Here is a 72089-nt window from a genome sequence, read left to right on the forward strand (position 1 = left end):
CCCAATCAGAGACAACGATAGACAGCTATCCCTGATTGAGAACCATACCCGGCCAAAACATAGAAATAGAAAACATAGAAATAAAGAAACTAGAATGCCCACCCTAGTCCCACCCTGGCCTAACCAAAATAGAGAATAAAAGCCTCTCTATGGCCAGTGCGTGACAATGTCAGATATAGAGTTTGGAGTTTTGAGTTTTAAGTTTGAAAACTAATATTACACTTTTTATACATCACAGAAGACTGAAATATAACAAAACCGTTTGACATAGAAACACAGGATTTTCTGCTTCTTTAAAAAAATAAATTGTATTAGTAACATTCCTCCCATGAGGCCACTAGGTCATTTGATTGCAGTAAATGGGCTACGGATACCATAGTTTAGTAGCTTCACATTGGATTTATTAAAAACAGCGTCTGTGCCACCAGTACTACAGACAGTAATATAAATAACTGTGCACAGTCCCCGCAGTCCGACAATTTTACCAAGGCTTCTGGAAAGCAATGCTGTAGGAATGCTCAACCGGTGTCACTCATTCAGCCGACAGAAACTTTCAACCAGCTCTCCACATTAATGGAGCCAGACTGAGGCTCTGCAGCTCCTAGACCTTAGTGCTGCTTTTGACAAGTTCTTGCCTAGTTTAGATATTATCTGTCGGAAAGATATCAGTTTGTCTCTGTAGATTGTTTGTTCAAATCAGTTGTACTTTTCGGCGTTCCTCAAGGTTCTGTTTTAGGACCACTGTTGTTTTCACTATATACTCTACCTCTTGGTGATGTCATTCAGAAACACATTTCGATTAAACATGGTGAAGCCCTAAAATTGCCTGCCCTGGAAGCCTGTGTTTCAGACATAACGAAGTGGATGATGACAAATGTTTTACTTTTAAACCCGGACATAACAGAGATGCTTGTTCTAGGTCCCAAGAAGCAAAGAGATCAGCTGTTGGATCTGACAGTTAATCGTGATGGTTGTACAGTCGTCTCAAATAAAACTGTGAAGGACCTCGGCGTTACTATGGACCCTGATCTCTATTTTGAAAAACATATCAAGAATATTTCAAGGACAGTTTTCTCCATCTTCATAACATTGCAAAAATCTATAACTTTTGTCTAAAAATGATGCAGAAAAGCTAATCCATGCTTTTGTCACTTCTAGATTAGACATTGCTCTAGTCCCCGGCTACCCGGATAAAGCACTAAATTAACTTCACGGATGCTAGAATCGTGACTAGAACCAAAGAATGTGATCATACTGTATTACTTCAGTGCTATCCTCTCTACACTAGCTTCCTGCTAAGGCTAGGGCTGATTACAAGGTCTTACTGCTAACTTACGAAGCATTGTCCCTAGAATTTATAAACAAACACCTGGAGACAGGGCTTTCTCCTATAGAGCTCAATGTTCTTGGAATGGCCTGCCTATGTGAGAGATGCAGAGATGAACATTCATCTCTTCAGTAGGTGAATGGCAAGGCACTGGAGCTACGAACCACCCTAGCTGTCTCTGCCTGGCCGGCACCCCTCTCTCCCCTCTCTCCACTGGGATTATCTGCCTCTGACCCTATCTGCCTCTGACCCTCTGACCCTCTGCCTCTGACCCTACTGAAAGCGCAAACCACTGCTTTTAACCAGGGCAAGGTGACCGGAAACATGACCGAATACAAACAGTGTAGCTATTCCCTCCGCAAGGCAATCAAATAAGCTAAGTGCCAGTATAGAGACAAAGTAGAGTCGCAATTCAACAGCTCAGACACAAGAGGTATGTGGCAGGGTCTACAGTGAATCACGGTTTACAAAAAGAAAATCAGCCCCGTCGCGGACCAGGATGTCTTGCTCCCAGACAGACTAAATAACTTTTTTGCTCGCTTTGAGGACAATACAGTGCCACTGACACGGCCCGCTACCAAAACCTGCGGGCTCTCCTTCACTGCAGCCGAGGTGAGTAAAACATTTAAACGTGTTAACACTCGCGAGGCTGCAGGCCCAGACGGCATTCCCAGCCGCGTCCTCAGAGCATGCGCAGACCAGCTGGCTGGTGTGTTTACGGACATATTCAATCAATCCTTATCCCAGTCTCCTGTTCCAACATGCTTCAAGAGGGCCAGCATTGTTCCTGTTCCCAAGAAAGCTAAGGTAACTGAGCTAAACGACTAGCGCCCCGTAGCACTCACTTCCGTCATCATGAAGTGCTTTGAGAGACTAGTCAAGGACCATATCACCTCCACCCTACCTGACACCCTAGACCCACTCCAATTTGCTTACCGACCCAATAGGTCCACAGACGACGCAATCGCAACCACACTGCACACTGCCCTAACCCATCTGGACAAGAGGAATACCTATGTGAGAATAATGTTCATCGACTACAGCTCAGCATTTAACACCATAGTACCCTCCAAACTCGTCATCAAGCTCGAGACCCTGGGTCTCGACCCCGCCCTGTGCAACTGGGTACTGGACTTCCTGACGGGCCACCCCCAGGTGGTGAGGGTAGGTAACAACATCTCCACCCCGCTGATCCTCAACACTGGGGCCCCACAAGGGTGCGTTCTGAGCCCTCTCCTGTACTCACTGTTCACCCACGACTGCGTGGCCACGCACGCCTCCAACTCAATCATCAAGTTTGCGGACGACACTACAGTGGTAGGCTTGATTACCAACAGCAACGAGACGGCCTACAGGGAGGAGGTGAGGGCCCTCGGAGTGTGGAGTCAGGAAAATAACCTCACACTCAACGTCAACAAAACAAAGGAGATGATTGTGGACTTCAGGGAACAGCAGAGGAAGCACCCCCCTCTCCACATCGACGGGACAGTAGTGGAGAGGGTAGTAAGTTTTAAGTTCCTCGGCGTACACATCACGGACAAACTGAATTGGTCCACCCACACAGACAGCGTTGTGAAGAAGGCGCAGCAGTGCCTCTTCAACCTCAGTAGGCTGGAGAAATTTGGCTTGTCTCCAAAAGCACTCACAAACTTCTACAGATGCACAATCGAGAGCATCCTGTCGGGCTGTATCACCGCCTGGTACGGCAACTCCTCCGCCCACAACCGTAAGGCTCTCCAGAGGGTAGTGAGGTCTGCACAACGCATCACCGGGAGCAAACTACCTGCCCTCCAGGACACCTACACCACCCGATGTCACAGGAAGGCCATAAAGATCATCAAGGACAACAACCACCCGAGCCACTGCCTGTTCACCCCGCTATCATCCATAAGGCGAGGTCAGTACAGGTGCATCAAAGCAGGGACCGAAAGACTGAAAAACAGCTTCTATCTCAAGGCCATCAGACTGTTAAACAGCCACCACTAACATTTAGTGGCTGCTGCCAACATTCTGACTCAACTCCAGCCACTTTAATAATGGGAATTGATGGACATTTATGTAAAAGTGTATCACTAGCCACTTTAAACAATGCCACTTAATATAATGTTTACATACCCTACATTACTCATCTCATATGTATATGTATATACTGTACTCTATATCATCTACTGCATCTTGCCATCTTTATGTAATACATGTATCACTAGCCACTTTAAACTATGCCACTTTATGTTTATATACCCTACATTACTCATCTCATATGTATATACTGTACTCTATACCATCTACTGCATCTTGCCTATGCCGTTCTGTACCATCACTCATTCATATATCTTTATGTACATATTCTTTATCCCTTTACACTTGTGTGTGTATAAGGTAGTAGTTGTGGAATTGTTAGGTTAGATTACTCGTTGGTTATTACTGCATTGTCGGAACTAGAAGCACAAGCATTTCGCTACACTCGCATTAACATCTGCTAACCATGTGTAGGTGACAAATACAATTTGATTTGATTTTATTTTATTACGGGGGCTGAGTGACTGGCTTACTAGTGCTCATCCATGCCGTCCCTAGGAGGGGTGTGTCACTTGAGTGGGTTGAGTCAGACGTGATTTTCCTGGCTTGTTTTGTGCAGGAGAACTCTGTGGGCTCAGCCTTGTCTCAGGGTACAACATTGATGGTGTATTGATATCCCTCTATTAGTGTTGCTATCGCAAAGTGGGTAGGGTTATATCCTGCCTGGTTGTCCCTGTCCAGGGGTATCGTTGGACGGGGCCACAGTGTCCTCTGACCTCACCTCTTTCAGCCTCCAGTATCTATGCTGCAATAGTCTATGTGCTGGGGGGCTAGGGTCAGTCTGTTATTTCTGGTGTAATTATCTTGTCTTAAATGCTGTCCTGTATGAATTTAAGTATGCTCCCTCTAATTCTCCCATCCCTCCCAGAGGACCTGAGCCCTAGGACCATGCCACAGGACTACCTGGCCTGAGGACTCCTGGCTATCCCCAGTCCACCTGGTCGTGCTGCTGCTCCAGTTTCAACTGCCTGCGGCTATGGAACCCTGACCTGTTCACCGGACTGGCAACCTTGTCCCGGACCTGCTGTTTTTGACTCTCTCTACCCCACCAGCTGTCTGAATGCAAGGCTATTAAAAGACAAATTACATTTGCTCTTGAGGTACTGACCTGTTACACCTTCTACAACCCTGCTGGTCTATAAACGTTTCAACATCTTGAAGAACGATCTGGCCATAATGGCCATGTACTGTTATAATCTCCACCCGGTACAGCCAGAAGAGGACTGGTCACCCTTCAGGGCTTGGTTCCTCTCTAGGTTTCTTCCTAGGTTCCTGCCTTTCTATGGAGTTTTTCCTAGCCACCCTGCTTCTACATCTGCATTGCTTGCTGTTTGGGGTTTTAGGCTGGGTTTCTGTATAGCACTTTGTGACATATGCTGATGTAAAAAGGGCTTCAAAAATACATTTGATTGATTGATTGATTGATTAAAAGTACTTACACTTCAACTGTCTATTAACCTCTGTCATTTCATCTGCCAGTCTCTGAGCACCAATATAACAGAAACTCTGCCTGAATTAATGGATTATTTTAACGAGCAGAGGCGCTTACCAAGGTGATGAGCGAGTGAGCGAGAGAGAGAAAGAGCAGGTAAAAAGAGAGGGAAGGAAAGAGACTGAAGAGGGACGGAGAGAGACCTGAAAGAAACTGAAAAAGGAAAGAGAGGGACTGAAAGAGGGAATAAGAGAGACACAGAGTGAAGGAGAGAGAGAGAGCAAGTAAAAAGAGGAGATAGCGAGGATGAAGGTGAGCGAGAGACAGAGAGAGAGAGAGAGAGAGAGGGGAAAGAGAGAGAGAGCTAGAGAGACAGAGAGCTAGAGAGCTAGAGAGACAGAGAGACAGAGAGCTAGAGAGACAGAGAGCTAGAGAGACAGAGAGCTAGAGAGCTAGAGAGCTAGAGAGACAGAGAGACAGAGAGACAGAGAGACAGAGAGACAGAGAGACAGAGAGGAGAAAGAGAGAGAGAGCTAGAGAGCTAGAGAGCTAGAGAGACAGAGACAGAGAGACAGAGAGACAGAGACAGAGAGACAGAGAGACAGAGAGAGCTAGAGAGAGAGAGAGCGAGAGACCAGGTGTGAAACAGGAAAGGGCCTCAAGGGATATGCTAATTTGGTATAGTGCAGACCGAACTCACTCGATTAAATTAATCAAAACAGGAACATTTGACATTTTGTTTGAAATTTTAAAGGACATTTTCCCAACAGAGAAGTGTCCTACTGTGTGCTGCCTATATCCCGCCTATAGAATCCACATACTTTAATGACAACATATTCTCCATCTTAGAGGAGGAGATCAATCATTTCCAGGCCCAGGGACATGTTCTAGTATGCGGTGACCTAAATGCCAGAACTGGACAAGAACCTGAAACTCTTAGCAAATAGGGGGACAAACACCTACCTGGACAGCATCCTCTCCACCATATGCCCATACCTCCCCCGACACAATTTCGACAACATAACCAACAAAAATGGGTCAGAACTCCTGCAGCTCTGTCGCACGCTAGGTATGTACATAGTCAATAATAGATTTTGATTTTAATACTTTATACTGTACGACAGACCAAATATACGCCCTTATTGACAAACAAACAAAATCAGTCTTTTCATGGTTTGTGGATTTCTTTTAAAGTCTGTCATGAGATTTGTTTAGCTAAAAATATTGATGGAAAGCCGACTACCTCCAACTTAAAAGGTTTGTCAAAGTTGGGGGTGGCAAGCACTGGGGCACAACAAAGTAGTGCTTTAGAGAACTCAAAAACATAGTTACAGTCTTGGGACCACTTAAATGGTACCTTGGGACTAAGCAGAGATGAAAGGGGAGCTACTACCGTTGATAAATTCTTACAGAACGTACGATAGTACCCTACCATCCCCAGGGATCTGCGCAACTGGCGGCGAGTCGTGGGACCAGGAAAAGCAACAATTGCTTCCACTTCGCCAGTTACTGGGCGCACTTGACCTCGAACACACTTGACCTCGAACACTTGATCCGCGAACACAATGTTGACTAGACGCTGAAAAGTAGCAGGTGCATTACACATTCCAAAGGGAATCACAGTGTATTGTACGAAGTTATCTGGCGTAACGAAAGCCAAGATGTCAGAAACTTGAGAGGTCAGAGGCACCTGCCAATAACCTTTTAGCAAATCTAACTTAGTAACGTAAGCAGCAGAGCCAATTCTATCAATGCAGTCATCTAAGCGAGGTAGAGGAAAAAGAATCAGACTTTGTAACGGCATTTACACGACGATAGTCCGTACATAAGCGGGACGTACCGTCAGCCTTAGGAACAAGAATACATGGGAAACTCCAGGAGCTGTTACTGGGTTTTGCCATGTCATTCTGTAATAAATAAGCTACCTCACTTTTCATTACCTCCCTTTTCTTTGCATTAACCCGGTACGGATGCTGACGTATAGGAGCAGCGTTCCCCACATCCACATCGTGTTCCAAGATAGACGTGTGACTTTGAACGTCCTGAAACACATTGATAAAACTGTTGATCAATAGGATAAGATCCTTAGTTTGATCGTTATCCAAATGTTCCATTTGAGAGGGTAACTTTTTCATCAATCTGAATTACATAAGCGTTCACACTGCTGTAACGTATGGCGTAACTCCAACCCATCCTCCTTATCCTCCTCTAGGTCCCAGCCAGGCTTCAGCACCACCGCAGCCACACTGGAGACGGCGGGCTGGACCGGCTTACCTGAGGAACTGTTGGGAGAATCAGACACATAATATGCTTTCAGCATGTTAACATGACACACCCGGGAAGAACGCCTTCGATCTGGGGTCTTTATTACATAATTGGTGTCACTGGGTTTCTATTCCACAAGATATGGTCCAGAAAAACGTGCCGACAGAGATGAGCCAGGGATTGGCAACAAAACTAAAACTTGATCCCCTGGTGCAAAAGAACGTCCAACAGCCTTTTTGTCATAATGCAACTTCTTGCGTTTTTGCGAAGAGGAAAGAGACTTTTGGGCTAACGCACATGCGGCGTGCAGTCTCTCCCGCATCTTACTGACATAATCTAACACATTTTTAGGGGCGCTACTGGGTGTAGGAGATAAGATATGCTCCTTCAAAACTTTCAGCGGACCCCGTGGGGTGTGTCCAAACACAAGGTCAGCAGGGCTGAACCCTAAGGACTTGTATCGTTTCCCTTATAACAAATAGGACAAAGGGCACCCCCTCATCCCAATCGGTACTGGTATCCATACAATACTTGTGTAGCATTGCCTTCAGCGTCTGATGCCAGCGTTCAAGAGCCCCTTGACTCTCCGGATGATACGGACTGGAGACCTGATGGGAAATACACAGCGTCTTCAACACATTTGAGAACAGTTTTGACATGAAGTTGGTTCCCTGATCAGTTTGGATTACTTTAGGGAGTCCAAACGTAGAGAAGAACTTCACTAGTGCCTTCACCACAGTCTTAGCCGTTATAGTACGGAGGGGAATAGCCTCTGGGTATCGAGTAGCACTGCACATTATTGTAAGTAAGAACTGGTTACCTGACCTGGTTTTCGGCAATGGACCTACACAATCAATTATCACTCTTTCAAACGGTTCCCCCACTACAGGAATCGGGCGGCGCACGTGGAACTGTTTGATTCGCTTTCCCAGTAAGTTGACATACGTAACATGTTTTACAAAATTGGATCACGTCAGACTTCAAACCTGAAAAAATGACGAAGGACTCGGTTATAAGTCTTCGTGATCCCTAAGTGTCTGGACCACGCCTGGTCATGGGCAAGTGACAGCACCTGCTGTCGGAACGGTGTAGGAACAACCATTTGACACACTTCACTCCAGTCACTAACGGTGTCATGAGCTGCCCATTTACGCATCAAAACTCCCGCTTCCATAAAGTAGGCGGTCTCCTTAGTTTTCGCTTCCTCAGTGGAAATTACCGAAGCAGAACACTTGCGAAGACTGGGGTCTCCTTTTTGATATTCAATCACCTTCTCAGGGGTGACAGACAAAAGAACGTTCGCTTTCCTCTGCCTTAGTTTTTACGGGGGTAAAAACTGTCGGCCTTGCAGAAGGAATATTCGGTGCATTGTCTTCTAAGTCAACATTCTCAAAAATGGAACTAGCCAGATCCACCACATCTCCGAGCTTGCGAGATTGTGCCCTCGTTAAAACACAAGCAGGAAAAACATGTGGAAATGCTTGAACCAATTTCTCATCTGTAGTTCTGATTTCTGGATTGTCTACTACCTCTAACACAGGAGTGACGTTACTACCAGCAATATCGTTCCCTAGTAGCAATGTGTCTCCTTTTACTGGCAGTGTAGACACTACACCAACACGGAAACGTCCTGAGACCAAGGCTGACACTAAGTGGACCCAGTGTAGTGGTACAGGTACGGTTTTTGTCTCTATCCCCTGTAATATGACATGCGAGCCACAATACATTTCAGAGGACCAGGGTAAAGCATCAGTAACGATTACTGACTGCGCCGCCCCGGTGTCTCGTAAGATTTGAATGGGCTTTTGATCAGCTTGTTGTCCAGTTAAGGAAACACAACCGGCAGAGATAAACGGAGCATAGACAGGATCCGGTTTCTCAAATGCTGAATCAATAACTCCGTCCAACAGACGAGCCATAGACTTGACTAAACCCACACTTTTCATTTTTGGTGCCGGTGACAGGGACTGTTTCGGTTTATTTTTCAAAACCGGGCAGTCCGCAATCACGTGACCCTTTTGGTGACAGTTAAAACATTCACGGATTTCATGGAAAGGGTTGTCAGAGGAAAAGCGACCTGAACGAGGCTAGGATGACGTAATCGGTCGGCCTTCAAAACGAGGCGCACCAAAGACAGAATTTATTCCTTCACACGGTAAGATAGGAGAGGGGACATGTACTTTCTTTGCTTTGGTTCCATACAGACCCTTTCCCCCATATTACCGTGTGAAGGAATACATTCCTAGTAAACGGTCAATTCTCTGCCTTTTGTCATCCTTACTCGCACCTACAGTCCCATACCTCTTTCACACCACGGGGAGTTGAGTTGTAGCAGGGTGTTGCGTTCCCTCTTCCTAGAGGCGTCCGTAACATCCCCAGTGTACTGTATGTTTGTACTGTGTGAGGATCCATTGTCCCCAGTGTACTGTATGTTTAGTACTGTGTAATGGTGGATAAATGGTTGGTATTATCATATACAGTGTGTATGTTGAGATGTTGACCTCTGCTCCTTCCTCCTCTCACACAGCAAACATTATCTCACACACAGGTCACAGGTCAAATACTGCTGATTATAACCATGTGTGTGTGTGTGTGTGTGTACATGTGTCTCTGTTTGTGTGCATAAGCGTGTTTGTGTGTGTCCATGCATGTGTGTGTGTGTGTGTGTGTGCTTGCTTTGCGTTCATGCATGCGTGTGTGTGTATGTGTGTATACTGTAAGTGTGTGAATTGTTGTGTGCAAGCATGCATGTGTGTATGTGTGCCCATGAATGTTTGTGTGTGTGCATATGTGTCTGTGTGTGTGTGTGTGTGTGTGTGTGTGTGTGTGTGTGTGTGTGTGTGTGTGTGTGTGTGTGTGTGTGTGTGTGTGTGTGTGTGTGTGTGTGTGTGTGTGTGTGTGTGTGTGTGTGTGTGTGTGTGTGTGTGTGTGTGTGTTATACCAGCAGTGTGTGGGAGGAGGTTACACGAGAGGAGCCATCCCATCCTGCTGACCTTAAATAATAATGTATTCACCTCTTATCGCACATCTCTCTGCCTCTCTCTCTCTCTCTCTCTCTCTCTCTCTCTCTCTCTCATCTCTCTCTCTCTCTCTCTCTCTCTCTCTCTCTCTCTCTCTCTCTCACTCTCACTCTCACTCTCACTCTCACTCTCTCTCACTCTCACTCTCTCTCTCTCTCTCTGTCTCTCTTTCCCTATCTCTCTCTCTCTCTTTCCCTATCTCTCCATCTCTCTTTCTCTCTCTATATATATTTCTCCATCTCTCTCTTCTTGGTGAGGTGGAAAATGTTCAGTTCTGCCTTTCACTGCTTCATTTTCACTTTTAATAGGCTTCTCTGTTCTGCTCTCCTCTAACCTATTGATTCTTCCTCCCTCCATCTCTCCCTCCATCTCTCTGCTAGAGAACAACTCTCTGATTGGGATCAGAATGTGATCTAATCTCTTTACTGAATACATTTCTCCTCTGATGAAATGCAATGGAATTACAGTGCTGAATGTTTCATCCCCCCATCCTTCTATTCTTCTTTCCCCTGATTTTGGGATGGCAGTTAGCCTTGTTGTTACAGCGTTGGGTCAGTAACCAAAAGGTTGCTGGGTCAGTAACCAAAAGGTTGCTGAATCGAACCCCCGGGCTGACAAGGTAAAAATCTGTCGTTCTGCCCCTGAACAAGGCAGTTAACCCACTGTTCCCCTGAACAAGGCAGTTAACCCACTGTTCCCCTGGTAGGCTCTCATTGTAAATAAGAATTTGTTCATAACTGACTTGCCTAGTTAAAGTAAAGGTTACATTTAAAAAAAAAAATGAATCCTCCATTTCCTGCTCCATTTCCTGCTCCATCTCCTCCTCCTCCCTCCCGTTCCTGCTCCATCTCCTCCTCCTCCCTCCTGTTCCTGCTCCATCTCCTCCTCCTCCCTCCCGTTCCTGCTCCATCTCCTCCTCCTCCCTCCCGTTCCTGCTCCATCTCCTCCTCCTCCCTCCTGTTCCTGCTCCATCTCCTCCTCCTCCCTCCTGTTCCTGCTCCATCTCCTCCTCCTCCCTCCTGTTCCTGCTCCATCTCCTCCTCCTCCCTCCTGTTCCTGCTCCATCTCCTCCTCCTCCCTCCTGTTCCTGCTCCATCTCCTCCTCCTCCCTCCTGTTCCTGCTCCATCTCCTCCTCCTCCCTCCTGTTCCTGCTCCATCTCCTCCTCCTCCCTCCCGTTCCTGCTCCATCTTCTCCTCCTCCCTCCTTTTCCTGTTACATCTCCTCCTTCTCATCCTGCTCCATCTTCTCCTGGTCCTGCTCCATATCCTCCTGCTCCATCTTCTCCTGGTCCTGCTCCATATCCTCTTGCTCCATCTCCTCCTCCTCCCTCCCGTTCCTGCTCCATCTTTGCCTGCTCTTGTTCCTGATCCATCTCCTCCTGTTCCTGCTCCATCTCCTCCTCCTTCATCCTTTTCCTGCTACATCTCCTCTTTCTCCTCCTGCTCCATCTTCTCCTCCTTCTGCTCCATCTCCTCCTGTTCCTGCTCCATATCCTCTTGCTCCATCTTCTCTTCCTCCTGCTCCATCTCCTCTTGCTCCATCTTTTCCTGCTCCTGCTCCATCTCTTGCTCCATCTCCTCCTGCTTCTGCTCCATCGCCTCCTGCTCCATCTCCTCCTCCTCCTCTAATTCCTCCTGTCGCTGTTTCATCTTCTCTTCCTTGACATCCCCCTCCCCCTCACCTCCCCAACCTCCTACCCCCACCAGATCCTCTTCTTCTACCTTTTCTTCACAGTCCTCCTCTTCTTCCACCTCTTCCTGTTCTTCCTCATCCCCTTTAAAACCCCTTTCGTTTCATCTTTCTTGCTGTATAGAATATAGCTACACCCCAGGGCCTCACCGAGCTGTAAAACTGTCTCTTGGATGCATCCCAATTGACAACCTACTCCCTACATAGTGCACTACTTTAGACCAGAGCCCTATAGAACCCTATTCCCTACATAGTGCACTACTTTTGGCCAGGTCCCATATTGTGCTATAAAGGGAATAGAGTACCATTGTGGATGAAGATGTATCAGACATAATCCAGCTGGCAACATCAAACACATGTCTGTATCCCCTCTGGCTCCTGTATCCCCTCTGGCTCCTGTATCCCCTCTGGCTCCTGTATCCCCTCTGGCTCCTGTATCCCCTCTGGCTCCTGTATCCCCTCTGGCTCCTGTTTCCCCTCTGGCTCCTGTATCCCCTCTGGCTCCTGTTTCCCCTCTGGCTCCTGTATCCCCTCTGGCTCCTGTATCCCCTCTGGCTCCTGTATCCCCTCTGGCTCCTGTATCCCCTCTGGCTCCTGTATCCCCTCTGGCTCATTTGGCCCCTCTGGCTCCTGTATCCCCTCTGGCTCCTGTATCCCCTCTGGCTCTGTCTCCTGTATTCCCTCTGGCACCTCTGGCTCCTCTGTCTCCTGTATTCCCTCTGGCACCTCTGGCTCCTCTGTCTCATGTATCCCCTCTGGCTCTGTCTCCTGTATTCCCTCTGGCACCTCTGGCTCCTCTGTCTCCTTTATCCCCTCTGGCTCCACTGGCTCCTGTATCCCCTCTGGCTCCTATAGTCTCCTCTATCTCATATATCTCCTCTATCTCCTCTATATCCTCTATCCACTCTATGTCATCTACCCACTCTATCTCCTGTATCCCCTCTGGCTCCTATAGTCTCCTCTATCTCATATACCTCCTCTATCCCCTATATCTCCTATATCTCCTCTATCTCCTCTATCCACTCGATGTCATCTACCCACTCTATCTCCTGTATCTCCTATACCTTCTCTATCCCCTATATCTCCTATATCTCCTCTATATCCTCTATCCACTCGATGTCATCTACCCACTCTATCTCCTGTATCTCCTATACCTCCTCTATCCCCTATACCTCCTCTATCCCCTATATCTCCTCTATATCCTCTATCCACTCGATGTCATCTACCCACTCTATCTCCTGTATCTCCTATACCTCCTCTATCCCCTATATCTCCTATATCTCCTCTATATCCTCTATCCACTCGATGTCATCTACCCACTCTATCTCCTGTATCTCCTATACCTCCTCTATCCCCTATATCTCCTCTATCTCCTCTATCTCCTCTATCCACTCTACGTCATCTACCCACTCTATCTCCTGTATCTCCTATACCTCTTCTATCCCCTATACCTCCTCTATCCCCTATATCTCCTCTATCCCCTATATCTCCTCTATCTCCTCTATCCACTCGATGTCATCTACCCACTCTATCTCCTGTATCCCCTCTGGGTCCTATAGTCTCCTCTATCTCATATACCTCCTCTATCCCCTATATCCCCTATATCTCCTCTATCTCCTCTATCTCCTCTATCCACTCGATGTCATCTACCCACTCTATCTCCTGTATCTCCTATACCTCCTCTATCCCCTATATCCCCTATATCTCCTCTATCTCCTCTATCTCCTCTATCCACTCGATGTCATCTACCCACTCTACCTCCTATATCCCCTATACCTCCTCTATCCCCTATATCTCCTCTATCTCCTCTATCCACTCGATGTCATCTACCCACTCTATCTCCTGTATCCCCTCTGGGTCCTATAGGCTCCTCTATCTCATATACCTCCTCTATCCCCTATATCTCCTATATCTCCTATATCTCCTCTATCTCCTCTATCTCCTCTATCCACTCTATGTCATCTACCCACTCTATCTCCTGTATCCCCTCTGGCTCCTATAGTCTCCTCTATCTCATATACCTCCTCTATCCCCTATATCTCCTATATCTCCTCTATCTCCTCTATCCACTCGATGTCATCTACCCACTCTATCTCCTGTATCTCCTATACCTCCTCTATCCCCTGTATCCCCTATATCTCCTCTATATCCTCTATCCACTCGATGTCATCTACCCACTCTATCTCCTCTATCTCCTCTGGCTCCTCTATAATCTCCATCCCTCTATCTCATCTGAATCCTCTGGCTCCTCTATAATCTCTATCTCCTCTATCCCCTATATCTCCACTATCCCCTCTGGCTTCTTTATAATCTCTATCTCCTCTGGCTCCTCTATAATCTCTAGCTCCTATATCCCCTCTACCTCCTCTATCCCCTATATCTCCTATATCTCCTATATCTCCTCTGGCTCCTCTACCCCCTCTATATTCTCTATCTCCTCTATCTCCTCTATCTCATCTGAATCCTCTGGCTCCTCTATCCCCTCTATCTCCTGTATCTCCTCTGGCTCCTCTGGCTCCTCTGTAATCTCTATCCCCTCTATCTCATCTGAATCCTCTGGCTCCTCTATCCCCTTTATCTCCTCTATCCCCTCTATCTCCTGTATCTCCTCTACCCCCTCTATCTCCTCTAGCTCCTATATATCCTCTATCTCCTATATCTCCTATATCTCCTCTGGCTCCTCTATCTCCTCTGTCTCCTCTGTCTCCTCCATCTCCTCCATCTCCTCTGGCTCCTCTATCTCCTCTGGCTCCACCATTCAGGACAAATCGGTTCAATAAAAGCCAATTATGGACTTAAAGAGAAACAGCCAATGAAACACCTAGGGTGCGTCTCAAATGGCACCCTATTCACTATATAGTGTACTACTTTTAACCAGGGGCCTATGATGTAATGCGCTATGTAAGGAACAGCGTGCCATTTGGGACACAGACCCTAGCGTAGAAGGCTGAGGGCTGCTCTTTATGCCTTTAGCCTTTATAGTTACCCTGCCAGGGATAATGGTCATTTTAATGGGGAGTCTCAATAGTTACCCTGCCAGGGATAATGGTCATTTTAATGGGGAGCCTTTATAGTTACCCTGCCAGGGATAATGGTCATTTTAATGGGGAGTCTCAATAGTTACCCTGCCAGGGATAATGGTCATTTTAATGGGGAGTCTCAATAGTTACCCTGCCAGGGATAATGGTCATTTTAATGGGGAGCCTTTATAGTTACCCTGCCAGGGATGATGGTCATTTTAATGGGGAGTCTCAATAGTTACCCTGCCAGGGATAATGGTCATTTTAATGGGGAGTCTCAATAGTTACCCTGCCAGGGATAATGGTCATTTTAATGGGGAGCCTTTATAGTTACCCTGCCAGGGATAATGGTCATTTTAATGGGGAGTCTCAATAGTTACCCTGCCAGGGATAATGGTCATTTTAATGGGGAGCCTTTATAGTTACCCTGCCAGGGATAATGGTCATTTTAATGGGGAGCCTTTATAGTTACCCTGCCAGGGATAATGGTCATTTTAAATGGGGAGTCTAAATAGTTACCCTGCCAGGGATAATGGTCATTTTAATGGGGAGTCTCAATAGTTACCCTGCCAGGGATGATGGTCATTTTAATGGGGAGCCTTTATAGTTACCCTGCCAGGGATAATGGTCATTTTAATGGGGAGCCTTTATAGTTACCCTGCCAGGGATAATGGTCATTTTAAATGGGGAGTCTCAATAGTTACCCTGCCAGGGATAATGGTCATTTTAATGGGGAGTCTCAATAGTTACCCTGCCAGGGATGATGGTCATTTTAATGGGGAGCCTTTATAGTTACCCTGCCAGGGATAATGGTCATTTTAAATGGGGAGTCTCAATAGTTACCCTGCCAGGGATAATGATCATTTTAAATGGGGAGTCTCAATAGTTACCCTGCCAGGGATAATGGTCATTTTAAATGGGGAGTCTCAATAGTTACCCTGCCAGGGATAATGGTCATTTTAATGGGGAGCCTTTATAGTTACCCTGCCAGGGATAATGGTCATTTTAATGGGGAGCCTCAATAGTTACCCTTCTTTAAGAAGCCCTCCTGTTGCCACATATGCATTGTAATAATTACATTGTTTGCTCTATAAGGTGTTAGTTCATATGCCTTGACACCGTGATATATAGGCCTATGTCCGAAGCAATAAGAAGAAATTCAACCACACCTTTGTTTTATCACAAAACCCGGAGAGCATGATCTGTACGGTGACGAAAGCATATTACATTGTAACAGTCACATGACCTACAGGATGGTCGAGCTAGTTAATATTTCCGACATTTTCGGACTGCTAAACAACTATTGATTTAGAACCACGGAGACTTACCGCAAGTCGCAAAAAAAAACAGGAGCTGCCTCAACTATTCCAGCACCGTTTCATCTTCAATGTTTCAACATCATCAAATCACCTCTGCTTACCGTAATACAATGACAACTAAAAGATACCAAAAAAACGATTTAGTCCAATCAACATAAAGAAAAATATGAATTGTGTAATGCGTGTATATGGGAGGCGAAGTCAATTGCAAGAGAGGGGAGTATAATAGACAGGAGCATTTTAATACCGGTTACCAAATGACAGCACATAACACACACAATGTCACGCCCTGTCACGCCCTGTCACGCCCTGTGTAACGGGTGTCTAGATCTTCCTCCTCCTCGGACGAGGAGAGGAGAGAAGGATCGGAGGACCAAAATGCAGCGGGTTGTGAATACATAATGATTTATTAAAGTAAACGACGAAATACGAAAACAAACACTTGGAAGGATTACAAAATAACAAAAACGAACGTAGACTGACCTAAACCATGAGAACTTACATATAACACGAAGAACGTAGGAACAGGTACAGACTATAACAAACGAACGAACAAACGCTACAGTCCCGTGTGGTGCGCAGACACAGACACGGAAGAAAATCACCCACAAACAAACAGTGTGAACACGCCTACCTTAATATGACTCTCAATCAGAGGAAATGAAAACCACCTGCCTCTAATTGAGAGCCATATCAGGTCACCCTTATACAAACATAGAAACATATAACATAGACTACCCACCCAAACTCACGCCCTGACCGTCAAACACATACAAAATAACAGAAAACCGGTCAGGAACGTGACATAACCCCCCCCTCAAGGTGCGTACTCCGAACGCACCACCAAAAGTCTAGGGGAGGGTCTGGGTGGGCATCTGACCACGGTGGTGGCTCAGGCTCTGGGCGAGGTCCCCACCCCACCATAGTCAATCCCAGCTTACGTCTCCCCCTTAGAATGACCACCCTCATTATACACCCACTTAGGTTAAGGGGCAACACCAAGATAAAGGACAGCTCCGGGACGAGGTAGCTCAGGACAGAGAGGTAGCTCAGGACAGAGGGATAGCTCAGGACAGAGGGATAGCTCAGGATAGAGAGGTAGCTCAGGATAGAGAGGTAGCTCAGGATAGAGAGGTAGCTCAGGATAGAGGGGCAACTCCGGACTGAAGGGCAGCTCCGGACAGAGAGACAGCTCTGGACTGAGGGGCAGTTCTGGATAAATGGCCGCTCTGGGCTGAGGGACAGCTCATGACTGGCTGACGGCTCTGGACGCTCATGGCTGGCTGACGGCTCTGGACGCTCATGGCTGGCTGACGGCTCTGGACGCTCATGGCTGGCTGACGGCTCTGGACGCTCATGGCTGGCTGACGGCTCTGGACGCTCATGGCTGGCTGACGGCTCTGGCTGGTCATGGCTCGCTGACGGCTCTGGCTGGTCATGGCTGGATGACGGCTCTGGCTGATCCTGTCTGGCGGAAGGCTCTGGCTGATCCTGTCTGGCGGAAGGCTCTGGCTGATCCTGTCTGGCGGAAGGCTCTGACTGATCCTGTCTGGCGGAAGGCTTTGGCTGCTCCTGTCTGGCGGAAGGCTCTGGCGGCTCCTGTCGGGCGGAAGGCTCTAGCGGCTCCTGTCTGGCGGAAGGCTCTAGCGGCTCCTGTCTGGCGGACGGCTCTGTAGGCTCATGGCAGATGGGCGGCTTTGCAGGCTCATGGCAGACGGGCGGCTTTGAAGGCTCAGTACCGACGGGCGGCTTTGAAGGCTCAATACAGACGGGCAGTTCATGCGGCGCTTGGCAGACGGACAGTTCAGACGGCGTTGGGCAGACGGACAGTTCAGGCGCCGTTGGGCAGACGGGCAGTTCAGGCGCCGCTGGGCAGACGGCAGACTCTGGCCGGCTGAGACGCACTGTAGGCCTGGTGCGTGGTACCGGAACTGGAGGTACCGGGCTGAGGGCACGCACCTCAGGGCGAGTGCGAGGAGAATGAACAGTGCGTACAGGGCTCTGGAGACGCACAGGAGGCTTGGTGCGTGGTGCCGGGACTGGAGGCACTGGGCTGGAGACACACACCATAGGGCTAGTGCGTGGAGGAGGAACAGGGCTCTGGAGACGCACTGGAAACCTGGTGCGTGGTGTAGGCACTGGTGGTACTGGCCTGGAGCGGGGAGGTGGCGCCGGAAATACCGGACCGTGCAGGCGTACTGGCTCCCTTGAGCACTGAGCCTGCCCAACCTTACCTGGTTGTATGCTCCCCGTCGCCCGACCAGTGCGGGGAGGTGGAATAACCCGCACCGGGCTATGTAGGCGAACCGGGGACACCATGCGTAAGGCTGGTGCCATGTAAGCCGGCCCGAGGAGACGTACTGGTGGCCAGATATGTAGGGCCGGCTTCATGACATCCGGCTCAATACTCAATCTAGCCCGGCCGATACGAGGAGCTGGTATGTACCGCACCGGGCTGTGCACACGTACAGGAGACACCATGCGCTCTACTGCGTAACACGGTGTCTGCCCGTACTCTCGCTCTCCACGGTAAGTACAGGGAGTGGGCGCAGGTCTCCTACCTGACTTCGCCACTCTCCCTTCTATCCCCCCCCCAATACATTTTTGGGGTTTACTCACAGGCTTCCAGCCACGTCTCCTTGCTGCCTCCTCATACCACCGCTCCTGGGCTTTAGCTGCCTCCCTCTCTTCCCGAGAGCGGCGATTCTCTCTTGTCTGAGCCCAGGGTCCTTTTCCAGCCAATATTTCCTCCCATGTCCATGAGTCCTGGTTTCGCTGTTGTGCTCTCCCCCGTCGCTTGGTCCTAGGTTGGTGGGTGATTCTGTAACGGGTGTCTAGATCTTCCTCCTCCTCGGACGAGGAGAGGAGAGAAGGATCGGAGGACCAAAATGCAGCGGGTTGTGAATACATAATGATTTATTAAAGTAAACGACGAAATACGAAAACAAACACTTGGAAGGATTACAAAATAACAAAAACGAACGTAGACTGACCTAAACCATGAGAACTTACATATAACACGAAGAACGTAGGAACAGGTACAGACTATAACAAACGAACGAACAAACGCTACAGTCCCGTGTGGTGCGCAGACACAGACACGGAAGAAAATCACCCACAAACAAACAGTGTGAACACGCCTACCTTAATTCTTGCCACTATAGGGGGTGCTGTTTTCGCATTAGCATAATTTCCTCTACAGATTAAACTGCCTCTTATTCAATTATTGCTCTTACTATATGCATATAATTAATACCATTGGATAGAAAACAATCTATAGTTTCTAAAACCGTTTCAATTTTGTCTCTGAGTTAAACAGAAGTCATTTGACAGCACTTTCCCTGACCAAGAAGAAGAATGCAAGATGTGTATGCTCGCTTCAACGCTCTGCCTATATATGGTCACGCCACCTATGACCCGAAACACACTTCATTCGTCTTCCTCTGGGTGTCAAGAGGACGTCAGAGGAGAAATTTTTTGTTTACCTTGTACTGACGTGAAATAAGACCTATTTCTTTGGCGTGACCGACAACTTCCGGTTCTCTGACTCGCGCTATTTGGAGGTGCGATTGTCTACTGTTTTGCTGCCGTTACGGATGAAAACTATCTCCGTCTCGAAGTTTGTTTGATACATGTGACCATATCATCTTAATGTATGTTTTTTCAATATAGTTTAATCAGATTATTTGAATTTTTTCGGGAGTTTTGCCGTGTTCCGTTCTGTGACTTTTTTTACTTTGGCCAGTCGACCAGTACATATGCTAAATGAAGAGGGAAAGTTGCCATTATGAATGGATTGAACGACTCATCAGGACTAAGGACACATTGATCAACATTCTGATGAAAGATCAGCAATAGTAAGACCCAATTTACGATGTTATTTCATATATCTGTCGTGCATGTGAACTGGTCGCGGGCGCCCAGCTGGTTCTGGCTGGCGTGGCTATGCTAATTTAGCGCTACATTTTGTTTTCGCTATAAAACATTTAATAAATCTGAAATATTGTTTGGATTCACCAGATGTTGGGCTTTCAATATCTGTACGCTGTGTATTTTTCTGAAATGTTTTAAGATAAGTAATTAGTTATATGACGTTGGTCTCTGTAATTGTTCTGGCTGCGTCAGCACTATTTCAGATTGCAGCTGCAATGTAGAACTGTGATTTATACCTGAAAAATGCACATTTTTCAAAAAAAAACTATGCTATACCATAAATATGTTATCAGACTGTCATCTTATGAAGTTGTTTCTTGGTTAGTGGCTATATATATTTTTATTTAGTCGAATTAGTGATAGCTACTGACGCAGGAAAAAACTGTTGGAGTAAAAAAATTGTGTCTTATGCTAACGTGGTTAGCTAATAGATTTACATATTGTGTCTTCCCTGTAAAACATTTTAAAAATCTGAAATGGTGGCTTTATTCACAAGATCTGTATCTTTCATCTGGTGTCTTGGACTTGTGATTTAATGATATTTAGATGCTACAATTTACTTGTGACGCTATGCTAGCTATGCTACTCAGTGGGGGGGGAGTGGGGGGTGATCCCGGATCCGGGTTGGTGACTCGTTAAAGGTTAATATGACTCTCAATCAGAGGAAATGAAAACCACCTGCCTCTAATTGAGAGCCATATCAGGTCACCCTTATACAAACATAGAAACATATAACATAGACTACCCACCCAAACTCACGCCCTGACCGTCAAACACATACAAAATAACAGAAAACCGGTCAGGAACGTGACACCCTGAATTCTCTGAGAGTAGACCAGGCATAGAGTTCCAGGACATGAAATGGTGTTGATCATTTTGTTCTGTTTTTCTTTCTGATTGACTGGAACAATATTATGATGAGTCTTCTGGTTCTGGCTACCTGACCTGGAGAATAATGACAGTGGCACGCACCACATCATGTGATACCCAGAAGAGAACAAAATCCGCCTATCGAATTGGTCCAAAGGCTCAAAGTAGCTTCCCTTCAGCTGTTGAGTAACTGTCAAGTGATGAATGCAGAGATGTGACATCCTGACTGAAGCATACAACTGATGAGTCACTGGTCCCAGTTTAGATGCAAAATGACGTTCCAATACAATTAGGAGATGGTTCATGAATAGTCCTCAACTATTCTAAATGTCTTCCCCTGTTTTCTTGACATCCCAGGCTTTGTAAAATTGTATGAATAGGGTTGATCATGTTTTGTTGATTTGAATTCAATTTTTAGTCAAAGTTAATTTTGTTTAAAAAAAAAATGTGTTTCAGATTGACCAAGACTTCACCATGCTTTTTGGAAAGGTGGTGTCTGGGACATTCTTGGCGAACATGTGCAGACTGAAAAACCCTTCCCTCCAGTGAACCTCTGGAAGATCTCTCATCGAATGAGCTATTTTTGTCAAAAGTAATATTGGTTTTGATTCCGGAAATGTGTACTTTTCCACCTAAAACATTTGCGATTATTTTATATTAATAGCTTATGTATTGGGCAGCAATATCCCCTTGAACACAAAAAATAGTTCATTCGGCCGTACGCTTTCAATAAAACAATGAATTGGTCCACACTTTGCAGATGTCTGAATCATGAATTCACTGACAACAGAGCAGAGTGAGGCCTGCATTCAGCAACGTCACGTTTTTGAAGCTGTTTCAGTACAGCACTACAGGGAGAGAGGGGGACAGGGCAAACTCCACTAAACTAGTGTAACGGGTGTCCTCCTCCTCTTCGGAAGAAGAGGAGGAGTAGGGATAACTACACATAACTACACGAAGAACTCACGAACAGGAACAGACTACATCAAACGAACGAACAAACCGAAACAGTCCCGTGTGGTGCAACATACACAGACACAGAAGACAACCACCCACAAACAAACAGTGTGAACAGCCTACCTTTATATGGTTCTCAATCAGAGGAAACGTCAAACACCTGTCCCTGATTGAGAACCATACAAGGCTAATTACAAATGACCTAAACATAGAAACACAAAACATAGAATGCCCACCCCAACTCACGCCCTGACCAACTAAACACATACAAAAATAACAGAAAACAGGTCAGGAACGTGACAGAACCCCCCCCTCAAGGTGCGAACTCCGGACGCACCACCAAAAGTCTAGGGGAGGGTCTGGGTGGGCATCTGTCCACGGTGGCGGCTCAGGCTCTGGGCGTGGTCCCCATCCCACCATAATAAATCCCCGCTTTTTTATCCCCCTCTCAATGACCACCCTCCAAATAACCCCACCTAAATTAAGGGGCATCACCGGGATAAGGAGCAGCACCGGGATAAGGGGCAGCTCCGGACTGAGGGACGGCAGCTCCGGACTGAGGGACGGCAGCTCCGGACTGAGGGACGGCAGCTCCGGACTGAGGGACGGCAGCACCGGACTGGATGGCGGATCCTGGCTGGCTGGCTCTGGCGGATCCTGGCTGGATGACGGCTCTGGCGGATCCTGGCTGGCTGGCTCTGGCGGATCCTGGCTGGATGACGTCTCTGTCGGATCCTGGCTGGATGACGGCTCTGGCGGATCCTGGCTGGATGACGGCTCTGGCGGATCCTGGCTGGATGACGGCTCTGGCGGATCCTGGCTGGATGACGGCTCTGGCTGGTCATGGCTGGATGACGGCTCTGGCTGGTCATGGCTGGATGACGGCTCTGGCTGGTCATGGCTGGATGACGGCTCTGGCTGGTCATGGCTGGATGACGGCTCTGGCTGGTCATGGCTCGCTGACGGCTCTGGCTGGTCATGTCTGGCGGAAGGCTCTGGCTGATCCTGTCTGACGGAAGGCTCTGGCTGATCCTGTCTGGCAGAAGGCTCTGGCTGATCCTGTCTGGCGGAAGGCTTTGGCTGCTCCTGTCTGGCGGAAGGCTCTAGCGGCTCCTGTCTGGCGGAAGGCTCTAGCGGCTCCTGTCTGGCGGACAGCTCTGTAGGCTCATGGCAGACGGGCGGCTTTGCAGGCTCATGGCAGACGGGCGGCTTTGAAGGCTCAGTACCGACGGGCAGTTCATGCGACGCTTGGCAGACGGACAGTTCAGACGGCGTTGGGCAGACGGGCAGTTCAGGCGCCGCTGGGCAGACGGGCAGTTCAGGCGCCGCTGGGCAGACGGGCAGTTCAGGCGCCGCTGGGCAGACGGCAGACTCTGGCCGGCTGAGACGCACTGTAGGCCTGGTGCGTGGTGCCGGAACTGGAGGTACCGGGCTAAGGACACGCACCTTCAGGCTAGTGCGGGGAACAACAACAGGGCACACTGGACTCTCAAGGCGTACTATAGGCCTGGTGCGTGGTACCGGCACTGGTGGTACCGGGCTGAGGGCACGCACATCAGGGCGAGTACGGGGAGAAGGAACAGTGCGTACAGGGCTCTGGAGACGCACAGGAGGCTTGATGCGTGGTGCCGGGACTGGAGGCACTGGGCTGGAGACACGCACCACAGGGAGAGTGCGTGGAGGAGGAACAGGGCTCTGGAGACGCACTGGAAGCCTGGTGCATGGTGTAGGCACAGGTGGTACTGGGCTGGAGCGGGGAGGTGGCGCTGGAAATACCGGACCGTGCAGGCGTACTGGCTCCCTTGAGCACTGAGCCTGCCCAACCTTACCTGGTTGTATGCTCCCCGTCGCCCGACCAGTGCGGGGAGGTGGAATAACCCGCACCGGGCTATGTAGGCGAACCGGGGACACCATGCGTAAGGCTGGTGCCATGTAAGCCGGCCCGAGGAGACGCACTGGTGGCCAGATGTGTAGAGCCGGCTTCATGGCACTTGGCTCAATGCTCAATCTGGCCCGGCCGATACGAGGAGCTGGTATGTACCGCACCGGGCTGTGCACACGTACAGGAGACACCATGCGCTCTACTGCGTAACACGGTGTCTGCCCGTACTCTCGCTCTCCACGGTAAGTACAGGGAGTGGGCGCAGGTCTCCTACCTGACTTCGCCACTCTCCCTTTTAGCCCCCCCCCCCCCAATACATTTTTTGGGGTTTACTCACAGGCTTCCTACCGCGTCGTCGTGCTGCCTCCATTCGCCGGTATCCCTCCTCGCACTGCGCCAGAGAATCCCAGGCGGGCTCCGGCACTCGCCCTGGGTCGATCGCCCACCTGTCAATCTCCTCCCACGTAGTGTAGCCCAGATCCTTTTCCTGCTTCCGAGCTAGCTCCTCGAAACGCCGCCTCTCTGCTTTCGCTGCCTCCAGCTCAGCTTTGGGGCGGCGATATTCTCCTGGTTGAGCCCAGGGTCCCTTTCCGTCCAATATTTCCTCCCATGTCCACGAGTCCTGTTTTTTTTCCCGCTGTTGCTGGTTCCTCTCACGCTGCTTGATCCATGGCAGGTGGGTGGTTCTGTAACGGGTGTCCTCCTCCTCTTCGGAAGAAGACGGCAGTAGGGATTGGACCAAAGCGCAGCGTGATAGTTTAACATAACGAAGTTTATTAAAGTAAAGACAAAAAAACGAAAACACTTCAACAAACTACAAAATAACAAAACGACGTAGACAGACCTGAACATGGAACTTACATAACTACACGAAGAACTCACGAACAGGAACAGACTACATCAAACGAACGAACAAACCGAAACAGTCCCGTGTGGTGCAACATACACAGACACAGAAGACAACCACCCACAAACAAACAGTGTGAACAGCCTACCTTTATATGGTTCTCAATCAGAGGAAACGTCAAACACCTGTCCCTGATTGAGAACCATATAAGGCTAATTACAAATGACCTAAACATAGAAACACAAAACATAGAATGCCCACCCCAACTCACGCCCTGACCAACTAAACACATACAAAAATAACAGAAAACAGGTCAGGAACGTGACAACTAGTTTCAATGTTTGGAATCACTTGGGAGTTTCTGGAATTTGTGTAAACTTCTCATTTAACATTTTAACACTTTTGAAAATATGAAATTCGTAATGTTGGGGGTGGACGCATATACACATTGGACAAGTGTTAACACCACAGCCAGGTAGTTTAAATAAAATCAGTTTGAACTCACCACTAAAGTATATTTACCATGGATTGTCAAAAGTAGTTTTCAGTAGTTGAATAGCTCAACTGATTGTGACAGCCTTACACTGTAAAATATGACTCAATTCCCACTGAAACCATAGTAAAAGAAAACGTTTTGAAGTCATTGACTTTTGAAGGTCGTATAACAGTGATAGATATTAAACAAAGATATCCCCATGTACTCTAGGGCCAAGTCTTTTGTGTGCCTTTTACATCTTGTTTCTAGCCTGAAGCATTCCAGAGTTATGCATACTATACCTTTATATAATCCATGTTTGGGGAACTTCGCCACTTGAATGGCCATGCACGGCAGAAGTATTGACATATATTCAACACATGGCAGAGTTGTTAGTTTGACACTGTTGATTAGCAGACATTTGTAATAAAATGACAAGAGAAGGAGCGTTCTGGAATTAGAATTCTTCTGGAATTAGAATTCTTCAGGAATTAGAATTCTTATTGAATTAGAATTCTTCAGGAATTAGAATTCTTATGGAATTAGAAATCTTCAGGAATTAGAATTCTTCTGGAATTAGAATTCTTCAGGAATTAGAATTCTTCTGGAATTAGAATTCTTCAGGAATAAGAATTCTTATAGAATTAGAATTCTTCAGGAATTAGAATTCTTCAGGAATAAGAATTCTTATTGGAATTAGAATTCTTATGGAATTGTAATTCTTCAGGAATTAGAATTCTTCAGGAATTAGAATTCTTCAGGAATAAGAATTCTTATAGAATTAGAATTCTTCAGGAATTAGAATTCTTCAGGAATAAGAATTCTTATTGGAATTAGAATTCTTATGGAATTGTAATTCTTCAGGAATTAGAATTCTTATGGAATTAGAATTCTTCTGATGCTAGCAAGCACACATTTGCAGTAAATGCACAACATAAGCGCTGTTTACGTGTAACGTCAGCTAACAATTGGTTTGCTCAGCAGGTTGAGTTGTGTCCTGTCTGACAGTGAAATGTGGCCAACTCTTACTTTAGCTTGCACTATGGAGTATTTAGCTATCTAGTTTTGCAAAAGTCCATTGCATGCATTGTAAGGTAGTAGCGTGACATTTCGTCCAAAGTTTGTAGTTGGTTTTGAAATGATGTATGCTAGCTAGCTTACTATGTTTTGTGGAAAATGTAGGACTGGCATTTGGACATAAGCTAGCTAATGTTAGCTAGCTTCTCTGTCGAGGTTAGCTGTTGTTGTCTAGCCAATACAAATATATATTTGCATGTATTGATTAACCTCAGCTCGCATATACTTCTTAAGACCGGCAGACCGGTGCAAGCAGTTGCGTTGTAGCCGATCAACTGAGTTGCTCATCCCGGTGTTAGAACTCTGAGCTTAAACAAAAAAAATGAACATGTTAGCATGGTCAGAAATGTTAACAAAATGTAGCACATTGTGGGTTCTTAATGGACTGAAATGAGCATGTGAGAGCGATAAATTACAAATGTAATGAAAACTGTTGCCCATAAAAATTATTCAGTCCAAAAGATGGCAAGTCGAATCACTTTATGGAAGCTGCAGTCTCGTTCTTATCCAACACCTAGATAGTGAGCTAGGTCGGGGCAAGAATTATCCTTTTTTTCCTTAATGCTAACAACCCTGTTAAAAATCTGGTACGCGGCTCTCGGTAACGGCCGGACGACTAATGACAAGAGGCAGGGAGAGTGTTGTGTACCTCTAATCAAGGTTATTTGTGAAGTCTCATTGACATTGGTGTCATATTGACATAGATATGACGATAGGGAGATTTGAATTTCACACTGAGCTTCACTCACAGCTACAACCCTTTCTACAGAGGGTTCTACATGGAACACAAAAGAGTTCTACCTGGAACCAACAAGTTATCTCCTGTGGGGTATACCGTTATAATGGCTGCTAACAGGCTACACATACACACAATGTCCTTTGCTTGTCCATTACACACATCCTCTATTATAGCTTCAGGATTCCCTTTCAAGAAGACGACATCACGCCTCAGCTGTTTCAGTCACGTTGGCAATTTTTTCGTTGACTCCAACTATTTGGCAATTTTTCCAGTCCCAAAGGTAATTTAAAAAAATACCCAAAAAATGTAAGGTGCCATATCATCTCAGTTTTTTGGCTCCTCAGTTTTCCTCTACGCCATTTGCAATACGACTTTAGTTTTCCAGTCCGAAGCGTATTTTACACACTTTAAAGTGGTAATCTGGGATTTGAACAACAACAAAGCGGTCATCACATTTTGCCGAACAACTGAGTGACGGGGCTGGAGAAATGTACCCGCTCTCATATTCACTGTACTTTAAAGTTTCTGGTCCAGTGAGAAACAAGGGAACAGCTATTTCAGAGCAGTAATATACAGTACCACACAAAAGTTTGGACACACCTACTCATTCCAGGGTTTTTCTTTATTTTTACTATTGTACTACAACGTAGAAAATAGTAAAATACAGAAAAACCTTTGAATGAGTAGGTGTGTCCAAACTTTTGACTGGTACTGTGCCTCTGTTCCTCTCTCTAATGTTCTCCTCTGTCTAATGTTCTCCTCTGTCTAATGTTCTCATTTCTCTAATGTTCTCATCTCTCTAATGTTCTCCTCTCTCTAATGTTCTCCACTCTCTAATGTTCTCCTCTCTAATGTTCTCCTCTCTCGAATGTCCTCCTCTAATGTTCTCCTCTCTCGAATGTTCTCCTCTCTCTAATGTTCTCCTCTCTAATGTTCTCCTCTCTCTAATGTTCTCCTCTCTCTAATGTTCTCCTCTCTCTAATGTTCTCCTCTCTCTAATGTTCTCCTCTCTCTAATGTTCTCCTCTCTCTAATGTTCTCCTCTCTCTAATGTTCTCCTCTGTCTAATGTTCTCCTCTGTCTAATGTTCTCCTCTGTCTAATGTTCTCCTCTGTCTAATGTTCTCCTCTCTAATGTTCTCCTCTCTAATGTTCTCCTCTCTTTAATGTTCTCCTCTCTCTAATGTTCTCCTCTCTCTAATGTTCTCCTCTGTCTAATGTTCTCCTCTGTCTAATGTTCTCCTCTGTCTAATGTTCTCCTCTGTCTAATGTTCTCCTCTCTAATGTTCTCCTCTCTAATGTTCTCCTCTCTTTAATGTTCTCCTCTCTCTAATGTTCTCCTCACTCTAATGTCCTCCTCTCTCTAATGTTCTCCTCTCTTTAATGTTCTACTCGCTCTAATGTTCTCCTCTCTGTAATGTTCTACTCTCTCTCTGTTCTACTCTCTGTAATGCTCTCCTCTGTCTAATGTTTTCCTCTCTATAATGGCCATACAGCTTGATCTCCTGTTCAGAAGGTCAACTTGTGAGTAATGATCTGTAGCTTCACTGCTCGTCCATTTCCCCTTGATGGTGCTGACCATAACTCATCTGTCTCTCTCTCTCTCTCTCTCTCTCTCTCTCTCTCTCTCTCTCTCTCTCTCTCTCTCTCTCTCATGCAACTGCAGAGATTATTGGAGGATTTATTTTAGTCTGGCCAACACTGGACACGTGCAGCAGTGTTATACCTCCCTTTGGATGAGGGAGACATAGGGCTTGTGGACAATTGGGTCCAGAGTGACAGCTTCCCGTTTACAAGCTGCGTAGAGACTTCTGTACTAGTGTGGCCGATGTGAAATGGCTAGCTAGTTAGCGGTGGAGCGCGCTAATAGTGTTTCAATTGGTGACGTCACTCGGTCTGAGACCTAGAAGTAGTTGTTCCCCTTGCTCTGCAAGGGCCGTGGCTTTTGTGGCGCGATGGGTAACGATGCTTCGTGAATGACTGTGGTTGATGTGTGCAGAGGGTCCCTGGTTCGAGCCCAGGTGAGGAGAGGGACGGAAGCTATACTGTACTAGCAGGGGGTGGAGAGACACTGCGTGGGCTGTTTTGAGGAGAACAGGGGACACAAACTTGTTCCTTTTGGATCTGGAGCAGACGATATGTCAGCCATTACTCCGTTCTACCGCACCGTGCGTTGGCCGTGAAAAAATACTATCTGTTCAAAGAGACATGTCACGGCCGGGAGCGTCACTTTAATAATGGAAATTGATGGGAATTGATAAAAAATGTATCACTAGCCACTTTAAACAATGCCACTTAATATAATGTATATGTATATACTGTACTCTATACCATCTACTGCATCTTGCCATCTTTATGTTATACATGTATCACTAGCCACTTTAAACTATACCACTTTTATGTTTACATACCCTACATTACTCATCTCATATGTATATACTGTACTCTATACCATCTACTGCATCTTGCCTATGCCGTTCTGTACCATCACTCATTCATATATCTTTATGTACATTTTCTTTATCCCTTTACACTTACACTTATACAGGTAACGAGTTCAAACAGGTGCAGTTAATACAGGTAATGAGTGGAGAACAGGAGGGCTTCTTAAAGAAAAACTAACAGGTCTGTGAGAGCTGGAATTCTTACTGGTTGGTAGGTGATCAAATACTTATGTCATGCAATAAAATGCAAATTAATTACTTAAAAATTATACAGTGTGATTTTCTGGATTTTTGTTTTCGATTCCGTCTCTCACAGGTGAAGTGCACCTATGATAAAAATTACAGACCTCTACATGCTTTGTAAGTAGGAAAACCTACAAAATCAGCAGTGTATCAAATACTTCTTCTCCCCACTGTATATGTTTTTGCTGTTTGTTCTTTGTTATAACGCCAAAAAGATTGGAGAAGTGGTTTACCCATACATCTCCATTTTGGATAGATAATTCTTACTGTTGTTTGTTTGTTTAGTGTTTTCCAATTTTCCCAGAAGTGGTTAGAGTCCATGGATTCTTCAATTACATTGAGTTGATTTGTGACGTGCTGTTCCTTCTTTTTCCGTAGTATATTTCTGTATTGTTTTAGTGATTCACCATAGTGATTTCCGGGTCTCTATTCCAGGTCTCTATGTTTTTGGTTGGACAGGTTTCTCAATTTCTTTCTTCGATTTTTCTATTCGCCATCAAACCATTTGTCATTGTTGTTCATTTTATCCGGTTTTCTATTTGAAATTTTTAGATTTGGTTGGGAAGCTGAGAGGTCAAATACAAGAGAATATGTTCTACTTTTACATCTTCACTATTACACGTTTTGTCCAGGAAGTTGTCTAAAAGAGATTGAATTTGTTGTTGCCTAATTGTTTTTTGGTAGGTTTCCACACTACATTCCTTCAATTTATAGCATTTCTTAATATTACTCAGTTCCTTTGTCTTTGATGCCTCATTATTGAGTATTGCTCTGCTGAAAGTAGACTGTGATTTTGCTGTGATCTGATAGGGGTGTCAGTGGACAGACTGTGAATGCTCTGAGAGACTCTGGGTTGAGGTCAGTGATAAAGTAGTCTACAGTACTACTGCCAAGAGATGAGCTATAGGTGTACCTACCATAGGAGTCCCCTCGGAAGCATTGACTATGTACATACCCAGCGTGCGACAGAGCTGCAGGAGTTGTGACCTGTTTCTGTTGGTTATGTTGTTGTAGTTGTCTCTAAGGGGGGCATATGGGGGAGGGAATGCTGTCACATCCAGCCAGGTGTTTGTCCCCCTGTGTGCTGAGGGTTTCAGGTTATTGTCCGGTTCTGGCATTTAGGTTACCACAGACTAGTACATGTCCCTGGGCCTGGAAGTGATTGATTCCCCAGAGGGGAATGAGAGCCCCTGGACTTGGGGTTCTTCATTTGTCTGTCCCGCTGTGATGTCTACGCTATGGTCAGGGTTAGATGTGGACTGTTCTGCTGTGGTGTCGAGACTTTTGTCGAGAGCTGAGGTGGGCTGTCCTGCTGGCTTCTCTGCGGGGGTGGCCACCTCTCTAGTGGGTTGTTCTCTGTCACACGCCATCCCTCTCACCCTCTCCTCCAGCAGTCTGATCCTCTCCTCCATCCCTCTCACCCTCTCCTCCAGCAGTCTGATCCTCTCCTCCATCCCTCTCACCATCTCCTCCAGCAGTCTGATCCTCTCCTCTAGTGCTCTGTTCTTCTCCTGCTCTTACTTTTTATATTGTTGAAGTTATCTCACCACAGTCCAGAGTGCAGATATGTCTCTCTCCACCTCCAGCTCTCCGGGTCTGGTTAATTAAGGGGGTGTTGTTGTGCTGGACTGTTGTCTGGGTCTGTTTTGACTGGAGTGTAGTCACCTGCTGTTCCAGCTCCACCTGCCTTTCCTCCAGCTGGGTAAATGTATCCTAAATTTCAATGAGGGGGTGGTACTCTTTGCTGGGAGGTTGACTTTCTGCTTGGGGTTGCTCATATGTGGGGTTATATAATGAAGCGGTCTGGTCTGACCCGCTCGGGGTGGGGGTATCTTTCTCAAGGGAGAGCTTCTCCTGCTGGGCTAATTCTTTGATTAGGTGAAAGTCCAGCTGAAACTGTTTGGGGTTGCCCTGTACCATTACTGTTCCAGACTTACAGAGATTTATATTAGCTGACTCCTCGTCCTCGTTGTCTAGTATCCTGAGATTCCACCCCTCGTTAACACCCCCCCCTCTTAGCAGAGGGGTAGTGTGTTAATATAGCACTGTGCCATGCCAGGGGATGGTCTGTGTGGAAGATGAGGTTGCTGATGTTCCCATTTTTATAATAGTCAGCAAAAAGTGTCTCTTGATTTTCCAAAAGCAGCTTCATTTTGTGATCTTTTCTTGCCGTATCATTCTTTACATACACAGGGTACTGTATTTTAATTACCTCTGAACGGCGGGAGGCAGATTCTAAGGCCTCTCCATTTGGTTGGAGTAGACTGTGCTACGCTCCTGCCATTGTTGGGCTAAAGGGCTTTGACATCACTCACTTGACAAATCAGTGCTAACTGAAGTAGTATCAAGATTGGCAGCCTTAATTTAGCATTCAGTCCTTGTAAACAAATGTAATATATTTTTCATCTTGGCTTTGGGAAATAAAATAGAGCTTCAGACTAAACGTTACTCACTCAGTTCCAGGTTGGATGGCGTTTTCAGGTCTCTGTGGTTTTCCAGAGCATTTACTGTTTAGCGTTGGAATAATCATCTTTGGTAGTTGCAAGCCTTCCAGGTGATTCCATAATTCTGTCTAAAATCAGGTTGTAGGTTTTGAGTTTTGATTTGGAGTGAAGGTTATGTTGTAGAGGGTAGTATCCTGTTTATGTCCTGGTGACATAGTGAAGGTTATATTGTGGAGGGTAGTATCCTGTATATGTCCTGGTGACATAGTGTTGTGGAGGGTAGTATCCTGTATATGTCCTGGTGACATAGTGTTCTGGAGGGTAGCATCCTATATGTTATGTTATGTTGTAGAGGGTAGTATCCTGTATATGTCCTGGTGACATAGTGTTGTGGAGGGTAGTATCCTGTATATGTCCTCGTGACATAGTGTTGTGGAGGGTAGAATCCTGTATATGTCCTGGTGACATAGTGTTGTGGAGGGTAGTATCCTGTATATGTCCTGGTGACATAGTGAATGTTATGTTGTAGAGGGTAGTATCCTGTATATGTCCTGGTGACATAGTGAAGGTTATATTGTGGAGGGTAGTATCCTGTATATGTCCTGGTGACATAGTGAAGGTTATATTGTGGAGGGTAGTATCCTGTATATGTCCTGGTGACATAGTGTTGTGAAGGGTAGTATCCTGTATATGTCCTGGTGACATAGTGAAGGTTATGTTGTAGAGGGTAGTATCCTGTATATGTCCTGGTGACATAGTGAAGGTTATGTTGTGGAGGGTAGTATCCTGTATATGTCCTGGTGACATAGTGTTGTGGAGGGTAGTATCCTGTATATGTCCTGGTGACATAGTGTTCTGGAGGGTAGCATCCTATATGTTATGTTATGTTGTAGAGGGTAATATCCTGTATATGTCCTGGTGACATAGTGAAGGTTATGTTGTGGAGGGTAGTATCCTGTATATGTCCTGGTGACATAGTGAAGGTTATGTTGTAGAGGGTAGTATCCTGTATATGTCCTGGTGACATAGTGAAGGTTATGTTGTGGAGGGTAGTATCCTGTATATGTCCTGGTGACATAGTGTTGTGGAGGGTAGAATCCTGTAAATGTCCTGGTGACATAGTGAAGGTTATGTTGTAGAGGGTAGTATCCTGTATATGTCCTGGTGACATAGTGAAGGTTATGTTGTGGAGGGTAGTATCCTGTATATGTCCTGGTGACATAGTGTTGTGGAGGGTAGAATCCTGTATATGTCCTGGTGACATAGTGAAGGTTATGTTGTAGAGGGTAGTATCCTGTATATGTCCTGGTGACATAGTGTTGTGGAGGGTAGAATCCTGTATATGTCCTGGTGACATAGTGAAGGTTATGTTGTGGAGGGTAGTATCCTGTATATGTCCTGGTGACATAGTGTTGTAGAGGGTAGTATCCTGTAAATGTCCTGGTGACATAGTGAAGGTTATGTTGTAGAGGGTAGTATCCTGTATATGTCCTGGTGACATAGGGAAGGTTATGTTATAGAGGGTAGTATCCTGTATGTGTCCTGGTGACATAGTGTTGTGGAGGGCAGTATCCTGTATATGTCCTGGTGACATAGTGTTGTGGAGGGCAGTATCCTGTATATGTCCTGGTGACATAGTGTTCTGGAGGGTAGTATCCTGTATATGTCCTGGTGACATAGTGACGGTTATATTGTGGAGGGTAGTATCCTGTATATGTCCTGGTGACATAGTGAAGGTTATGTTGTGGAGGGTAGTATCCTGTATATGTCCTGGTGACATAGTGAAGGTTATATTGTGGAGGGTAGTATCCTGTATATGTCCTGGTGACATAGTGAAGGTTATGTTGTGGAGGGTAGTATCCTGTATATGTCCTGGTGACATAGTGTTGTGGAGGGTAGTATCCTGTATATGTCCTGGTGACATAGAGAAGGTTATTTTGTGGAGGGTAGTATCCTGTATATGTCCTGGTGACATAGTGAAGGTTATGTTGTAGAGGGTAGTATCCTGTATATGTCCTGGTGACATAGTGAAGGTTATGTTGTGGAGGGTAGTATCCTGTATATGTCCTGGTGACATAGTGAAGGTTATGTTGTAGAGGGTAGTATCCTGTATATGTCCTGGTGACATAGTGTTGTGGAGGGTAGTATCCTGTATATGTCCTGGTGACATAGTGTTGTGGAGGGTAGTATCCTGTATATGTCCTGGTGACATAGTGAAGGTTATTTTGTGGAGGGTAGTATCCTGTATATGTCCTGGTGACATAGGGAAGGCTATGTTATAGAGGGTAGTATCCTGTATATGTCCTGGTGACATAGTGAAGGTTATTTTGTGGAGGGTAGTATCCTGTATATGTCCTGGTGACATAGGGAAGGCTATGTTATAGAGGGTAGTATCCTGTATATGTCCTGGTGACATAGTGAAGGTTATTTTGTGGAGGGTAGTATCCTGTATATGTCCTGGTGACATAGTGAAGGTTATGTTGTAGAGGGTAGTATCCTGTATATGTCCTGGTGACATAGTGAAGGTTATGTTGTGGAGGGTAGTATCCTGTATATGTCCTGGTGACATAGTGAAGGTTATGTTGTAGAGGGTAGTATCCTGTATATGTCCTGGTGACATAGTGTTGTGGAGGGTAGTATCCTGTATATGTCCTGGTGACATAGTGTTGTGGAGGGTAGTATCCTGTATATGTCCTGGTGACATAGTGAAGGTTATTTTGTGGAGGGTAGTATCCTGTATATGTCCTGGTGACATAGGGAAGGCTATGTTATAGAGGGTAGTATCCTGTATATGTCCTGGTGACATAGTGAAGGTTATTTTGTGGAGGGTAGTATCCTGTATATGTCCTGGTGACATAGGGAAGGCTATGTTATAGAGGGTAGTATCCTGTATATGTCCTGGTGACATAGTGAAGGTTATGTTGTAGAGGGTAGCATCCTGTATATGTTTCTGAAAAAATAATCCAAGTTTATCTAACTCTAAATATATATTTTTTTCAAGAACATGCTGAAAAATGCAGGAGCTCATCTGATCATGACTTCTCTTTCTCTCGCTCTCTGTCTCTATCTCATCTCTCTCTCTCTACTCTCTCTAAGTCATCTTTCTCTCTCTCTACTGTCTTATTACTCATCTCTCTATCTCTACTGTTTCTAACTCATCTCTCTCTCTATCAATTCAATTCAATTCAAGGGGCTTTATTGGCTTGGGAAACACATGTTAACGTTGCCAAAGCAAGTGAGGAAGATAATATACAAAAGTGAAATAAACCATAAAAAATGACCAGTAAACATTACACTCACATAAGTCACATTACACTCACAGAAGTCACATTACACTCACAGAAGTCACATTACACTCACAGAAGTCACATTACACTCACAGAAGTCACATTACACTCACAGAAGTCACATTACACTCACAGAAGTCACATTACACTCACAGAAGTCATATTACACTCACAGAAGTCACATTACACTCACAGAAGTCACATTACACTCACAGAAGTCACATTACACTCACAGAAGTCATATTACACTCACAGAAGTCACATTACACTCACAGAAGTCACATTACACTCACAGAAGTCATATTACACTCACAGAAGTCATATTACACTCACAGAAGTCACATTACACTCACAGAAGTCACATTACACTCACAGAAGTCACATTACACTCACAGAAGTCACATTACACTCACAGAAGTCATATTACACTCACAGAAGTCACATTACACTCACAGAAGTCATATTACACTCACAGAAGTCACATTACACTCACAGAAGTCACATTACACTCACAGAAGTCACATTACACTCACAGAAGTCATATTACACTCACAGAAGTCACATTACACTCACAGAAGTCACATTACACTCACAGAAGTCACATTACACTCACAGAAGTCATATTACACTCACAGAAGTCACATTACACTCACAGAAGTCACATTACACTCACAGAAGTCACATTACACTCACAGAAGTCACATTACACTCACAGAAGTCACATTACACTCACAGAAGTCACATTACACTCACAGAAGTCATATTACACTCACAGAAGTCACATTACACTCACAGAAGTCACATTACACTCACAGAAGTCATATTACACTCACAGAAGTCACATTACACTCACATAAGTCACATTACACTCACAGAAGTCACATTACACTCACATAAGTCTCTCTCTACTATCTCTAACTATTCTCTCTCTAACGTCTCATGCGTGCGTGCGTGCGTGCGTGCGTGCGTGCGTGCGTGCGTGCGTGCGTGCGTGCGTGCGTGCGTGCGTGCGTGCGTGTCTGCCCACATGCCCGCCTGTGAGTGTGTTAACGTATTGTGGGGTTTGCAGATAGACAGCCTATGATAGATGAAGAGAACAGTCTTAAGTCTTCATCTGAACGTGTCAGCAGTTCAGGAAGCCTCCTCAATAGCACCCTATAGCCCTACGTAGTGCACTACATTCATTCCAGAGCCCGGCCAGGCCCTTCGTGCCCTACATAGGCAATAGGGTACCATTAAGGACACATCCACTGTTTGACGTCTGAGTGGAGGGGTAATAAATAGTCCCCTATCACACCTGAAAATTTGTGACGTCAGCTCGGAGAAGCGATAGGGTTCATCTCACCTTGTGAAGGTCTCGCACTGTGCTTGATGTTAGCTGGACTAGTGAGTAAACACTAAAGAATCAAAGGAGTTCTGTACACTATAGATTGCTTTATGTTTGGTTTGTGGGTTAGGGTTAGGGTTCTGTTTTGTTTGTGGGTACGGTGACCTACAGAACACACGTTGTAGCCTCAAGGACACACGACACGTACACACATGAACACACACACACACACGCCAAAATGCTTGCACGTCTATACTCTATAGACTGCTTCTTTGTCGTGGTTGCTGTCAAGTTCTTTAAACAGTAGGTTATACAGATACACTGAGCGTACAAAACATTATGGACACTTTCCTTAATCCATTCTTACACACAGCAACTGTTGAGCGTGATATTTATCTGCATGTCGACAACACTGTACACCGTTGCCTCAACTATAGACCAGGCTTTGTTTGAACTCCATTCTGACATAAAAAAGCCCTGGTTGGTTTAAAACTTGAACTTAATGTGGGCAAGACTAAATATACACTGAGTGTACCAAACATTGATATTGTGTTTTGCACCCTTTTGCCCTCAGAACAGCCTCAATTCATTGGGTTAGGGACTCTACAAGGTGTTGAAAGCGTTCCTCATGGATGCTGGCCCATGTTGACTCCAATGCTTCCTACAGTTGTGTCAAGTTGGCTGGATGTCCTTTGGGTGGTGGACCATTCTTGATAGACACAGGAAACTGTTGAGTGTGAAAAATCCAGCAGCTACCATACCCCGTTCAAAGGCACTTAAATAATCTGTCTTGCCCATTCACCCTCTGAATGGCACACATACACAATCCATGTCTCAATTGTCTCAAGGCTTTTAAAAATACTTCTTTAATCTGTCTTCTCCCCTTCATCTACACTGATTGAAGTGACATCAATAAGGGATCATAGCTTTCACCTGGATTCACCTGGTCAGTCTATGTCATGGGAAGAACAGGTGTTCTTAATTAATGTTTAGTACCAACATTCTAGACTCAGAGACACACACACACACACTAAGGAACACATTCTCATCAAAAATCTAAAACAAACACACACAAACACACAGACACACAAACTCTCCCAAATAAGGTCACCAAGTCATCTCTGCCTCTTGAACAACTCATCTTCATTTCATCCCCTTTTTCTCAGAGGAAAGTTTTCCAGCAATGAGTTCATCTGAGGTGAGTACTGGACATTCGTCTCAAATGGCACTATATTCCCTATGTAGTGCACTACATTTGATCAGGTCCCATGGCACTTTTTGTATTTTTTTTATTGTGCTTTGGTCCAAACGTAGTGTACTCTATAAGGGATATGGTGGTATTTTGGCAGCGGTGGGATGCTGTGGATCAGAGAGACTCTGGGGAGAGGTCTGTGACTTCAGGAGGGCTTTTACACACACACACACAGAGAGAGAGAGAGAGAGAGAGAGAGAGAGAGAGAGAGAGAGAGAGAGAGAGAGAGAGAGAGAGAGAGAGAGAGAGAGAGAGAGAGAGAGAGAGAGAGAGAGAGAGAGAGAGAGAGAGAGAGAGAGAGAGAGAGAGAGAGAGAGAGAGAGAGAGAGAGAGAGAGAGAGAGAGAGAGAGAGAGAGAGAGAGAGAGAGAGAGACAGAGATACAGAGATACAGAGATACAGAGATACAGAGAGTAAAGGTAAATGAAATGGAGTGTTTTAACGTTGTGTCATTGGTGAATGAAATGGAGTGTTTTTGTCAGTGTCATTAATCCTTTAAATGGTAAATTTAGTATTTTAACTGTTTATTTTTTGTACCTTTATTTAACTAGGCAAGTCAGTTTAAGAACACATTCTTATTTACATTGATGGCCTAGGAACAGTGGGTTAACTGGTCTAGGAACAGTGGGTTAACTGGTCTAGGAACAGTGGGTTAACTGGTCTAGGAACAGTGGGTTAACTGGCCTAGGAACAGTGGGTTAACTGGTCTAGGAACAGTGGGTTAACTGGTCTAGGAACAGTGGGTTAACTGGCCTAGGAACAGTGGGTTAACTGGTCTAGGAACAGTGGGTTAACTGGTCTAGGAACAGTGGGTTAACTGCCTTGCTCAGAACAACAGATTTTTACCTCATCAGCTCGGGGATTCGATCTAGCAACCTTTTGGTTACTGGCCCAATGCTCTAACCAATAGGCTACCTGCCACCCCGTTTAAATGGACTGTAGCAACCTGTGGGCCAGGAGGGAGCTACAAAGAAAGGAGCAGGGCCTTGGACAGCTCTACAGGGCTAGAGAGGCCAAGGTGAGTCAGCACCATGGATAGCTCTACAGGGCTAGAGAGGCCAAGGTGAGTCAGCACCATCTAACCTGTGGTAAAGTTTTGGCTCTATGGAGAATTTCAGTAGTATAGAATAGAAAAATATGGCTGCCATCAGCTTCACTTCCGTCTGTGACTGAGTCAGAGATGGAGGAGGATGTGATACAACCCAGTCTTTTTCTGGTTCAATGAAAGTCAATGATCAACTGTCAGTAGACCAGACCCAGCTGCTATTACAGTGGTGTCTATGAGACACAGCCAGTTAGGTAGACCAGACCCAGCTCCTATTACATTGGTGTCTATGAGACACAGCCAGTTAAGTAGACCAGACCCAGCTGCTGTTACATTGGTGTCTATGAGACACAGCCAGTTAAGTAGACCAGACCCAGCTGCTACTACATTGGTGTCTATGAGACACAGCCAGTTAAGTAGACCAGACCCAGCTGCTGTTACATTGGTGTCTATGAGACACAGCCAGTTAAGTAGACCAGACCCAGCTGCTGTTACATTGGTGTCTATGAGACACAGCCAGTTAAGTAGACCAGACCCAGCTGCTACTACAGTGGTGTCTATGAGACACAGCCAGTTAAGTAGACCAGACCCAGCTGCTACTACAGTGGTGTCTATGAGACACAGCCAGTTAAGTAGACCAGACCCAGCTGCTGTTACATTGGTGTCTATGAGACACAGCCAGTTAAGTAGACCAGACCCAGCTGCTACTAAATTGGTGTCTATGAGACACAGCCAGTTAAGTAGACCAGACCCAGCTGCTGTTACATTGGTGTCTATGAGACACAGCCAGTTAGGTAGACCAGACCCAGCTCCTATTACATTGGTGTCTATGAGACACAGCCAGTTAAGTAGACCAGACCCAGCTCCTATTACATTGGTGTCTATGAGACACAGCCAGTTAAGTAGACCAGACCCAGCTGCTGTTACATTGGTGTCTATGAGACACAGCCAGTTAAGTAGACCAGACCCAGCTGCTGTTACATTGGTGTCTATGAGACACAGCCAGTTAAGTAGACCAGACCCAGCTCCTATTACATTGGTGTCTATGAGACACAGCCAGTTAAGTAGACCAGACCCAGCTGCTGTTACATTGGTGTCTATGAGACACAGCCAGTTAAGTAGACCAGACCCAGCTGCTGTTACATTGGTGTCTATGAGACACAGCCAGTTAAGTAGACCAGACCCAGCTGCTACTACAGTGGTGTCTATGAGACACAGCCAGTTAAGTAGACCAGACCCAGCTGCTGTTACATTGGTGTCTATGAGACACAGCCAGTTAAGTAGACCAGACCCAGCTGCTACTACAGTGGTGTCTATGAGACACAGCCAGTTAAGTAGACCAGACCCAGCTGCTGTTACATTGGTGTCTATGAGACACAGCCAGTTAAGTAGACCAGACCCAGCTGCTACTACAGTGGTGTCTATGAGACACAGCCAGTTAAGTAGACCTGACCCAGCTGCTGTTACATTGGTGTCTATGAGACACAGCCAGTTAAGTAGACCAGACCCAGCTGCTACTACATTGGTGTCTATGAGACACAGCCAGTTAAGTAGACCAGACCCAGCTGCTGTTACATTGGTGTCTATGAGACACAGCCAGTTAAGTAGACCAGACCCAGCTCCTATTACATTGGTGTCTATGAGACACAGCCAGTTAAGTAGACCAGACCCAGCTCCTATTACATTGTTGTCTATGAGACACAGCCAGTTAAGTAGACCAGACCCAGCTGCTGTTACATTGGTGTCTATGAGACACAGCCAGTTAAGTAGACCAGACCCAGCTGCTGTTACATTGGTGTCTATGAGACACAGCCAGTTAAGTAGACCAGACCCAGCTGCTACTACAGTGGTGTCTATGAGACACAGCCAGTTAAGTAGACCAGACCCAGCTGCTGTTACATTGGTGTCTATGAGACACAGCCAGTTAAGTAGACCAGACCCAGCTGCTACTACATTGGTGTCTATGAGACACAGCCAGTTAAGTAGACCAGACCCAGCTGCTGTTACATTGGTGTCTATGAGACACAGCCAGTTAAGTAGACCAGACCCAGCTGCTGTTACATTGGTGTCTATGAGACACAGCCAGTTAAGTAGACCAGACCCAGCTGCTGTTACATTGGTGTCTATGAGACACAGCCAGTTAAGTAGACCAGACCCAGCTGCTGTTACATTGGTGTCTATGAGACACAGCCAGTTAAGTAGACCAGACCCAGCTGCTGTTACATTGGTGTCTATGAGACACAGCCAGTTAAGTAGACCAGACCCAGCTGCTACTACATTGGTGTCTATGAGACACAGCCAGTTAAGTAGACCAGACCCAGCTCCTGTTACATTGGTGTCTATGAGACACAGCCAGTTAAGTAGACCAGACCCAGCTGCTGTTACATTGGTGTCTATGAGACACAGCCAGTTAAGTAGACCAGACCCAGCTGCTACTACATTGGTGTCTATGAGACACAGCCAGTTAAGTAGACCAGACCCAGCTGCTACTACATTGGTGTCTATGAGACACAGCCAGTTAAGTAGACCAGACCCAGCTGCTACTACATTGATGTCTATGAGACACAGCCAGTTAAGTAGACCAGACCCAGCTGCTGTTACATTGGTGTCTATGAGACACAGCCAGTTAAGTAGACCAGACCCAGCTGCTGTTACATTGGTGTCTATGAGACACAGCCAGTTAAGTAGACCAGACCCAGCTCCTATTACATTGGTGTCTATGAGACACAGCCAGTTAAGTAGACCAGACCCAGCTGCTGTTACATTGGTGTAATAGGAGACACCCCGAGTTATGTAGACCGGAACTGACCATTTCTTTCAATGGTAAGAGGCCTTTGGTGAACTATCAACCGGGCAGGAGCGTTGGGTGATGCCGGGTGATGCCGGGTGATGCCGGGTGACTCAGCGGGGGCTCATATCAACAGTTAACAACAGTTTAACCAGATGTCTCAGACTAGGGTAACTAACCCTAACCCTAACCCTAACCACACAGGTCAACTGTACCTCAAGGGAGAGCTATCTAGGGTTACAACATACTGGTAACTTTCTCAAAACGTTTTTCAGAAATCCTGGTTTGAGGACTTTGTATTTCCTGTTTATTTCCTCCCAAATCTAGGGATTATCCAATTGGGATTTCTGGGAATTTGTGGAAAGCTACTAGATTCTTGTAACCCTTGGGGGCAACAGAACAGAATGTCCACAATGTCCGACTACATTTTGTACTAACTGAAACAAATGATTAGTAGGAAGTGGAATGAATGAATGAACACATAAATTAATGCATTAATATGTAAATCAACCAAATTGAAACAGTTTAGACATAAGACAGTGCAAAATAAATTAGGAATTCATTCAGACAGAAAAAAATTAACAAAAAGAAAACCCTGTGGGATTCCAGCCAATCAATTTAATGTCAGGACTTTAACTGTGGTCCGACTGACAGACAGACAGACTGTGTAATCACAGATAGGGAGGGAGGGACACAGAGCGAGCGAGAGAGCGAGAGAGCGAGAGAGCGAGAGAGCGAGAGAGAGAGAGAGAGAGAGAGAGAGAGAGAGAGAGAGAGAGAGAGAGAGAGAGAGAGAGAGAGAGAGAGAGAGAGAGAGAGAGAGAGAGAGAGAGAGAGAGAGAGAGAGAGAGAGAGAGAGAGAGAGAGAGAGAGTAAAGGTAAATGAAATGGAGTGTTTTAACGTTGTGTCATTGGTGAATGAAATGGAGTGTTTTTGTCAGTGTCATTAATCCTTTAAATGGTAAATTTAGTATTTTAACTGTTTATTTTTTGTACCTTTATTTAACTAGGCAAGTCAGTTTAAGAACACATTCTTATTTACATTGATGGCCTAGGAACAGTGGGTTAACTGGTCTAGGAACAGTGGGTTAACTGGTCTAGGAACAGTGGGTTAACTGGCCTAGGAACAGTGGGTTAACTGGTCTAGGAACAGTGGGTTAACTGGTCTAGGAACAGTGGGTTAACTGCCTTGCTCAGAACAACAGATTTTTACCTCATCAACTCGGGGATTCGATCTAGCAACCTTTTGGTTACTGGCCCAATGCTCTAACCAATAGGCTACCTGCCACCCCGTTTAAATGGACTGTAGCAACCTGTGGGCCAGGAGGGAGCTACAAAGAAAGGAGCAGGGCCTTGGACAGCTCTACAGGGCTAGAGAGGCCAAGGTGAGTCAGCACCATGGATAGCTCTACAGGGCTAGAGAGGCCAAGGTGAGTCAGCACCATGGATAGCTCTACAGGGCTAGAGAGGCCAAGGTGAGTCAGCACCATGGACAGCTCTACAGGGCTAGAGAGGCCAAGGTGAGTCAGCACCATGGACAGCTCTACAGGGCTAGAGAGGACAAGGTGAGTCAGCACCATGGACAGCTCTACAGGGCTAGAGAGGCCAAGGTGAGTCAGCACCATGGACAGCTCTACAGTGCTAGAGAAGACAAGGTGAGTCAGCACCATGGACAGCTCTACAGGGCTAGAGAGGACAAGGTGAGTCAGCACCATGGACAACTCTACAGGGCTAGAGAGGACAAGGTGAGTCAGCACCATGGACAGCTCTACAGGGCTAGAGAGGCCAAGGTGAGTCAGCACCATGGACAGCTCTACAGGGCTAGAGAAGACAAGGTGAGTCAGCACCATGGACAGCTCTACAGGGCTAGAGAGGCCAAGGTGAGTCAGCACCATGGACAGCTCTACAGGGCTAGAGAGGACAAGGTGAGTCAGCACCATGGATAGCTCTACAGGGCTAGAGAGGCCAAGGTGAGTCAGCACCATGGACAGCTCTACAGGGCTAGAGAGGACAAGGTGAGTCAACACCATGGACAGCTCTACAGGGCTAGAGAGGCCAAGGTGAGTCAGCACCATGGATAGCTCTACAGGGCTAGAGAGGCCAAGGTGAGTCAGCACCATGGACAGCTCTACAGGGCTAGAGAGGACAAGGTGAGTCAGCACCATGGATAGCTCTACAGGGCTAGAGAGGCCAAGGTGAGTCAGCACCATGGATAGCTCTACAGGGCTAGAGAGGCCAAGGTGAGTCAGCACCATGGACAGCTCTACAGGGCTAGAGAGGCCAAGGTGAGTCAGCACCATGGATAGCTCTACAGGGCTAGAGAGGACAAGGTGAGTCAGCACCATGGACAGCTCTACAGGGCTAGAGAGGACAAGGTGAGTCAGCACCATGGACAGCTCTACATGCACCAACTGGCGCTGGTGATTCAACACCAATTCTACCCAGCCCAGGTACTGCATCCAATTAGCACCTGGTATTGGTCCCTCCTGTCCCTCTTTACCCCAAATAAGTACAGTTGGGCAGACAGGCAGAGGGTCCCCCTAGACCTTAGAAGAGGCAATGTTTGACTCACCTGTCTCTCCCTCTTACCATTCTTTGCCCCCAAAGGAAGATGATCCATTCCCGAGCTGCACGCCAACCGGTGTAAGTTGAGAATAAATGTTGAAACCCCGGACTCATCGCTCTCTCTCTCTCTCTTTTTTGTTGTTAATTACCACAGGCGGTCCGAGGAGCCGCCACGCCGGACACCGAGTCCACTTACCTGAGAGGCCTATCAGTTGTATTTCTTCCATACCCGTTCCTCCAACCTTCATTAAAAAACAACTTTTGTTTGAGCACCACAAATCGGTCTCCCACTGTCTTATTGAATTGTGAGTTTCACCTCTGACTCCCCTGGGCTGCCCCAGGACCTTTTAGCTGTTTGTCCTGAGTATTTTAGCTGTTTGTCCTGAGTATTTTAGCTGTTTGTGTGTCCTGATTATTTTAGCTGCTGTTAATCCTGAGTATGTTAGCTGTTTGTGTGTCCTGAGTATTTTAGCTGCTGTTAATCCTGAGTATGTTAGCTGTTTGTCCTGAGTATGTTAGCTGTTTGTTTGTCCTGAGTATGTTAGCTGTTTGTTTGTCCTGAGTATGTTAGCTGTTTGTTTGTCCTGAGTATGTTAGCTGTTTGTTTGTCCTGAGTATGTTAGCTGTTTGTCCTGAGTATGTTAGCTGTTTGTTTGTCCTGAGTATGTTAGCTGTTTGTTTGTCCTGAGTATGTTAGCTGTTTGTTTGTCCTGAGTATGTTAGCTGTTTGTTTGTCCTGAGTATGTTAGCTGTTTGTTTGTCCTGAGTATGTTAGCTGTTTGTCCTGAGTATGTTAGCTGTTTGTTTGTCCTGAGTATGTTAGCTGTTTGTTTGTCCTGAGTATGTTAGCTGTTTGTTTGTCCTGAGTATGTTAGCTGTTTGTCCTGAGTATGTTAGCTGTTTGTTTGTCCTGAGTATGTTAGCTGTTTGTTTGTCCTGAGTATTTTAGCTGTTTGTTTGTCCTGAGTATGTTAGCTGTTTGTTTGTCCTGAGTATGTTAGCTGTTTGTCCTGAGTATGTTAGCTGTTTGTTTGTCCTGAGTATTTTAGCTGTTTGTTTGTCCTGAGTATGTTCGCTGTTTGTTTGTCCTGAGTATTTTAGCTGTTGTTAGCAATAATAGGGTTCCATTTGGGACTCAGCCTCTCTCCCTCCATCGTTGGTAATAACATGGTAATGCATTATTTACTCTGACAGTCAAGTCCTTTCTTTTGTTAATTCAATAATTTGACATCCATTTCAAAACAGGTTTCAGGGCCACGTTTTGTAATCTGCACTATATTTTTTGCAATTACAATTTATTATATATCTTAATCTGACAACTCGTCTCTGCTTTCACCTCATGCCAAGATAAAAAAAAGTCCTCCGCAAAGCATGGATTTTTATCTCCAACAACATCCTATTGTACTTTATACGGAGCCCATACAGTCTGTTTCTAAAGGAGAGATTTCCTCCCTGTGAAATAGGCTACGCCACAAAAAGGACACCCTATTCCCTTTTATAGTGCACTAGTTTCGACCAATGCCCGTAGGGCTTGAGTCAAAAGTAGTGCACTATATATTGACTAGGGTGCTATTTGGGATGCTGTGCTCGTCTCCCTACAATGGCCTGTGCTGTCTGGATGATTAATCTCTCCTATTATTTCACAGATAGAATCACCAAACCACACAGCGGAGGGTCCAATTATCAAGCGTACAACAATATCAGTGGAAATATTGACTCAGGGAAGCAAAAAAACAGTCTGGACTCTTGTTCCGTAATGGAAATGTAGGTAACATTTCATTTTACAGGCCGGAAATTACGAGGTAATAACTACGTAAATATCTAGTATTAAAACGTAGACATTTTAACCATTTAGTCCCAAATATACTTACTTGGAACCAAGCAAGCAAGTACTACATAATTACTTAATAAATACAAATGAACAACATGTACTTATTGTATTTATTTTTACATATGACATTTTAGTCATTTAGCAGACGTTCTTATCCAGAGCGACTTACAGGAGCAATTAGGTTTAAGTGCCTTGCTCAAAGGCACAGACATTTTTGTTCGACAATAGTAAAAAAAAAGATAAACTCTTGAAAGAGGAGGTGTGTCAAAACTCTTGACTGGAACTTTATAAAAACCTGTTTTTGCTTTGTCATTAATGGGGTATTGTGATGTCACTATGGGGTATTGTGATGTCATTTTGGGGTATTGTGATGTCATTTTGGGGTATTATGATGTCATTTTGGGGTATTGTGATGTCATTTTGGGGTATTGTGATGTCATTTTGGTGTATTGTGATGTCATTTCGGGGTATTGTGATGTCATTTTGGGGTATTGTGATGTCACTATGGGGTATTGTGATGTCATTTTGGGGTATTGTGTGTGAGTTGAGGAAGGGAAAACAAACATTTAATCATTTTTAGGCTGTAACACAACTACATTTGGAAAAAGTCAAGGCATCTGATTACTATCCGAATGCCCTGTATATGATAACTAAAAGATGATTGACTTGACGGTATTTATGTAGTAAGTATGTGGTAATAAATAAATATTATACAGCGTACATGTTGTTACTACTATATTTACATAGTAAGTATCTTGTACTAACCGTGCAGACTAGTGGTTAAGAGCATTGGGCCCATAACCCGAAAGGTCACTGGTTCAAATCCCTTAGCAGAGTAGGTGGAAAAACTACGAAATAACACATATGGAATCATGTAGTTACCAAAAAAGTGATATACAAATACAAATATATTTTTTATTTTAAATTCTTCAAGTAGCCACCCTTTGCCTTGATCACAGCATTGCACACTCTTGGCATTCTTGGCATTCTCTCAACCAGCTTCACCTGGAATGCTTTTCCAACAGTCTTGAAGGAGTTCCCACATAAGCACTTCTTGGCTGTCCATCTTGGTCAATAGCCCTTACACAGCCTGGAGGTGTGTTGGGTCATTGTCCTGTTGAAAAACAAATGATAGTCCCACTAAGCACAAACCACATGGGATGGAGTAACGCTGCAGAATGCTACCGTAGCCATGCTGGTTAATCAAAGACACTGTCACCAGCAAAGCACCCCCACACCATCACACCTCCTCCTCCATGCTTCACAGTGGGAACCACACCATCACACCTCCTCCTCCATGCTTCACAGTGGGAACCACACCATCACACCTCCTCCTCCATGCTTCACAGTGGGAACCACACATGCAGAGATCCGTTCACTTACTCTACGTCTCACAAAGACACTGGATTTGGAACAAAAAATCACACGTTTGGACTTATCAGACCACTGGACAGATTTCCACCGGTCTGATGTCCATTGCTCGTGTTTCTTGGCACAAGCAAGTCTCTTCTTCTTGATGGTGTCCTTTAGTATCGGTGTCTTTGCAGTAATTCGACCATGAAGGCATGATTCACACAGTCTCCTCTGAACAGTTGATGTTGAGATGTGTCTGTTACTTGAACTCTGTGAAGCACTAATTTGGGCTGCAATCTGAGGCTGCTAACTCTAATGAACTTGCAGCAGAGGTAACTCTGGGTCTTCCTTTCCTGTGGCGGTCCTCATTAGAGCCAGTTTCATCATAGCGCTTGATGGTTTTTGTGACTGCACTTGAAGAAACTTTCCAAGTTCTGTATTGACTGACCTGCTGTTCTTACCATAATATGGACCTGGTAATAATATGTCACAACACAACTGATTGGCTCAAATAAGGAATGAAATTGCACAAATTAATTGTTATTTCATAGTGTGGATGTCTTCACTATTATTCTACAATGTAGAAAATAGTAAAAATAAAGAAAAACCCTTGAATGAGTAGGTGTTCTAAACCTTTTGACCGTAATTTATATATATATTTTTTAGGGGGGGGGGGGGGGGGAGTAGGCTTTAATGGTGCCGTCAGATTGTAGATTCCATCAATGTAATTCTCTTCATCATTTCCTTATTTAAAAATATATATGTTCTACCCCCTTTTTCTACCAATTTCAATTAAGGTCTTGTCTCATTGCTGCAACTACCCAACGGTCTCGGGAGAGGTGAACGTCGAGTCTTGTCTCCCCCGAAACATGACCTGCCTATCCGCGCTCCTTAACACGTGCCCGCTTAAGCTGCACCAGTGTGTGAGAGGAAACACTGTGCAACTGACGAACAAAGTCAGCCTGCAGAGACCCAGGCTGCCACAAGGAGACGCAAGAGCGCGATGAGCCAAGTAAAGCCTCCCCGACTAAACCTTCCACTAACCCTGAAACTGAAGATCTCGTACAACGCTGTGTACTTCTCCTTTCACAGAACAGCGCAAACTTTCTCTAACCAGAATAGAAAGAGGAGTGTAAGGCCCTGGTGCACAACTGAGCAAGAGGACAAGTACATTAGAGTGTCTAGTTTAAAAAACAGACGCCTCACAAGTCCTCAACTGGCCGCTTCATTAAATAATACCTGCAAAACACCAGTCTCAACGTCAACAGTGAAGAGGCGACTCCGGGATGCTGTCCTTCTAGGCAGAGTTCCTCTGTCCAGTCTCAACGTCAACAGTGAAGAGGCGACTCCGGGATGCTGGCCTTCTAGGCAGAGTTCCTCTGTCCAGTGTCTGTGTTCTTTTGCCCATGTTTTATTTTTATTGGCCAGTCTGAGATATGGCTTTTTCTTTGCAACTCTGCCTGGAAGGCCAGCATCCTGGAATATGATAGATACTCAAAGGCCTCGACTGCATTCCTAAGGGGGAGACGAGGTCGGAAACAGTGTATGATGTTATTTCATTTTACTGTTGTTAATACATTTTACTATTGTTATTGGATTTTACTGTTATTGGATTTTACTGTTATTGGATTTTACTGTTGTTAATACATTTTACTGTTGTTAATACATTTTACTATTGTTATTGCATTTTATTGTTGTTAATACATTTTACTGTTGTTATTGGATTTTACTGTTATTGGATTTTACTGTTGTTAATACATTTTACTGTTGTTAATACATTTTACTGTTATTGGATTTTACTGTTATTGGATTTTACTGTTGTTAATACATTTTATTGTTGTTAATACATTTTACTATTGTTAATACATTTTACTGTTATTGGATTTTACTGTTGTTATTACATTTTACTGTTGTTATTGGATTTTACTGTTATTGGATTTTACTGTTGTTAATACATTTTATTGTTGTTATTACAATATATATGGGCCTAATAGCACCCTTTTCCCTATATAGTACACTGGCCCTGGTCAAAGGTAGTGCACTATGTAGGGAATAGGGTGCCATAGGGCCCTGATCTAAAGTAGTGCACTACATAGGGAATAGGGTGCCATAGGGCTCTGGTCAAAAGTAGTGCACTACATAGGGAATAGGGTGCCATATGGCTCTGGTCTAAAGTAGTGCACTATATAGGGAATAGGGTGTCATAGGGCTCTGGTCTACAGTAGTGCACTATAAAGGGAATAGGGTGCCATAGAGCTCTGGTCTAAAGTAGTGCACTATATATAGGGAATAGGGTGCCATAGGGACCCCTGATTCCATTCCATGCAACAGATGGGAGGAATATGACAATTTAATGTGGAATTGGCGTGATCAACTAAAAAGTTGGTAGCAATATAAATTATTCAGGTGCAGGGTTCAAAAGTTGAAAAGGAAAAACTGTACTCACTGAAAACATTTTTTTTTATGAATGTTAATATCTTAGCAAGAATCAAATCAAATCAACTAAATCAAATCAAACAGACAACGAAAATGAAAAAACATGACAATACTTCAGGGCAAAGTTAACCCTAAAATAACTATCCCCAACACTTGTGCCCACTTGTGCACAGACTCCTCCATACCTTGCCACACTAGCACGTCAAACAGTCAGACTACTCATCACAGACCAGTGGCGGTTGGTGCCGTTTAAGATGAGGGAGGATGATTATTGTTTTTAATGAGCATGGCCTTATTTCTATTACAGCATATTGGATGACTGTCAAACATATTCCATTCACCCAGTTCAAGGTAATATCAATAGGTTTAGGCTACTACATGTTACTCTGATTTTCCCTTTACCCACCATGAGGTTTCTACAACCTAGCCTATGAATTAAAGTTTACAACGTAGGAACACAGGTCAAGATACATTCAATACCGTCTTGCACACTCTTGCCTGCATCTAGCTGATCTAGGGCGTAATCATTAATCCAACAGTTGCAAAAGAGAGTTTTTATTGGACAAATGAATGTATGTTTATACCCATTACATTCTTTTAGCTTCTGTTTTAAGAAACGTATTTCAACAGAATCAAAGGAATGAATGCACCCCTGATGGCACGCAAACACAGTTCACTTTCATAACAGCCACGTTGTATTCCTTCTCGCATCTATTCCCTCTCCTCCTCTCACCTTTTCCCTTCGCTTGTGGACTTCAGTGCACAACACATCAGCTGCCTGTGACCAGGCAAGAAAAAAAAAATCCAAGCCACACCTTCATATTATAGCCGCTAACCGCTACACACAGCCTACATCGTTGGCATCATATTAGCTAACATCAAGTCAACATAGTTACTAGAAATAACACTTTAGTAAACCTGCAGACTGAAAATATTTGGCATGGGTCCCCAGATCCTCAAAAAATTCTACAGCTGCACCATCGAGAGCATCCTGACCGGTAGCATCATCACCTGGTATGGAAACTGCTTGGCATCCGACCGTAAGGCGGTACAGAAGTAGTGCGTACAGCCCAGTACATCACTGGGGCCAAGCTTCCTGCAATCCAGGACCTATATATTATGCGGTGCCAGAGGAAGGCCCGAAAAAATGGTCAAATACTCCAGTCACCCTAGTTATAGACTGTTTTCTCTGCTACCGCACGGCAATCGGTACCCGGAGCGTCAAGTCTAGGTCCAAAAGGCTCCTTAACAGCTTCTACCCCCAAGCCATAAGACTGCTGAACAATTAATCAAATGGCCACCCGGACTATGTACATTGACCCCCCCCATTTGTTTTTACACCGCTGCTACTCTCTGTTGTTGTCATCTATGCATAGTCCCTTTAATAACTCGACCTACATGTACATATTACCTCAACTAACAGGTGCCCCCGCACATTGACTCTGTACCGGTACCCCCCTGTATATAGACTCGCTATTCTTATTTTACTGCTGCTCTTTAATTACTTGTTACTTTTATTTATTATTCTTGTTCACATTTTTTTTTCAACTGCATTGTTCTATTCGGTGTATTGTTTTTAAATTCATTCGTTCCCCTTCCTCCTCTGCAGAGCCTACATATAGAGTATCGAGATGGTGCCATTACATCTCAACAAACAGACACCACACCAAAAGTGTGACCATTCACATAAATCATGTTAGACTCTCATCCCCGTCTTAGGCTACGTCCCAAAAGGTACAATAGTGCATAGTGGTTCCCATGGTGGTTCCCATAGGGGTTCCCATAGTGGTTCTCAAGGGGGTTCCCCTAGGGGTTCCCATAGGGTTTCTCAAAGGGGTTCTCATAGGGGTTCCCATAGGGGTTCCCATAGTGGTTCTCATAGGGGTTCCCATAGGGGTTCCAATAGGGGTTGTCATGGTAGTTCCCTAAGGGGTTCCCAAAGGGGTTCTCATAGTGGTTCCCAAAGGGGTTCCCATAGTGGTTCTCATAGGGGTTCCCATAGGGGTTCTCATAGGGGTTCTCATAGGGGTTCCCATAGGGGTTCTCATAGGGGTTCCCATAGGGGTTCTCATCGTGGTTCTCAAGGGGGTTCCCATAGGGGTTCCCATAGTGGTTCTCAAGGGGGTTCCCATAGGGGTTTTCATAGGGGTTCTCATAGGGGTTCTCGTAGGGGTTCTCGTAGGGGTTCTCATAGGGGTTCTCATAGGGGTTCTCGTAGGGGTTCTCATAGGGGTTCTCATAGGGGTTCTCATAGGGGTTCTCATAGGGGTTCTTATAGGGGTTCTCGTAGGGGTTCTCGTAGGGGTTCTCATAGGGCACTAGTCAAAAGTAGTGCACTAAAGTAGAGAGAATAGGGGGCCATTTAGGACGTAAACACAGTTTATTGTACAACATCAGGAGATCATTCCAGCATGCTCGAGTTGCCACGTCAAAAAACTGCACAGATGACACAAACAGTGTCCGTATCCCAGACGTCAGTGGGTTCCCAGAGCCCCGTGGGCCAGGGTCAAAAGTAGAGCACGATAACAGGAACACATTTGAGACTCATCTTTTCTCTTTCGAGGCGCAACCCTCGAGAGGTCAGAGAGTGTTTTGCCTCAGTCTTTTCTCTCCAATTAACATGGAAGTGAATTATTTTCTTATTACCGTGTATGCTGCCAGGAGCCAGAGATATACAGCACAGGAAAGTACAAACACAAGGCCCTTCCCTTTCCCTTTATAGTGAGCTACATTTGACCAGAGCCAATAGGCTCTAATCATTAAGCTAAGGTGCCATTTGGGGAGTACACACTATCTAGCTGTAGGGGGGGGGGGTATTACTCATATCATATGCTGTTATACATGATAATGAATACACAGGCAATCATCATCTAACACAACCTTACTACACATCTAACACAACCTTACTACACATAACATGGTGCATGCTGCAAGAATGGATTGTTGGACTGTGTCTCAAATGTACATAAGTGCACATACAGTAGTGCCCCAATGTGCCATGGTCTATTCCCTATATAGTGCCCTTTTGGGGGGGGGGGGGGGGGGAGCATAGGGTGCCATTTGGGACACATGTTATGACTCAGTATAATTATGGAACCAACAAACAGTCGGTCTAATTGTACATTCACAAAACACATGATTAATATTCCCGAGTGAATGTAGCTCTCATCTCATGAGGCAAAGTGGAAAACATGTTGCATGTGAGTTGGGGGGGGGGTTATCAGCTATGAAATCAGCAGGTACCCTGTATTAGTTGACTGAAATCAGCAGGTACCCTGTATTAGTTGACTGAAATCAGCAGGTACCCTGTATTAGTTGACTGAAATCAGCAGGTACCCTGTATTAGTTGACTGAAATCAGCAGGTACCCTGTATTAATTGACTGAAATCAGCAGGTACCCTGTATTAGTTGACTGAAATCAGCAGGTACCCTGTATTAGTTGACTGAAATCAGCAGGTACCCTGTATTAGTTGACTGAAATCAGCAGGTACCCTGTATTAGTTGACTGAAATCAGCAGGTACCCTGTATTAGTTGACTGAAATCAGCAGGTACCCTGTATTAGTTGACTGAAACCAGCAGGTACCCTGTATTAGTTGACTGAAATTATCGGTGTATCCCTAGTTGGACCCTAATCACACAGCCAAGACAATGCAGGAGTGTCTTCGGGAGAATGCCAAGCATGTGCAAAGCTGTCATCAAGATCAAGGGTGGCTACTTGAAGAATCTAAAATCTTAAATATATTTTGATTTATTTAACAGTTTTATGGTTACTACATGATTCCATATGTGTTATTTCATAGTTTTGATGTCTTCACTATTATTATACAATGTAGAAAATAGTATAAATAAAGAAAAACCCTTGAATGAGTAGGTGCTCTAAAACTTTTGACTCGTAGTGTGTATATATATATACATACATTTATCTATACATACAGTACCTGTCAAAAGTTGAATGATTAGGTGTGTCCAAACTTTTGACTGGGACTATAACTCTGTTCCTCTCTCTAATGTTCCCCTCTCTTTAATGTTCTCCTCTCTCTAATAAACGTTTGACTGGTACTATAACTCTGTTCCTCTCTCTAATGTTCTCCTCTCTTTAATGTTCTCCTCTCTCTAATAAACGTTTGACTGGTACTATAACTCTGTTCCTCTCTCTAATGTTCTCCTCTCTCTAATGTTCTCCTCTCTCTAATGTTCTCCTCTCTCTAATAAACATTTGACTGGTACTGTACCTCTGGTCCTCTCTCTAATGTTCTCTTCTCTCTAATGTTCTCCTCTCTCTAATGTTCTCCTCTCTCTAATGTTCTCATCTCTCTAATGTTCTCCTCTCTCTAATAAACTTTTGACTGGTACTATAACTCTGTTCCTCTCTCTAATGTTCTCCTCTCTCTAATGTTCTCCTCTCTCTAATGTTCCCCTCTGTCTAATAAACTTTTGACTGGTACTGTACCAAAAGGACCAAAAATCTAATTATATTTCAGGTGATCAGGCTGATAATGCAAGCGTGCTACTCTTTACCTGACACCTGGTCAGAAGTAGTTTACTGAACAGGGTGCATTTTGGGATGCAGCCATTCAATAGGTTTTGTATTGTATCTTCTGGCAAAACTCAATGCTCTCAAACATACTGTAAGCTGCTGTGTTGTAAAGGAGGAGCAGTAGCAACATATCTAATGTTACGTATCAGGAGGAAACAGTATTATGTTGTGAGTTATCTAGCTTGGTGAATGTCGTTGAAATCATCTGCGGGGTGAACAGGTGTTTGTGTGTGTGTGTGTGTGTGTGTGTGTGTGTGTGTGTGTGTGTGTGTGTGTGTGTGTGTGTGTGTGTGTGTGTGTGTGTGTGTGTGTGTGTGTGTGTGTGTGTGTGTGTGTGTGACTGTGTGACTGTGTGAACGAGGAGGTGACAGGAATCAACGTGGCTGACAGTACTCTGGGGCTGCATACTAATGGAACCATATTCTCATTATAGTGCAAAACGTTAAGCCCCGGTCAAAAGTTGTGCACTATATAAAGAAGAGGGAAGAATTTGGGACGCATACAGTGTTTCGGTGAAGGACGCTGGTGTCTGTGTGTGTATGTTGTTCTGGTGGCTTGGGGGAACCTTGACACGACTGATGACGGATGGAGGGACAGCTAAAATAGATCAAAAGATTCTGAGCCTGCTTGGCAGGGTTGGTCCTGCAAAGCCAAAGCCCCCTAAAGGGAGAGCATACTACACAAGGAAATTTTCAAAGCTGCTAATGAGATCCTTGCCGATCTTGTACCTAGCCGGTGGGGATTCCGGTGGGGGTGTCCCCACCCAGGCAGTGGCAGGGCTGGCAACACTAGCTGCAGTAACCCATGGGGAGGGTGGTCACACTCAGACATTCGGAGAGGGGGTATATTATTGTGACCCTGGTGGCACAAAATCAAAGTCTGACTGCATGGAGATGCTTGGGATTATGGTCAATACGGGTGACCGTATTGTGGGTGTTTCAGGAAGAAGGTGTACATTTGACCTCCATCATTTAGGATGTGACAATGGCAAATAAAATCTCTCAATTTCTGCCCATTTTTGGCGCGGTCTTGCAGGCCTTCTCATGCAGCTGCAACTGTAAATGCATTTGTAAATCAAGACCTATCTTGAGTTGGGCTCTTGGATGGTGCAATTGTTGAGAAAGTGAAAGCTTATGGTTGTGTGGGGGTAAGGGCTGAGTGTGTGTGGGTGTATGTGTGTATCCCACAACTGTTGCGAAGGAAGAAGTAAAAGATGTTAGGGACTATAGAGGATGATCCACAGCTATATATAATACAAATCGAGGTGAAGGCGATGGAAATGCATTTGGCAGTTGATCTACTTCTGTTCTGTAAATGGCACTGTGTGCTCTTTTCAAAGGATGGATCCCAGTCGGTTCAGGGCTATGGGATACAGGGGGCCGAGGGTGGTCTGCCTTGGGATGACAACCCAACTCGGGATGAAGAGGGCTTTTAGCGGGTGGAATAGTATGGACCAATTGGAGGTTTACTTAGTAGAAATGCAAATATCATGGTACAGCTATGTAGACACTCAATCATCATGTTACTTTTTAATGGTACATTTACAAACATATATTTTGATAAAAATAATTGAAAGTTGTGTCTCATTATGGTAAGTGGTGAAATAAGTATAGCCAGTTACAATTATAATGGCCTAGCAGATAATAAGAAAAGACGATCAGTATTTACCTGGCTAAAAGAGAAGGAATATAATATCTATTGTTTAAAGGAAACCCATTAAACAGTTTTAGATGAAGTTTTGTGGAAAAAGTACTGGGGGGGGCGAAATATATTTCTGCCATGGGCAAAGAAATTCAAAAGGGGTGATGGTTTTAATTAACAATAATTTTGATCCAAATGTGCAAATTGTCCAAGCAGATCCTCAAGGTAGATGGATTATTTTAAATATGTTATTGGAAAATAAACAGATATGGCTCATTAACCTGTACGGTCCGAATAATGATGATCCAAGCTTCTTTGAAAATACATATAAGAATTTATCAACTCTACAAGCAACACTAGACTCTATTATTATGGTGGGAGATTTTAATACGGTCTTAAATACCTCTATGGACCGGAAAGGAAATCACACTAAAAACTATCACCCTCAGGCACTTAAGGAAATCATGAATGTCATGGATATATTGGAATTGGTGTATATATGGAGACTTAAATACCCTGACCTAGTGAGATATACATGGCGGAGGCTTAATCAAGCTAGTCGTCTTGACTACTTTCTTATACCATTCTCTCTGGCACCAAAAGTTTAAAAAGTGTTGATAGGGGACAGAATGCGATCGGATCATCACATAATTGGCATATATATTACTCTTACAGAATTTCCACGTGGGCGAGGATATTGGTAATTTAATCAAAGCCTACTAGATGATAAATTGTTTAGAACTAGGACAGAATAATTTATAACTGACTTTTTCAGACATAACATAGGTACAGCAGATCCCCGTATTGTATGGGACACTTTTAAGTGTGCATTTAGATGCCATGCAATTCAGTACTCATCTATAAAACAAAAGCAATTTAGATCAAAAGAGTCCATATTAATATAAGAAATTGAAGGACTAACAGTACAGTTAGATAGCAATAAAAACGGTACCATAGAGGCACAGAATAAGTTAGAGGAAAAACAAAAAGAAATGGAAAAACTTATTTAAGAAAGATCCAGTGTAATATATTATAAAAATAAAGCGAACTGGATGGAATATGGGGAAAATGCACCAAATTCTATTTTCAATCTTCAATATAGAAATGCTACCAAAATTTTTTTATTAAAACTTGTTACAAATGATGGAGTCACGCATGATTCACTAAATTATATTTTGAAAGAGGAAGTAAAGTACTTTAAGAATATTTTTTCATTTTAGGCTCCTCCATCACTACTAACTGAAACTAATTGTATGGATTTTTTTCCTAATAATAATGTAAAATTAACATCTGTACAGAAAGACTCATGTGAAGGCCAAATTACAGAGGAGGAACTTCTTGATGCAATTAAAGCCTTTAAGTCTGGGAAAACTCCAGGGCTGGATGGCAGACCAGTGGAAGTATACAATTTTTTTTTATATACACAAAGGACAATTCTTAGCATGTTTTAACCACTCCTATATAAATGGTAGATTATCGGACACGCAACAAGAAGGTCTGATATCATTATTACTGAAACAAGACCCAAGTGGTATAAATAAAGATCCAGTCCAGTAAAAAAATTGGAGACCTCTTACACTTCAGTGTTGTGATGCAAAAATCCTAGCACAATGCTTGGCGCATATAATTAAAAAAGTTTTGTCAGATATTATTCATCCTAATCAGACAGGTTTTTTACATGGACGATACATTGGAGATAATATAAGACAAGTACTGGAAACAATAGAATACTATGAAATATCGGGGACACCAGGCTTGGTTTTCATAGCTGATTTTGAAAAGGCTTTTGATAAAGTACGACTGGAGTTTATATATAAATGCCTAGAATATTTCAATTTTTGGGAATCTCTTATAAAATGGGTTAAAGTTATGTATAGTAATCCTAGGTGTAAAATAGTAAATAATGGCTACATCTCAGAAAGTTTTAAACTATCTAGAGGAGTGAAACAAGGTTGTCCACTATCGGCATATCTATTTATTATTGCCATCGAAATGTTAGCTGTTAAGATTAGATCAAACAATAATATTAAGGGATTAGAAATCCGTGGCTTAAAAACTAAGGTGTCATTGAACGCTGCTGATTCATGTTTTCTTTTAAAACCACAATTAGAGTCTCTCCGCGGCCTCATAGAGGATCTAGATACTTTTGCTTTCCTCTCTGGATTAAAACCAAATTATGATAAATGTACTATATTACGTATTGGATCACTAAGAAATGCAAATTTTACATTACCATGTAGTTTAACAATTAAATGGTCTGACGGAGATGTGGACATACTCGGTATACAAATCCCAAAAGAAAGAAATGATCTCACTCCAATACATTTTTATAGAAAGTTAGCAAAAATAGATAAGATCTTGCTACCATGGAAAGGAAAATACCTGTCCATTTGTGGAAAAATCTCCCTGATTTACTCTTTAGTCATATCACAGTTTACCTATTTGCTTATGGTTTTGCCTACACCTAGTGACCTGCTTTTAAAATTAAATGAACAAAAAATATTCTATTTTATTTGGAACGGCAAGCCAGATAAAATTAAAAGGGCCTATTTATATAACGAATATGAATTTGGAGGGCAGAAAGTATTAAATATTAAAGCGTTAGACCTCTCGCTAAAGGCATCAGTCATACAAAAGTTATACTTAAATCCAAACTGGTTCTCTAGTAAATTGGTAGGAATGTCTCATCCTATATTCAAGAAGGGCCTTTTTCCCTTTATTCAGATTACACCTGCTCACTTTCGGTTGTTTGAAAAGGAAACAATCTCCAAAATATCTTTATTTTTTAAACAAGCCTTAGAAAGTTGGTTGCAATTTCAGTTTAATCCACCTGAAAAGACAGAACAAATAATACAAATATTGTGGTTAAATTCAAATATACCAATTGATAGAAAAACTGTATTTTTCAAAGAAATGTTTCAAAAATGTATAATTTTAGTGAATGATATCATAAATAGGACTGGTGGAGTTATGCCACACATGCAGCTAACACAGACATATGAAATGTCTGCTCTACCCAAAATTACAACCAATTAATTGCAGCATTACCACAAAAATGGAAGAGGCAAGTAGAATGGGAAAAAAGTAAGGAACTTGTATGTCGGCCCTGTATTAAAGAACATAAATGGTTAAAGAAAAGTGTGATAAATAAAAACATATACCAATTTCATTTAAGCACCAAAAAACTGACAGCTGTGCCATATAAATTGAAAAATAGTTAGGAAGAGATTTTCAATGTACCCATTCCATGGCACATGGTTTATGAATTGATACGCAAAACAACGCCGGATTCAAAACTTCGAATTTTTCAATTTAAATTACTATACAAAATTCTTGCAACTAATAGAATGTTATATATATGGGGGATACAATCTTCCCAGCTCTGCAGATTCTGCTGTGAGGAGGCAGAGTCATTAGATCATTTATTTTGGTATTGTCCATATGTAGCTCGTTTTTGATCACAGGTCCAGGAATGGCTGAAGAATTGCAACATTTGCCTGGAACTAATGCTACAGATAGCACTACTGGGTAATTTGAAAAGCCATAGTCAATCAATCAATAATATAATCATTATTTTAGCAAAAATGTTTATTTTTAATTTACAATCTGTAGAAGCTATGAGAATAGAAAGGTTCAGTACTTTTGTGAAGCATCACAGCAGCACAGTTGAAAAATATATGGCAAATAGAAATCCAATATGGATGATGTTGACAGATAGATGGCAGGGGTTGAATGGAGCTGAAGGGTGGGACTAATAACAAGATAAACAATGTAAAACATACGGGATCTGTAAAATGTAAATAGGTTCAGAACTTTTGTGAAATAGCACAGTTACAAATCAAACTGAATGGACATCAGAAATAGAGGAAGGACTAAGAACAAACAAGAGAGAACTATTGTAAAGTAGACTGTCTGTAAAATGTGTATAAGATGTATAAATTGAAGGTAAAAGCCGAAGTGTTTATTAGTATACTCCAATTGGGTGGTAGGGTTTGCGGTGAATAATAATTTAGGTATATTCTTTAAAAAAGTATGTATGTCTAGATAGGTTTGTGTATGTATATATGTGTATATGTATGCATGTATGTATATATTTACCCAAAAAATATATGGGGGATTGGAAATGATGCAGACAATTACATTGATGGAAGCAACATTCTTTCCGCAATATTAAAAACTTCTTGAGGGCAAGGGGCAGCATTTTCACTTTCGGAAAAATAGCATGCCAAAATTCAACTGCTTGCTACTCATCCCCAGAATATAAGATATGCATATTATTAGTAGATTTTGATAGAAAACACTCTGAAGTTTCTAAAACTGTTTGAATCATGTCTGTGAGAATAACAGAACTTATGTAGCAGGCAAAACCCTGAGGACAAACCATTCAGATTTGTATTTTTTTGATGTCACTGTCTTTTCAATGTGTTTTCTTAGAGACACCAGATTTCTAATGGACTTGCTTGCAGTTCCTACCGCTTCCACTCGATGTCACCAGTCCTTGGAAATTGGTTGAGGTTATTCCTTTGTGTAGTGAAGAAGTAGGGCTATCGTAAATGAGGGTCTCATGAAGTACATTTTTTGTGAGAGGCATGTTACGCTAAAAGTTGCGTCAGTTTGTTTTCTTTTTGTATTGAACACACATCATCCCGTCTTCAAATTGATCGATTATTAACGTTTAAAAACACCTAACGTATTATTACAAAAGTAGTTTGAAATGTTTTGGTAAAGTTTACATGTAACTTTTGATATATTTTGTAGTGACTTGGCGAAAGTTGGAAGCTGTGTTTTTCTGGATGAAACGGTCCAAATAAATTGACATTTTGGATATATATCGACGGAATTAATCGAACAAAAGGACCATTTGTGATGTTTATGGGACATATTGGAGTGCCAACAAAATAATTTCGTCAAAGGTAAGGCATGATTTATATTTTATTTCTGCGTTTTGTGTCGTGCTTGCAGTGTTGAATTATGCTACTCTCTTTGTTTACTGTTGTGTTATCATCAGATAATAGCATCTTATGCTTTCGCCGAAAAGCCTTTTTGAAATCTGACATGTTGGCTGGATTCACAACGAGTGTAGCTTTAATTTGGTATCTTACATGTGTGATTTAATGAAAGTTAGATTTTTATATAATGTTATTTGAATATGGCGCGCTGTATTTTCCCTGGCTATTGGCCGGTGGGACGTTTGCGTCCCACCTGCCCCAGAGAAGTTTTAAGGCACGGCCCTGTTTCCTCCCTACGGCCTGGTGGCACGGCCCTGTTTCCTCCCTACAGCCTGGTGGCACGGCCCTGTTTCCTCCCTACGGCCTGGTGGCACGGACCAGTTTCCTCCCTACAGCCTGGAGGCACGGCCCTGTTTTCCTCCCTACAGCCTGGTGGCACGGTGTCCTTGTTAAAAGTTAATCTGTGGAATTTATTTTCCTCTTAATGTGTTTGAGCCAATCAGTTGTGTTGTGACAAGGTGGGGGGGGGGGGGGGTATACTGAAGATAGCCCTATTAGGTAAAAGACCAAGTCCATATCATGGCAAGAACAGCTCAAGTAAGCAAAGAGAAACGACATTCCATCATTACTTTAAGACATGAAGGTCAGTCAAGGCTGAACATTTCAAGAACTTTGAAGGTTTCTTCAAGTGCAGTCACAAAAACCATCAAGCGCTATGATGAAACTGGCTCTCATGAGGACCGCCACAGGAAAGGAAGACCCAGAGTTACCTCTGCTGCAGAGGCTAAGTTCATTAGAGTTTCCAGCCTCATAAATTGCAGCCCAAATAAATGCGGGTGAATGGATGATCTCTGCATGTGTGGTTCCCTCCGTGAAGCATGGAGGAGGAGGTGTGATGGTATGGAGGTGCTTTGCTGGTGACACTGTCTGTGATTTGTTTAGAATTCAAGGCACACTTGACCAGCATGGCTACCACAGCATTCTGCAGCGCTACACCATCCCATCTGGTTTGGACTTAGTGGGACGATCATTTGTTTTTCAACAGGACAATGAGCCAAAACACCTCCAGGCTGTGTAAAGGCTATTTTACCAAGAAGAAGAGTGATGGATTGCTGCATGATATGACCTGGCCTCCACAATCCCCCAACCTCAAACCAATTGAGATGGTTTGTGATGAATCGGACCGCAGATTGAAGGAAAAGCAGCCAACAAGTGCTCAGCATTTGTGGAATCTCCTTCAAGACTGTTGGAAAAGCATTCCAGGTGAAGCTGGTTGAGAGAATGCCAAGAGTGTGCGAAGCTGTCATCAAGGCAAAGGGTGGCTACTTGAAGAATCTAAAATCTAGTTCCAAAGCCAATCCTGCATTGTCTTGGCTGTGTGCTTATGGTTGTTGTCCTGTTGGAAGGTGAACCTTCGCCCCAGTCTGGGTTGTGGTGCCAGGTTTCCTCCAGACATGACACTTGGCATTTAGGCCAAGGAGTTCAAACTTGGTTTCATCAGACCAGAGAATCTTGTTTCTCATGATCTGAGAGTTCTATAGAAACTCCAAGCGGGTTGTCATGTGCCTTTTTTTATTTTATTATTATTTTTTATGTCACCTTTATTTAACAAGGTAGGCTAGTTGAGAACAAGTTCTCATTACAACTGCGACCTGGCCACGATAAAGGAAAGCAGTGCGACAGAAACAGCAACACAGAGTTACATGGAATAAACAAGCCTACAGTCTATAACACAATAGAAAAAAAGAAAGTCTATATACAGTGTGTGCAAATGACGTGAGGAGGTAAGGTATTACATTGGCCATAGTAACAAAGTAATTACAATTTAGCAGATTAACACTGGAATGATAAATGAGCAGATGATGATGTGCAAGTAGTGATACTGGTGAGCAAAAGAGCAGAAAAGTAAATAAAAACAATATGGGGATGAGGTAGGTAGATTGGGTGGGCTATTTACAGATGGACTATGTACAGCTGCAGCGAACGCTTAGCTGCTCAGATAGCTGATGTTTAAAGTTAGTGAGGGAAATGTAAGTCTCCAGCTTCAGCGATTTTTTAACTTCGTTCCAGTCACTGGCAGCAGAGAACTGGAAGGAAAGGCGGCCAAAGGAGGTGCTGGCTTTGGGGACGACCAGTGAGATATACCTAATGGAGAGCTTGCTACGGGTGGATGTTGTTATCGTCACCAGTGAGCTGAGGTTAGGCGGAGCTTTACCTAGCAAAGACTTATAGATGACCTGGAGTCAGTGGGTCTGGCGACAAATATGTACCGAGGGCCAGCGGACTAGAGCATACAGGTCGCTGTGGTGGGTGGTATAAGGGGCTTTGGTAACAAAACGGATGGCACTGTGATAGACTGCATCCAGTTTGCTGAGTAGAGTATTGGAAGCTATTTTGTAGATGACATCACCGAAGTCGAGGATCGGTAGGATAGTCAGTTTTACTAGGGTAAGTTTGGCGGAGTGAGTGAAGGAGGCTTTATTGCGAAATAGAACGCCGATTCTAGACTTGATTTTGGATTGGAGATGCTTGATATGAGTCTGGAAGGAGAGTTTACAGTCTAGACAGATACCTAGGTATTTGTAGTCCACATATTCTAAGTCAGAACCGTCCAGAGAAGTGATGCTGGTCGGGCGGGCGGGTGCAGGCAGAGAACGGTTGAAAAGCATGCATTTGGTTTTACTAGCGTTTAAGAGCAGTTGGAGGCCACGGAAAGAGTGTTGTATGGCATTGAAGCTAGTTTGGAAGTTAGTTAACATAGTTTCCAAAGAAGGGCCAGATGTATACAGAATGGTGTCGTCTGCGTAGAGGTGGATCAGGGAATCACCAGCAGCAAGAGCGACATCGTTGATATATACAGAGAAAAGAGTCGGCCCGAGAAATGAACTCTGTGGTACCCCCATAGAGACTGCCAGACTTCCGGACAACAGGCCCCCCGATGTGACACACTGAACTCTGTCTGCGAGTAGTTGGTGAACCAGGCGAGGCTGGGGAGGCTCGGGCAAGTAGCTGCGTGGGGTGCAGAGCTGTTGGCCGGGGTTGGGGTAGCCAGGAGGAAAGCATGGCCAGCCGTAGAGAAATGCTTATTGACATTTTCGATTATCATGGATTTATCGGTGGTGACCGTGTTACCTAGCCTCAGCGCAGTGGGCAGCTGGGAGGATGTGCTCTTGTTCTCCATGGACTTTATAGTGTCCCAAAACTTTTTGGAGTTAGAGCTACAGGATGCAAAGTTCTGTTTGAAAAAGCTAGCCTTTGCTTTCCTGACTGACTGTGTGTATTGGTTCCTGACATCCCTGAACAGTTGCTATTGCGGGGACTATTCGATGCTATTGCAGTTCGCCACAGGATGTCTTTGTGCTGGTCAAGGGCAGTCAGGTCTGGAGTGAACCACGGGCTATATCTGTTCTTAGTTCTACATTTTTTGAAAGGGGCATGCTTATTTAAGATGGTGATGAAATTACTTTTAAAGAACGACCAGGCATCCTCTACTAACGGGATGAGGTCAATATCCTTCCAGGATACCCGGGCCAGGTCGATTAGAAAGGCCTGCTCGCAGAAATGTTTTAGGGAGCGTTTGACAGTGATGAGGGGTGGTCGTTTGACCGCGGACCCATAGCGGATGCAGGCAATGAGGCAGTGATCGCTGAGATCCTGATTGAAAACAGCAGAGGTGTATTTAGAGGGCAAGTTGGTCAGGATAATATCTATGAGGGTGCCCATGTTTACGGATTTAGGGTTGTACCTGGTGGTTTCCTTGATAATTTGTGTGAGATTGAGGGCATCTAGTTTAAGATGGTAGGACTACTGGGGTGTTAAGCATATCCCAGTTTAGGTCACCTAACAGAACGAACTCTGAAGATAGCTGGGGGGCGATCAATTCAGATATGGTGTCCAAGGCACAGCTATGAGCTGAGGGAGGTCTATAACAGGCGGCAAACAGTGAGAGACTTATTTCTGGAGAGATTAACTTAAAGCTCAAACTGTTTGTCCATCGACCTGGAAAGTATGACAGAACTTTGAAAGCTATCTCTGCAGTAGATTGCAACTCCTTCCCCTTTGGCAGTTCTATCTTGACGTAAAATGTTGTAGTTGGGTATGGAAATCTCAGAAATTTTGGTTCCAGAATTAAGACACGGCAAGGACATCAGGGTTGGCGGAGTGTGCTAAAGCAGTGAGTAAAACAAACTTAGGGAGGAGGCTTCTGATGTTGACATGCATGAAACCAAGGCTTTTTCGATTACAGAAGACAACAAATAAGAGTGCCTGGGGACACGCAGGGCCTGGGTTAACCTCCACATCATCCGAGGAACAGAGAAGGAGTAGGATGAGGGTACGGCTAAAGGCTAGCAAAACTGGTCGTTTAGTGCATTGGGTACAGAGAATAAAAGGAGCAGATTTCTGGGCTTGGTAGAATTGATTCAGGGAATAATGTGCAGACAGGGGTATGGTAGGGTGCGGGTACAGCGGAGGTAAGCCCAGGCACTGAGTGATGATAAGAGAGGTTGCATCTCTGGACATGCTGGTGGGACAAAGGAGGTATCTGAGGCAATAAACCAAAACAATGATGACTAACCTAAACAACAGTATACAAGGCATATTGACATTTGAGAGAGACATAAAGCGAGGCATAAAGCAATCACAGGTGTTGATTGGGAGAGCTAGCTAAGACAACATCGGGTAAGACAACAACAACAGGTAAAATGGCGATGAATGGGCAGAGAGGGTCAGTTAACTACACACAGGGCCTGAGTTCGAGGCTGGGGCCGACAGTTAAACAAATTAAACAAAGTGGAGTAGCGTGATAAATGAACAGTCCTGCAGGCATCAGCTATGTAGCCAAGTGATCATAGGGTCCAGTGAACAGCAATAGATGGAACAGGGAAGCCGCGGGGTAGTCGTTGCTACGCTAGCACGCGGGAGACACGGCGTTTAAAGTTAGCAGGCCGGGGCTAGTAGAAGCGTCTGCGCCGACACCGGATGGAATTACATCTGCGGACCAGTCGTGGTGGTACGGCGGGACCGGGCCAGATGTCGACAAAGGGACCGGGCCAGATGGCGAAAGAGGTATTGTAGTTGTAGTAATTTCGTTTGCCGGGAGATGCGCCTGGCTCAGAGCGGCCAGCTCTAGGAAGAGTCTTGGTGGTTCCAAACTTTTTCCATTTAAGAATGATGGAGGCCACTGTGTTCTTGGGGACCTTCAATGCGGCAGACATTTTTTGGTATCCTTCCCCAGATCTGTGCCTTGACATAATCCTGTCTCTGAGCTCTATGGACAATTCCTTCAACCTCATGGCTTGGTTTTAGCTCTGACATGCACTGTCAACTGTGGCACCTTATATAGACAGGCATGTGCCTTTACAAATCATGTCCAATAAATTGAACATACCACAGGTGGACTTCAATCAAGTTGTAGAAACATCCCATGGATGATCAATGGAAACAGGATGCACCTGAGCTCAATTTTGCGTCTCATAGCAAAGGGTCTGAATAATAAGGTATTTCTGTTTTTTATTTGTAATACATTTTTGCTTTGATATTATGGGGTATTGTGATGTCATTATGGGGTATTTTGATGTCATTATGGGGTATTGTGATGTCATTATGGTGTATTGTGATGTCATTATGGGGTATTGTGATGTCATTATGGGGTATTGTGATGTCATTCTGGTGTATTGTGATGTCATTATGGTGTATTGTGATGTCATTATGGGGTATTGTGATGTCATTATGTGGTATTGTGTGTAGATTGATGAGGAACATTGTTATTCAATCCATTTTAGAATAAGACTGTAACATAACAAAATGTACAAAAGGAAAGGGGTCTGAATATTTTCCGAATGCACTGTATGTATATGTGTGTATGTATATGTGTGTATGTGTGCATGTTTTTGTATGTGTGGGTCCCCCTGGGTCTCCTAACCAGCCCCCGCTGTAGGAGGAATAACTCAACCTATCAGCTTATTCTGTTTAATTAACAACTTTTATTAACATGGTGTTTTACCAAAGCACTCTGGGTTACCAAGACTACCAAACGTCTCTCGGTTTCTCTCTGTTTTTGGAGGGGTGGAGAGAGATTGTACATCTTTAGTAGCTTGAGTTTCATGGGGCATGTGTGTGTGGGCTGTTGCCTTAGCAACGGTGGTTGTAGCATCACAGAGAAGTAACACTTTGGCGTTTAGAACCAAGTGGCCGTGCCAGGCAGACTGGAGAGAGATGAGCGTCTGTTGGCCGTGCCAGGCAGACTGGAGAAAGATGAGCGTCTGTTGGCCGTGCCAGGCAGACAGGAGAGAGATGGTCGCCTGTTGGCCGTGCCAGGCAGACTGGAGAGAGATGGTCGCCTGTTGGCAGTGCCAGGCAGACGGGAGAGAGATGGTCGCCTGTTGGCAGTGCCAGGCAGACTGGAGAGAGATGGTCGCCTGTTGGCAGTGCCAGGCAGACTGGAGAGAGATGGTCGCCTGTTGGCCGTGCCAGGCAGATGGGAGAGAGATGGTCGCCTGTTGGCAGTGCCAGGCAGACGGGAGAGAGATGGTCGCCTGTTGGCCGTGCCAGGCAGACGGGAGAGAGAAGGTCGCCTGTTGGCCGTGCCAGGCAGACTGGAGAGAGATGGTCGCCTGTTGGCCGTGCCAGGCAGACAGGAGAGAGATGGTCGCCTGTTGGCAGTGCCAGGCAGACTGGAGAGAGATGGGCGCCTGTTGGCAGTGCCAGGCAGACGGGAGAGAGATGGTCGCCATTTGGCAGTGCCAGGCAGATGGGAGAGAGATGGTCGTCTGTTGGCCGTGCCATGCAGACGGGAGAGAGATGGACGCCTGTTGGCCGTGCCAGGCAGACGGGAGAGAGATGGTCGTCTGTTGGCCGTGCCAGGCAGACTGGAGAGAGATGGTCGCCTGTTGGCAGTGCCAGGCAGACTGGAGAGAGATGGTCGCCTGTTGGCAGTGCCAGGCAGACGGGAGAGAGACAGTCGTCTCTATTGTCCCATTGGGCCTAAAGTATGCCCATGTCCCCATCATATACGTTCAATCATATAGGTTATATCATATAGGTCCCATCTTATATGTTTTATCATATAGGTCCCGTCATATATGTTTCATCATATAGGTTCCATCATATCGGTTCCATTATATATGTCCCATCATATAGGTTATATCATATAGGTCCCGTCATATAAGTCCCATCATATGGGTTCAATCATATATGTTCTAACATATAGGTTCCATCATATAAGTCCCATCATATAGGTTCCATCATATACGTCCCATCATATGGGTTCCATCATATACGTCCCATCATATGGGTTCCATCATATATGTTCTAACATATAGGTTCCATCATATAAGTCCCATCATATAGGTTCCATCATATAAGTCCCATCATATGGGTTCCATCATATACGTCCCATCATATGGGTTCCATCATATATGTTCTAACATATAGGTTCCATCATATACGTCCCATCATATAGGTTCCATCATATAAATCCCAGCATATGGGTTCCATCATATACGTCCCATCATATGGGTACCATCATATAAGTCCCATCATATAGGTTCCATCATATAAGTCCCATCATATGGGTTCCATCATATACGTCCCATCATATGGGTTCCATCATATACGTCCCATCATATGGGTTCCATCATATATGTTCTAACATATAGGTTCCATCATATACGTCCCATCATATGGGTTCCATCATATATGTTCTAACATATAGGTTCCATCATATACGTCCCATCATATGGGTTCCATCATATATGTTCTAACATATAGGTTCCATCATATAAGTCCCATCATATAGGTTCCATCATATAAGTCCCATCATATGGGTTCCATCATATAAGTCCCATCATATGGGTTCCATCATATATGTTCTAACATATAGGTTCCATCATATAAGTCCCATCATATAGGTTCCATCATATAAGTCCCATCATATGGGTTCCATCATATAAGTCCCATCATATAGGTTCCATCATATAAGTCCCATCATATGGGTTCCATCATATATGTTCTAACATATAGGTTCCATCATATAAGTCCCATCATATGGGTTCCATCATATAATTCCCATCATATGGGTTCCATCATATATGTTCTAACATATAGGTTCCATCATATAAGTCCCATCATATAGGTTCCATCATATAAATCCCATCATATAGGTTCCATCATATAAGTCCCATCATATGGGTTCCATCATATAAGTCCCATCATATGGGTTCCATCATATATGTTCTAACATATAGGTTTCATCATATAAGTCCCATCATATGGGTTCCATCATATAAGTCCCATCTTATGGGTTCCATCATATACGTTCTATCATATAGATTCTCTAATATATGTTCTATCATATATATTCTCTAATATAGGTTCAATCATATAGATTCTATCATATAGATTCTCTAATATAGGTTCCATCATATACATTCTATCATATAGATTCTCTAATAAATGTTCTATATCATAGGTTCTATAATATAGGTTCTATCATATAGGTCACATCATATAGGTTCCATGATATAGGTCCCGTCATATATGTTTTATCATATAGGTTCCATCATATATGTTCTATAACCTCTCTAGGGTATGTGGGACTGTAGCGTCTCACCTCGTCAACAGCCAGTGAAACTGCAGGGCGCCAAATTCAAAACAACAGAAATCCCAAAATTCCTCAAACATACAAGTATTTTACACCATTTTAAAGATACACTTGTTGTAAATCCAGCCACAGTGTCCGATTTCAAAAAGGCTTTACGACAAAAGCAGACCAAATGATTATGTTAGGTATGAGTCACAGAAAAACACAGCCATTTTTCCAGCCAAAGAGAGGAGTCACAAAAAGCAGAAATAGAGATAAAATTAATCACTAACCTTTGATGATCTTCATCAGATGACACTCATAGGACTTCATGTTACACAATATATGTATGTGGGGGACCTTGTGTGCGCTGCAGGATTTTAATCCATGACGGCGTAGTGTGTTACTAATGGTTTTCTTTGAGACTGTGGTCCCAGCTCTTTTCGGGTCATTGACCAGGTCCTGCCGTGTAGTTCTGGGCTGATCCCTCACCTTCCTCTTGATCATTGATCCCCCACGAGGTACGGAGCTGTGAGGGGAACGGCACCTCCGTACCTTCAGGCTCTGATCAGGCCCTACACCCAAACAAGGGCACTGCGTTCATCCACCTCTGGCCTGCTCGCCTCCCTACCTCTGAGGAGGTACAGTTCCCGCTCAGCCCAGTCAAAACTGTTCGCTGCTCTGGCACCCCAATGGTGGAACAAACTCCCTCACGACGCCAGGTCAGCGGAGTCAATCACCACCTTCCGGAGACACCTGAAACCCCACCTCTTTAAGGAATACCTAGGATAGGATAAAGTAATCCTTCTAACCCCCCCCTCCCCCTTAAAAGAGTTAGATGCACTATTGTAAAGTGGTTGTTCCACTGGATATCATATGGTGAATGCACCAATTTGTAAGTCGCTCTGGATAAGAGCGTCTGCTAAATGACTTAAATGTAAATGTAAATGTAAATCTTGCATGGAGCCCCAGACCGAGGGTGATTGACCGTCATCTTGAACTTCTTCCATTTTCTAATAATTGCGCCAACAGTTGTTGCCTTCTCACCAAGCTGCTTGCCTATTGTCCTGTAGCCCATCCCAGCCTTGTGCAGGTCTACAATTTTATCCCTGATGTCCTTACACAGATCTCTGCTCTTGGCCATTGTGGAGAGGTTGGAGTCTGTTTGATTGAGCTTGTGGACAGGTGTCTTTTACACAGGTAAAGAGTTCAAACAGGTGCAGTTAATACAGGTAATGAGTGGAGGGCTTCTTAAAACTTCTTATGGCTGCAAGGGGCAGTATTGAGTAGCCAGTTAAATCGTGCCCATTTCAAACGGCCTCGTACTCAATTCTTGCTCGTACAATATGCATATTATTATTACTATTGGATAGAAAACCCTCTCTAGTTTCTAAAACCGTTTGAATTATTTCTCTGAGTGAAACAGAAGTCATTCTGCAGCACACTTCCTGACCAGGAAGTGGAATGTCAGAAATCGATGCTCTGTTCAACTTCCTGCCTATACATGGGCATGATACGTAAGAGTCTACATACACTTCATACACCTTCCCCTGGTTGTCAAGAGGCGGTGAGAGAAAAAATGTCGTGTTTATCTTGGTCTGAGGTGGAATTAAAGCTCTTTGTTTGACGTGACCGTCCATTTCCTGTTTCTGGAGCGCGCGAAAGAGGACATGGATTTGCCTTCTGTTTTGCTCTCGTTATGGACGACTAACATCTCCGTCTTAGATTTTATTTGATACATGTGACCATATCATCGTAACGTATATTTTTTCAATATAGTTTAATCAGATTATTGAAATTTTTTCGGGAGTTTTGCCGTGTTCCGTTCTCTGACTTTGTTGACGTTGGAGAGATCTGTAGCACTTGGCAAGTGCCCATGCTAAATGAAGAGGGAAATTTGCCGTTCCAGATCCAAACAACGACTGTTCTGGACAAAGGACACCTTGTCCAACATTCTGACGGAAGATCACCAAAAGTAAGAAACATTTTATGATGCTATTTCTAATATCTGTCGTGCATGTGAACTGGTCGTCGGCGCCCAAGTGTTTCTGGCTATTGTGGCTATGCTAATATAACGCTACATTTTGTTTTCGCTGTAAAACATTTAATAAATCGGAAATATTGTCTGGAATCACAAGATGCCTGTCTTTCAATTGCTGTACACTATGTATTTTTCAGAAATGTTTTATGATGAGTAATTAGGTATTTGACGTTGGTGTCTGTAAATATTATGGCTGCTTTCGGTGCAATTTCTGATTGTAGCTGAAATGTAAACTATGATTTATACCTGAAATATGCAAATTTTTAGAAACAAAACATATGCTATACAATAAATATGTTATCAGACTGTCATCTGATGAAGTTGTTTCTTGGTTAGTGGCTATTTATATCTTTATTTGGTCGAATTTGTGATAGCTACTGATGGAGTAAAAAAC

The sequence above is a fragment of the Salvelinus namaycush genome, chromosome 7 (assembly GCF_016432855.1).
Source record: "Salvelinus namaycush isolate Seneca chromosome 7, SaNama_1.0, whole genome shotgun sequence".
Classification (NCBI taxonomy): Eukaryota; Metazoa; Chordata; class Actinopteri; order Salmoniformes; family Salmonidae; genus Salvelinus; species Salvelinus namaycush.